Genomic DNA, 70,200 nt, shown 5'->3' on the forward strand with positions numbered 1-70,200 from the left:
CTCCTTCAGTCCTGTCCCTCCCTCAGACCAGGTTTAGCCGCCTGGGGTCGGTGTGGCTCCGGTGCAGCCCCTTCACTCTCTTTCATATGTCTACAAATAAATATTTTCCCGTGGCCACACGAAAGCTTTGCTAGAGCTGTGAGTCTTCTTGCCTTTCTTACAGCCCGGCTGTTGGCCCAGCCCTCCCAAACTAGCTGCAGAATTAGCCGGGAACACGGGGGAATTGAGGAAAACGTGACTGGCACTGTGAAGACACTTTCATGTGAAGAAGCTCCTTTTAGTGTCATTCACTGCTTACCCCAGGGCTGGGGGAAAGGATTTTAGCAGCCTTTAGAAGCTTGTTGGTTCGAATTTGATTGTATTGACTCTCTCACGTCCCAGAGCTGAGCACAGAGAGGAGCGACCCTGCTTTGCTGGCCTGGGTGGGCTTGGAGGCGGCAGCCAGGGAAAAAGCCGGCTGAGGAAGCGCAGCTGGAACTTCCGAATGACTGAGTCAGGACTGCAGCGCTGCCCTGGTTTACACCTGTTTCTGTTTGCACCAGAGCCTCTTTCCGTCCCGTGCGTGATGCACTCTGAGCTCTGGCAGCCTCCCGGAGCCCAGCACCAGCCGGGGGGCACATGAGATCCTGCAGCCTTGTTCCTGGCTTGTGTGCGTGTAGGTTTTTCCTTTCTTTCTGTTATTTCATTTTGGCTCAGGACACGCTTACAGTCATTTTGTGACGAACTTGTGCATATAGTATTCTGCTGGTGAAATTACAGTATTTAAATCCCAGCCCTGTTCTAAGCCTCACCTGCAAAGCAGATCTGAGGTGCAGAGTCCACGGTACTGCCAAGAGCAGGCTCCCGGGAAATGTGTCACTTTGCAGAGCTGAATGGAGTAACAGTGGAGAATTACAGCCTCGGATAACACAGATCAGTACCTGTGCTATAAGCAGCTTCGTGCAAATTTACACGTCAGGAGAATTAGCGTTTGAAGGCTGAGAAGATGCCAGCACTCATGCAAGACCCGCGCAGTGTGCGGGCTGCGTCTGATGGCTGTGGCTTAGTGGCCCTTGGCTGAGCTGTGTGACTCGCTGCGGCTCACTGGGCAGGGAAATGAGACCCAAATCCCAGGCACTGAGCTGTGTAATTGGGATCTGCTGGGGAAATGCTCTTTACCGAGAAATCTGTTTGGGTTTGCTTAGATTATTAGAATTTCCTTCAGGCTTAGGTCGAGCTTTCATCGATGAGCTCTCCCTGCAGCGGGCATCTCAGCACTGCTGTAGGGAATCAGGTGTAGGATGGATTCCCAGCCCTCCGGGGCAGGGGTGCTCTGACACTGCCCGTGGGTTCGAGGGAAGGGCAGGCACTGCAGCTGCACAGCTGCTCCTTCCTGATGGTTTGGGAAGGGCAGCCCGTGGGCTGCCTGGAGCTGCAGCCTGGGAGGCACCAGCTCCAGCTGCAGCTGCGCTGGGGACTACCACACAATGCCAGAATCTCACACTGCTTTGGGATGGAAAGGACCTTAAAACTCAACCCATCCATAGCCCAGCTTGCACCTGGCCTCGAACACCACCTGGACAGGGAATTTGTGTTCACAAGAGACCTAGATATGGCTCCAGCCTGGGAAGAGTAAAAGTGCTCATAAAAGTACTTACATAGTACATGGGTTACACAGTGCTGCTGTCATGATAATGCTGCCAAAGCTTTGTTTTAACCGAAATGTTAAAAAACACAGTATAATTACACCAGTGTTAATAACAGTATCATTTGAATCAGGCTGAGAATAAAAGTATTATTCAAAGAACTTTGGAGGAATGGGAGGATGAGGAAAGGCAGAGGAGGAAGATGTCTGCTGAAATGGGCCTTGTTATGTCAGAACTTGAAAGGGAGGAAGGAAGCGCCTCGCAGAGGGGAGACTGAAAACAGCGATTTTTGTTTGGTTTCAACCCTTGGCTGCCAATGCGTCCATGAGGTCTCTGGCTGCCTGCACGTGCTGGCTCTCTTGCGGGGTCAGGGCTGTTTGTGTAGCAGATTGCTTTTTGAACAGTGGCCATGGAATTCCAAAGGAGTTGTCAGCACACGTATTTCAGTTATTCTCCAGGATGTTCTCTGATGTGCAATGGTTGATACGGAGATCACTGGAACATGATTCCCTCGCACTGTCCAACTTTGGAAGGCTCAGACCCTGTGCTGTGCATGTGCTGTGGGTTTGGAGTTCACCAGAAGGAGCAAAGGGTTCCTGTGCAGGAGCTGCGACCCCTCTCTCGCAAAAAGCCATGTTGTGTCTCCAGCTGAACCTTGCTCTGAGCCTGTGCTTGCATCCGGAGCAGCTGGGAAAGCTGCTCTTCCCCTTTGCTTGTTTGGGATGAAAATACATTATGCACTGGAGTTATGAATAAAAGATCAAGGGGAAATCTGTGTAATGCTTTACTGTGTGAATAAACTCGCCTTTATGGCACTCACACTCTTTACTGGAAGATCCTTTCTCAGGGACACTCAGCCATTTAGTGTTGCTTTACGCTTTTTCTTTAAAGTGAAAGATTTGTTAGGGCTTCCCATTCGCACGTACTGCTGGATTTGAGCAGATGACAATTTCACTGTGTGTAATTCACACTGCTGGATCAGGGGATAATCTCTGCTTTAGCTCTATTGCTTGATCTTGCCTGGCTTCCCTTGCAGGGAGCTCAGTGTGTGGAGCTGGGCGATGGCAAGGACACATCCCTGCTGGAGAGGTGTCTGGGTTAGAGGGCTGGAGCTCGCAGGAGTCTGGGATTGGCTCCTCCCAGGCTCTGTTCTTTGCCGTGGGTTGAGGCTGGATTGGCAGTCCTGTCTGGGAGCACCAGTGCAGGACACGGTTTCTGCCTCTCTGGGAAGCCTCTGGCCCTCATGATAGGCCCAGTCCAGACATTTCTTTATTCCTCTGCCATTCCACCATTCTCAGACTCTGCCCTCTTCTCACTGCCTTGATGGAGTTCTGCCCTGGGCTCAGCACTCGGGCACAAGCCTGCTGAGAAGCAGAGAATGGAACAGGGAACAGGGCTAAAGGATCCTTAGGTGGCACATTGAAGTTGTTCCTGAATCAAAGAGCAGGCCTGGAAGTGATGTTCTTCTTTCTTCCTTTCTTATTTTAACTATTGTGTGTAAAGATCACACGGAGCTATGAAAGTTCTCATGTGGCTTTTTAGGTGGAATCTTCTGTCCAAAATCCAACTTGGACAGATTTTTTTCCTGTTCCTGTCGCAGAATTACTACTTCGGTTTCTGCTACTTTCAATTGCTCCTTCTCCAAGCACCTGAAAGCTCTTGTGTTGTTGCTGATAAACAGATTCCACATTTCTCTCTATGTGTGGGTGACTTGATTCGAATTTGCAGCCCGTGTGTTTCCTCTGAAGAAGGGATGCCATGAACACACACACACACACACACACACTGCTACTCCAGCACAGGTAACCCTGCCCTTCCTTTCTAGCACTCATTGCTGCTGCTTTCCAGGCACCTATTTCTAACACCCACCAAATTCCATAAAGTCAGTTGTTCCATGAGTTCCTGAAATGCCAATTTAGCACTTTGTCATAAGGAATGACCTCAAACCTGTGAATGATGTCACAGCATTCATGGATTGGCTTTCAGCACAGCTATGCTGGGACTTTTGGAACATACACTTTAAGCTCAGGCTAAATTTTCCCTTGCATGTGCTGAAGGTTATGAAGCATCTGTCAGAAGTGAGAAGTGCTTCATTCTCCTCCCTTTGATGGATGCTGCTTTTCCCTTCCATCAGAACTGTAGTTACTCCTTGGTGTGGTCCTGACACATATTTTCCATTTAGGTCACCATGTATTTGGCCCAGATTTTAAAGCTTCACTCTCTCAGGCTGCATTTTGATGGATGTGGCCCATGGCTTGTATTTAGCTGGGGAGCATTACATGATGCTTTTACTACTGAAGCCATTTCATCAAAGGAAATTGTGTTACAGTGAAATGATTGGAATGTCCCGTGTAAAGAAATAAAAGCAGGTGCTGAATTGCCTTCATTATTATTTGAAAAGTGCAGATGCGTTTCTAAAGCTGTTGTGATTAAAATTCTAAGGTTTTTGTTCTTTTCAAAGGGCAATTCTGATGATAATATTTCAAAAAGACGTAGAGCTTAGAGCTGTCTGTACCAGCTAATCACACAGAATCCATGCCTGGTGCTCAGCAGAGCTTGTCAGGAGTCCCAGGTGTGGATGGACAACTCCTGGCCCTGCTCTCCGAGCACCTGCACATCCCACTGGTGGTGTCCTGGCCCCCGGAGCAGCGCCGGGCTCAGCTCCACCCCCGGCCTCCCCTTCAGCTGTTGTCACGGGGACATCACAAATGCTTCCATGCTGGTTTGAGCTCCATCACTTCTTACTGGGGAGAGGGAACTGATTCTTCAGGCCCTGCCAATATGGCACCCCTGCCTTTATGGAAATGGATTTTAATTCGATTGCAGCGTGTGAACTAGCATGGACAACTGAAATATTTGCAAAAGCTGCCACAATTCTTCCTGCTTTGAAGAGGGACAGCGCTGTCACTCCCAGAGGCTGCTGCCATTCCTCTGGCTGTCGTGCAGATGTTGAATCCTGTCTGCACTGACTGCACCAGGCTCTTGAAAAAGTAATGAAGACATTTAAGTGAACATGATCTCACATCCCACCTTTAAATCCTCTGTGCCGGGGTTATGGAGCACCTGACCTGCACTGCTTCAGCTGCTCTGCAGAGCTGCAAGGGCAGGACACAGAACATGGGCTTTTCTCTGAGGCACCACCAGCACACCCAGATTCTGCTGGTTTGAAAAGAAGGACCCTGAAGGGAGAGACAGACTCTGTTCAGGAGTGCAGCCGTTGCTTCAGAATTAATGAATTAATGTGAAAATCAACTGATTGATTAGCTGTTCAGCTCTCAGATTTAATTTGAAGAGTCTGTAGGTACACAAATAATGATTTTCAATCTTAGCCTTGAAACTTATTATTTTCGGCTATTTTGTTTGAAATTATGGCCATGTTTTCAGAAGAATCTCACTGAAGTATGTGCAGTCTCAGCTGCAGAGCATGGTGCTAATACACCAAGGCTGTGGATTCAATCCCCGTGTGGACTGTGATGGACTTTATGATCCTTGACCCTTCCAACTCAGAATAGTCTGTGAATGTGTAAGCTTAAGTGCAGACAGCAAAATCTACCCTGCATGGCGACTCCATCACAGAGTCTTCACTCGGAAGCTTTTGGTCAAAGTTTGAGTAAAAGAATTTCTTTTCTCATATGTTTATCATTCCGAGTAGAGTGTTTTTGCTCAGAAGAGGTGTGAGCTGGCACAGGGCTGTGCTGCCCCGCTCCCGCGGATGTCCCTGGTGTGCTCCAGGGACCCGCTCCCGCAGCTCCTCCGCCGGGTTTCGGCTGCCGGCGGGATCCCGGCTCCGCTCTCGGTGCCCACACCGCCCGGGCCGAGCGGCGGGGACGGACACGAGGTGGCGATGCCGGCGCGCCCGCGGCTGCCCCCGTTAGAGACCCACAAGTAGAGCGGGTCCTCCGCACCTCCGGAGCCGCCCCCGGGCCCTCCTCCTCCCTCTCTGCCGGCTCCGGGGAGATGAGGAGCGGCGGCGGCGGCAGCGAGTCCCGGTCCTGCCCGGCCGAGAGCACCGGGAGCCCCTGGAGGAGTCCGCGGAGCCGGGACAGGCACGTTGGGGGCGGGCGGGGGACGGGAGCTGCCGGCCGAGGGGACGGGGCGGGAGGGAGCGCCCCGCAACTCGGGGGGTGAACAGAGCAGCGGGCGGTGAACAGCGGTGAACGGCGGGCGGTGAACGGCGGTGAACAGCGGTGAACAGCGGGCAATGAACGGCGGGCAGTGAACAGCGGTGAACGGCGGTGAACAGCGGTGAACAGCGGGCAATGAACGGCGGGCAGTGAACAGCGGTGAACGGCGGTGAACAGCGGTGAACAGCGGTGAACAGCGGGCAATGAACGGCGGGCAGTGAACAGCGGTGAACGGCGGTGAACAGCGGTGAACAGCGGGCGGTGAACGGCGGTGAACATCGGTGAACGGCGGTGAACAGCGGCGGCAGCGCTGCCCGGACCCGCCGGCGGCGGTACCGGGGAGGCGGCGAGTGGCGCTGTCCGCGGTGCTGCCGCTGTCCGCGCTGCTGCCCGGCGCTGTCACTGCCCGCCTGTGCCCGTGTCCTGCCGTGCCCGTGTCCTGCCGTGCCCGTGTCCTGCCGTACCCTGCCTGTGCCGGCCTGTGCCCGCCCGTGCCCGTGCCCGTGCCCGGCTCCGTCCGGCCGTGTCCAGCCGTGCCCGGCCGTGCCCGCTCTTGGCGCTGCCCGGTGCCGGACGCGGGACACGGGCTCCCATCCCGGCCCGACTCCTTTAAGATGATGCAATCGGCACCGCCGTCCGCGCTGCCGACCCCGCGCCGCTGAGCGGAGCCCGGAGCCCGGAGCGGAGCCCGGAGCGCAGCGGGGCGGAGCGGAGCGGAGCGCGGGGCGGCCCCGGCGGTGCCCGCGGTCCCGGAGGGCCATGGAGGAGCCGCCGGCCGCGCTGCCGCCGCGGGAGCCGCCGGAGCCCGGCAGTGCCTAGCACAGGCTGCGGGCTTTCTGCAAGTCATCGGGGCCGGCGGACGCGCCCCCTCTGCCCTCCCGCTCCCCCAGCCTCGGGCATCCACTTGGGAATTATTTTATTTATTTATCTATCTATTTAATTAATTATTTATTTCCCTCCACTGTGCCGTACGTACTGGTTTCCTTGTCACCCGCCACGGTAACTTCCCTGTGACTCGGTTTAACACTTGAGACCTCCGTGGATGCTGCTAAGAGCACTTCTCTTGCCTTTGCTGTCCCTTGCTGGGATCGGATTCACAGTACCCGGACCCTGTGTGCCTGTATGTGTGTTCTCAGTGTCTTGACATTTTGGTTTTCTTTACAAGAGCTGTGCATTAATTGTAACCAAGGTAAGATTCCCCGTTCTTGTTCCCTCATGTGCATGTCTAATTTAGATGTTTCTTTAAAGATGAAGTATGCAGTTTCTTTTAAACAGTGAAATCATATGCAGCCCTTTCATTGATGAATACTTGTGAAATAGAAGTGTAGAACTTGCCAAAAAAGGAGACCTATTTAGCAGATTACTTAGCTCTACAAACTGCTCTGCTTTTCTCTGTTGCAGCAGCTGTGATGCTTAGAAGAGTAATTTGTGCCTTGTTTTGTTTTCCCTTTTCACAGACCTGTGAATGACCATAGGCTTGGCTTGACCTTGATTTTGATGGCTTTGTTGGAAGATCTGATGATGTGATTGCATGTCATGAGGTGATTGCTCTCCAGCCTTCAGCCTCCGTGGCTCAGTGTATAAACCACTTCTGCCACACTGTCACTCATGGACAATTCAGATTTTTCTTTTAAGCAATCCAACAATCCTTTTGGCTATTTTTATTTTCTTACTTCTCCTTTCCCTCTTGCTTCTCCTTAATGTTGGGAGCCTTATTCTACCCTCTGATGTGATTGATAGTCCTGCTTGTCCGTGCTGCCGATTTCCAGTTTGAACTACAATGGCTCTAAGTGGCAACTGCAGGACTTACCTTCCTGCTCGGGAGCAGGGCACGGAGCTGCACTCCTTCCCCGAGGTGGTGGAGCTCAACGTGGGCGGCCAGGTTTACTTCACTCGCCACTCCACCTTGGTGGGCACCCCTCATTCCCTGCTCTGGAAAATGTTCACCCCAAAGAGAGACACAGCCAACGATCTGGCCAAGGACTCCAAGGGAAGATTCTTCATCGACAGAGATGGTTTCCTTTTCCGCTATATTCTGGACTATCTCAGGGACAAGCAAGTGGTTCTGCCCGACCATTTCCCAGAGAAGGGAAGGCTCAAGAGGGAGGCTGAGTACTTCCAGCTCCCAGACTTGGTCAAGCTCCTGACTCCCGACGACAGCAAGCAAAGCCCCGATGATTATTGCCACAGCGACTACGAAGAGGTGTCCCAGGGCAGCGACACGAGAATATGCCCGCCCTCGCTCCTGCCGCCCGACCGCAAGTGGGGATTCATCACCATCGGCTACCGCGGCTCCTGCACTATCGGCAGGGAGAGCCAAGCAGACGCCAAATTCAGGAGAGTCCCGAGGATTTTGGTTTGTGGAAGGATTTCTTTGGTCAAAGAGGTTTTTGGAGAAAGTTTGAATGAAAGCAGAGACCCGGACAGGGCTCCAGAAAGGTACACCTCCAGGTTTTATCTCAAGTTCAAGCACCTGGAGAGGGCTTTTGACATGTTGTCCGAGTGTGGATTCCACATGGTGGCCTGTAACTCCTCGGTGACGGCTTCCTTCGTCAACCAGTACACAGACGACAAGGTCTGGTCCAGCTACACCGAATATGTCTTCTACCGTAAGTACGAGCGGCGCGGGGGCCAGCGGAGCCCCGAGCTGCGGCCGCTCCTGCCGTGCCCGAGCGCTCCCGCGGGCCGGGCCGGGTTCCGAGCCGTGGGCACACGGTTCTGAGAGCTGTGCGGCTGCAGCGGGGCTGAGCTCGGCGGGCCGGGCCGGCCTAGGTGGCAGCACAGACTGCCGAAAGCGCCGTGCCCTGCCCGGAGGACGCGGCGCCTCTGGCGCTGTAAATCGGCACCCGAGCGCCTCGCCCGCTTCCCGGGACGTGCGGGACACAAACCGAGGGTGCAAACGCTGCGAAATTCATTGCGGAAAACCTTCGGCTGGGATTCACTTTGGAAAGGTAATAGCGGCTTGATAATCACCAGGCGCAGGCGGCCAAGCCATCTGTCAGCAGCCCTGACGCGCTTCCACGCGGGGAGGGGAAAACACAATTCCATCCCTCTGGCCGCATTTCAGCGGGGCCCTCTCGGAGGCAGCTGCTGTGCTCTGGAACGAGGGCTCAGGGCAGAGAGGGGCAGGGGCTGGGCCCTGTTACACAACAGGGAAATTTTTGCCGTGGAGAAGCAGCGTCCTCTCCAGAAGCGTGTGCCCTGCTCCCCGCAGCCACATCGCATCCGCGCTGCTCCGCTGCTCCGAGCCGCCAGCGCTCCAGGGCTCATTAACTTCGGAGTGATAGCCAGGTACAGCTGGTTACCAATGGTAACACCGGGCTAATCTGGGTCCTCTGTGAGTCTGCATCAGGAAATCATTCCACAACTGCTGGGCCGAAACATTGGAGAGCTTCCCGAGGCCGTTTGCCTCCATTTTCGTTTGAGGAGGATGAAGGATGGAACAATTGCCCCGTCCATCAGTGTAGCAAGCCTTGGGATAGAGGGACACAGGGGCAGAGGGACAGAGACATAGAGGGATATGAGAATGGAGGGACAGAGAGATAGAGGGATATGGGGATGGAGGGACAGAAGGACAGAGGGATAGAGGGACAGAAGGATAATGCAGAGTTGCTGCCCTGGGTGTGGTGCTCATAGGGAGCAGGCTCCTGGCGTGGGGAGCTGACAAAAGTTTTCCATGGAAGATGCATGAGGAAGTGAAGAGTTTGGGTGTAATTCCGTGGATCCAGCGCCATCTACTCTTGTGTGGGGCTCAACAGGCAGCCTTAATCTGCTTATGCAATGAAGCTTAAGTTAGCATCCTGAAAAGCCATCTGGGTTTTTGACATCTGTAGATTTACTTAAAATTAGTTTTCTAGCTGGATTTCTTAGCAAAACAGTTCTAAGGTCATGGATCCGCTTACATTCCAACAGGATAGATGATTTGTGTTATTAAGAAGCTTCTGCATGAAATTAGTGTCTTGGACAAGTTCTAGGAGAATTAATGTAGGTAAAGGAATAGATTAGAACAAATTGTGCTGACATTTATATTTAAAATAAGGAAAAAATATAGATTTTTTTATAGGCATAATGGACTATGCTAATTGAAGAGAGGATGAACCTAGGTTTTCCCTGAATTAGCAAACACAGATTCCTGATTTTCATATTTCTCAAATTTTTACCTTCAAGGATTGCTATAGCTCCCACATCACTCCAGCCAGGGTAGGACCCAAGAGAACAGGCAATTTTGTAGAATGAAAGTCCATAGCAGGTGTCACAAAATCTTTTCTCATCCGTTAAATCCAATTGAAGTTCCTGGAAAGATTCCTATCCTGTTCAGCAGGTTTTGGATTTGGTTCTGATTGGTTTTGTGGGGTTTTGACACTGACAGTTTCAGAGGTGGATTTTCCAGAGGGTCCCTCCCCAGGTAAAAGCCAAAGCCATGGCTGTGGTGCCAGATGAGCATTTCTTGCTCTGATCCAAGTGGTTCAGGTCTGCCTCGTGCTGCTCCTGCCATGGAGCTCTGGCTGCAGATCTTCCCTGGCCCCACACTCAGGGCTGGCTGCAGCTGATGTACCTGACAGAAGGCTCCAGAATTCACCTGGAGCAAAGGAATTCCCTCTCCAAATCTCCTGAAATAGTTTCATTCCAATTGTCCTAAAGCCGTTTCATCTGAAACTTTGGGGACAAATAAAATTGACATGTCGCTTTGCAGTGGAACACGACATCTCTGCAACTGCTTTGCCATAATTATTTATTTAGATTCTGCCAACTGAGTCTGTAAGCATTAATCCATCAAGCTTCCGTGAGCAGGTCAATGGGCCTGAACCTGGGAGGTGTCTAACACAACTGGGGAGGCAGAGGTGGTCCTTGCAGGGCTGCTCAGGAACTCCTGCTGGAGCAAATCTTCCTAGCTGGAAAAGGATGGTTAGTTCCAAAGAAGGAGGAATACAGGGAGGAATGGTGTTTCAATACACCAAATACATTGTAAACTCCAAATACCACTGGGAAGGTAAATGCCTGTGGCTGGCACAAAGATAAAGAACATTTTTCATGTGCAAATCCATCTGAAAGTGGCTGAGACGGAGCGGAGGGGGCGTGAGCTGAGCAGGTCTCCCAGGGTACAGCGTGTGCTGGCCAAGCACTGCCCCATCACTATTGAGTGGCCTGTGGTCCCCACGGGCCGATTTTGGTGCTGGTTGGGGTGTGGGGATGAGTGAGTGCTCCCCACGGGGAACCTTTCCCAAAAGGAGCCCTGCAGGATGAGCCTGGCACAGCCACCAGGGTGTGGGGACGGCAGCACACACAGCCAGCCCCAAATGGGCTGAGCATGGCAGGGCTTGGGGACAAGCTGGGATGGGCCATGGAGCCACCCCTGGGCAGTTCTGTGACACGCAGCTCCTGCAGGGGTGGGCACAGGGGTGGGCACGGGGGGGGGCACAGGGGTGGGCACAGGCACTGCCAGGCTCCTGCTCGCAGGAGGGGAGGGGGAGTGACAGCTGAGGGGCTGCTCATGCATTTCCTTTCCCTCCAGTTTCTGCTGTAGCAAAGACATTTCCTTATGCTTCCTACTGGCTATGGCTGGATTTCTGACCAGAACCATTTTGTGGGTGTCTCCCCCCACTATTTCTTTAATGATCTCAAAGTAAAACCTCATGTCCAAACTCTCTCATATTTGAAGAGGGTGAACAGCCTCTGCTTGGGTCTTCATTTTCACCTGTTTTCAGCCTTTGTAGTGTGATGAACTGAAAGTGTGCACTTGAACATCTGGAGGTTCTGGGTGCGGGGGCTGTGACAGTGGCCAGGCTGGCTCAGCCCTCACAGCCTGGCCCCGTTCCTGGGCCGTGGCAGCGCCGTGCTCCTCTCCACCCCAACCCACAAACCAGCACTCTGCCTCCTTCAGTCCCACAGCTCTGCCAGCGCTGGGGGGACACCCTGCATATGCCTGCTGGGATGGCCAGGAGAGAACAGCAGGGTGGCACGGCAGAAGGGCTGAGCTTCCAGCAGCAGTGCTGTGACACACAGGGATGTGTGTGCCTGTGCCTGCAGGGCAGCTGGGACCTCAGTGACACGGCCTGGCACGGCCAGGGATGGCGTGGCATGGCATAAAACTGCCTGTCAGCCCCATCTCACACGGCTGTGGCCACAGCACCCCGGAGCCATTCCCTTCTCTCTCTGAGAAGAGCTGACAGGATGGTTGGTCTGATTTGGTGCAGCCTTTCCTTGCCCTGGCCCCTTCACAGCTGTGCACGGGGAGCAGCCCGGGCAGCTGCAGATGTGCACAGGAAACTGTGAGAGGTTCCTGGTGCTGGAGCTCTGGAAGCCTAAACTGGATGAATGATGCTCCTGTGCTGGCCCCGCTCGCTCCAGGACCTTGCGGGTGCTGCAGCCTCACCCTGCCCTGTGCAGGAGCTGCCTGGGTGTGCCTGGCTGGGGAGTGATGTGCAGAGATGTTTGTGATGGAGGCTTCGGAGTATCCTGGGATAAACAGATGAATGCTCTTGGGTGGGGATGTGCGGGAGGAAGGAGAAATGTCAGGGAATGTTCCCCGGTGCCTGCCCGTGGGACACGATTCCCTGGGACAATCCTGGTGTCTTGTTTTACAAGAGGATCCATTTGGGATTGCTGCAGCCAGCTGGGGCCTGTCACTGTGCATGTGTGACTGAGCTAAAGGATCCCATACTGATGTGCCTACCACTGACTCATAAATTCATTGTGTGGCAGAAATTTGACTCACAAAACGGAGCAGTCTTTGCACAGTGACACCCACAGCTGTGCTGTCAAACGGGCAAGATGTGGGAGAGGAACATCACCCAGTTCTCTTTAAACCAGTACTGTCACATGATCCAGGAGCTGCTTCTGTCTGGTTTTAAATCAGTGAAGATCAAAATGACCCCAAAGCGAGCAAAATGAAGTCTAATCCAATGAATAATGCAAGATTCTTCCCTGCTGACAGGAGACGTTTCTGTTCCCAGGTAATTATTGTCATCATCGATGCCTCTGGCCCCTCTTGCCAAAACAAACTCTCTCACCAGGATGATCATCTGCAGGTGCTGGGGCTGCAGCCAGCCAGGTCTGTCAGTCTGTTCATGGCTGAAGGACCTTGCTCCGAGCTTTTTTGCTCTCCCAATTTGTCAGGGGAGACTGAAAAACCGGAAGAGTTGTTGATTAGAGTTACTCCATAGATGAGAAATGCTGTTGTTTATTGTTGTTATTTACACATTAGGCCAAGAGTGTGCTGCTCAGTGAGTGAGCAAAGTAAAACTTGACAGGAGAGTTGGTTGGATTTAGGGCTCAGAGTTTGCTCTAACAACCTGTGGAAAGTGATGCTGAGGAAGCAGCAGGGATGGCTTTGGCTCCCGGGCTGTCTGTGCCCAGCAGCCACTGGTAGTGGTTACCCCGAGCCCTGGGCTGTGACCTCTATGGACTGCAACACCTGCCCACATCTGCTCACATCTGTCCACATCTGCTCACATCTGTCCCCTGCTCCAAGCAGGGATGGGAGCCCCCTCTGTGTCCCAGCAGCTGCGCAGCAGCCAGGCAGGCTCCAGCCGAGGACAAGCCTTGTCCCTGTGTCCCTGTGTCCCTGTGTCCCTGTGTCCCTGTGTCCCTGTGTCCCTGTGTTCCTGTGTCTCCCTGTCCCCTGTCCCTGTGTCCCTGTGTCCCTGTGTCCCTCTGTTCCTGTGTCTCCCTGTCCCCTGTCCCTGTGTCCCTGTGTCCCTGTGTCCCTGTGTCCCTGTGTTCCTGTGTCTCCCTGTCCCCTGTCCCTGTGTCCCTGTGTCCCTGTGTCTCTGTGTCCCCGTGTCCCTGTGTCCCCCTGTCCCCCTGTCCCCCTGTCCCCTGTGCCGTGGCTCTGGGGAAGGAAGGGGCTCTGTGGCTGAGATCAAGGAGCAGTGCCTGCAGAGGTGTTGTGCGGGCTGTGCCCTGCAGTTCTTGTGTTCCCTCCGTCCCCAGGCTGCCAGGAGGGCACCGTGCCAGGGGCACTGCCAACGCTCCCGTGGGGCCAGGGCTGGCCGTGGGCACAGGCTGTGGGCACATCTCACTGTCCCCGGGCACCAGTGCTGCCACAGGGCCAGCAGGGAGGGACTGGAGGCACTTGCATTGCTGCTGCTGCTCTGTGATCCGGAAAAAAGCCGTAATGACTGAAGTATTAACCAAGGAGAACTGGCATTTGAGGGGGGGAAATAAAATCACTGTATTTGAAAGTGCAGCCTCATTCTGGGTGTTTGCCAGGGGCAGCCCAGGAGGTCCCACAGCCCCATTTTGGGAGCTGGGCAGGGTTTGCTGTGCTGGAAGCAGGTATGTGCCAGGGAGGGCTCCGGGCATTGGCAACGCCTGCTCTGCCGCCCCGGGATGGCACAGTCCTGCCTGGGGTGGCACCGTGACCTTGGGCTGGGCTGGCCCTGGGCTCCCACCAGCCCTTTCTGCAGCTCCTTCAGCCTGGGCAGGCCTGGAGTTTCCAGAGTTTGCTGAAGTGTAGCTGTGGGCCTCAGGAAAACAGAATCAGAAAGAGTGAAGGGGTGCAAATAAGAAAACGCAACCCGAGATTTGCTGTTCAATGAGTACCAGCAACATATTGTGCACACAGACAAACACTTCCTTGCAGCAGGTTGGATTTTTTCTGCCCAGCCATCCTGGATTTGTTTAATTTTGTAACCACAATATTTTCTCAGTTTCTCCCTTTTTTTTTTTTTCGGCTTCTCAAGTTCAAGGCTAACGTACAATAAATATGGAGACACAAAGCAAAATCTAAATTACATCTTTGCACACAGAAAGAAGAACCCTTTTTTCTTTGAGCTTTCTTGTTCAAAATTGTATTTTTTGTGAAGGAAGAAAATATATTAAAGTGCTTTAAACTTGGTGAAATCACTTCAATTGTCACTGAGGTGTAATGCTGACTGAGCTGGCTGGACCCAGGAATCCTATGGCAGTGATTCCCCTGCTGCTTTCAGGTTCTCAGGTTAATTCTGGAATACACTCAGACATTGCTGCCCTTATCAGGCCTCCTAATGCTGCTCCCAGTGCTTAAGGAACAGGGGAGCTCAAGCTGCAGAGGTGCTGGGGGAAGGGAGAGTGGTGTTGGGATGGTTTGGGAATCACTGAACACCTGGAATGCCCCTGAGTTCATCCAGGGCTGCTCTGAGGGCTCAGGTGTGGTACAGGAGCTCAGTGCTGAGGTGACATGTCCCTTGTGTCCCTTGTGTCCCTTCCTGGCTCGGTGCAGGAGCCTGGCACTGTCCCAGGCTCATGGACCTGACTGGGACCTTCCCAGCACCTCTGGACGTTGGAGAGGGAATTTTTACCAGGGCATGGAGTGACAGGACTTCCAACCCAAACCATGCCATGCTTCTATGGGTCTGTGACTCCTGAAGGAATGTTCCTTGGAGTGAGTGTCCCTGGGCTTTATCTGTGCTACAGGGCTGAGGAAATGAGAGAGAAAGCCCAGCAGAGTCCTGGGCTGTTTTCCCAAGGCAGCTTGCTAAGTCAGCTGTGTAACAGTGTTTGGAGGAGAGTGAGAAGTCTGGAGCTGTTAGATTTGTTTTGTACCTCAGTCGCTGGTCCAGGCTGTGTTGAAATGCCCATAAATGTAAATTGGTCAATTGGAGGGTGACCCTGGTGACCCCTCTCTATCGACTCTCACTTGTGTCCTTCCCATCCAGGAGCTGTTCGTACATCACTTGTGTCACAAATTTCCCTGCACTGCCTCTGAATCTCCTAACGATGTGATTAACGATTTCCAGGAGCTCATTGATTAGCTGTTAGGGCAGCTAAAAAATTCCTCTGCCAGAAACAAAGTGAGGAGAACTGTGGCCGTGCTGGAAATCCTGCTGCTGTGCTGTTGGAAAGTGAGTGCAACATCCCCAAACACTAAATTCCAAGGAGGAGAATGATGCTGAGCTTTGGGGAGTGTTCCTAGAACAGTCTGGAGGGAGCAGCAGCCTGAGGGATGCTCCCACCCCGGATCTGAGCGGGGACTGCAGCTGGGAACAGACCCAGCACTGCCCTCCTGCCTTCAGGCTTTGGCCAGGGCCTCAAAGACAAGTTTGGAGAAAAAAAAAATAAACCTCTGCATATTTTGGAGGAGACTCATTTCAGGACTTCAGATTGAATTTCCATCAAACTGAATCAGAATGTATCTTTACAGGGGAATTAAATCAAGCTGAAATAGTACCCAGTGGAACATGCTGATTTTGTCTGAATTTTGCACTTTAAATATTTTCAAAGCAAAAAACTCCAAGCAAAGCCTGAGTGAGGAAAGACCACACCACCAGAGACTTGGGAAAGTGTTTGTGCTCCTGCAAAGGGAATGTCACTGGGTTTGTCTCAGCTCAGAGCTTTCACTGGTGTGGGCAGCACTGCTCCCACGAAGGGTCTCGGAGGTGATCCTGAGGCAGGGAGGTGAACATGGCTAATTACAAATCTGCCCTTTGATGGTCCTATAAAAATGTGATTTTTTGACCACCACTCACACGAAATGTACCACCAGGACCCATGGTGGAGCTTTCATAGACAACTGGAAGGGAATTTTCTCTCCCAGTGCCATTGCCTCAGTGTGCTGTCGTGTGGCAGGGAAAACACTGAGGTGCCTCACTGAAAATCTCAATCCCCTTTGTTCTAACATGCCAAAATCAATAACAAGGAATTTGAGGAGTTACTGCTTGTTCTAAAACTATGTTGGCTCTGGTTTTCTTTGGTTTTCTCTCCTCACCATCAGTCAGTGCAGGCAGCTGGGCCTCCAGAGGCTGCCTGGTGCTTTTTCCTTTGGTTTGATGTTGCAGCATAATTGTGGGGAAAATAAATGACCATTGTCCTCCTGTGGAATTGCAGAGGGAATTCTTTTTCTGAATTAATGGTCCAGTGGTGGTCAGTGGTAACATAATCTTTATGCATAAATAATGCCATTTATTATATTATTGATGCCCTTTCTTGTTGATGTTGTATTTGCAGGCAGAAGAGCAGCTCTGAGGAGCTGGGGTTAATGGCAGGAGCTGTGCTGAGCCCAGCAGAGCTGCAGCAGCTCCCCCAGTGCAGGGCTGGCCCAGCACTTGTGCAGCTGTGCTGCTGTGCCCTGGCACTGCCTGCTCCCATGGGGGCTGCTGAGCTGGAGAAACCCAAAATGAAATGGCAAATCTCTCCTTGTGGCTCAGGGAATACATTTAATGTGCTTTGGTTAAGTGCAGCTGGGCTTCCTTGAGAGGTCACTTTCGGAAAAATGCCGCTGAAAACTTCTTGGAAGTTGGGTTCCTTCTGTCTCAGGAGTTTGGCTGTGACACGCTGTCACAGTCCCAGAATCCCGGGATCAGCGGGGCTGGAAAAGCCCTCCCAGCCTGTCGAGGCCAAGCTGTGCCTGATCCCCGCCCTGTCCCCAGCCCAGAGCTCTCAGTGCCACCTCCAGGGATGGGGATCCAACCCTCCCTGGGCAGTTCCAATCCCTGAGCGCCTTTTCCATGCAGAAATTCCTGCTGCTGTCCACCCTGAGCTCCCCTGGCCCAGCCTGAGGCCGTTCCCTCTGCTCCTGTCCCTGTTCCCTGGAGCAGATCCCAAATCCCCCCGGCTGTCCCCTCCTGTCAGGGAGTTGTGCAGAGCCACAAGGTCCCCCCTGCTCCCCCTTTTCTCCAGGCTGAGCCCCTTCCCAGCTCCCTCAGCCCCTCCTGGGGCTCCAGCCCCTTCCCAGCTCCGTTCCCTTCTCTGGACACACTCCAGCCCCTCCATGTCCTTCCTGAATTGAGGGTCCCAGAACTGGACACAGCTCTGGAGTGCCAGCGCAGGGGACACTCAGTGCCCTGCTCTTGTTCAACCCCAGTGCTCTCTGACCCCTCCGCACATGATGATTTTTTCTCAATCCTGCCATCACCTCTTGAGGCACAACCCTGTACTTAGAGAGGTTTTTTTCCAGGGCCTGAGGAGGTTCCTGGGGCTCTGTTTAACCCAGCCCAGGGGCAGCCCACGGTGGCTTCACTCTCCCTGGCAGAGCCACAATTACCAGGATGCAAAACCTCTCCCTTCTAGCTGGGAGAAGAGCAGTTTCCAGGTATTCTTGATTTCATTAATTTGTGAGCATTCAGGAGAACAAACCCGCTATTCTCTCAAGTCAATGCACTTGTATTATGAGGATTAAATCATTCCCTTCCCTCAGAGCAGGGTCTGCAGACAGGAATGTTCTATGCCTTTCCTTGCGTAGACAAAGAATATTTAAATAAGGATGCTGATAAAAATGCCTTCACTGGTAAAGACTTGATTAAAGAATCTGCTGCTTTAGAGTCCTGTAGGTGAAGGAAGAAGTCAAGAGGTGCCACTTCTGCACAGGGATTGAGAAGTTCATTTTAAGTTTGGTCTATGGGAAAAGTTTTCTCAACTCAGTGACATCTCCAGTGCTGGGGAGAGCCCAGGCTCTCTCTAGTGGAGGTCACTGGTGGGGAGGATCAAACCCTGCTCTATGTTATTTCCATTTCCAAATCTTCAAAATACTCGAATTTACCTAGGAAGCATCAGCGTTCACTTTATACGAGTTTTCTGGGTTTAAGAAGCCCAAATACTCTTTGCTGTGCTGGAGCTCGAGGGACTGGATCTGATCCATTTGAAAGTGTCAATAATTGCATCCCTTCCCTCAGCAGCAGCCCACGTGTCCCTGGCAGGCTGCAGCGAGGCAGGTGGCACGTTGGCAGCCGGGCCCTGCTCGTGGGGGAGGATGACAGATCTGCCCACCTCTCCCTGGGCATCTCCACAGCCTCTCTGCTTCCAGCAGCTAAACAGGGGACTCAGGGCTGCCTGGGGCTGCTCTGTTCCTGTCATGGGATGGTTCCCATCCCTGCTGCACACTGTGCCAGGCCCAGACAAACCCACTGGGGAACACAGGGTCTGTGGATCCAGCAGCAACAGACTCGGGATCAAAGCAAGCCTGGACCCCACAGCACCCCCCAGCTCATCCCTGGATCCCACAGCACCCCCCAGTTCATCCCTGGATCCCACAGCATCCCTGGATCCCACAGCACCCCCAGCTCATCCCTGGATTCCACAGCAACCCCCAGCTCATCCCTGGATCCCACAGCATCCCTGGATCCCCCAGCTCATCCCTGGATCCCACAGCATCCCTGGACCCCACAGCACCCCCCAGCTCATCCCTGGATCCCACAGCATCCCTGGATCCCACAGCAACCCCCAGTTCATCCCTGCATACCACAGAATCCCTGGATCCCACAGCACCCCCCAGTTCATCCCTGGATCCCACAGCATCCCTGGACCCCACAGCACCCCCCAGCTCATCCCTGGATCCCACAGCATCCCTGGATCCCACAGCAACCCCCAGTTCATCCCTGCATACCACAGAATCCCTGGATCCCACAGCACCCCCCAGTTCATCCCTGGATCCCACAGCATCCCTGGATCCCACAGCAACCCCCAGCTCATCCCTGGATCCCACAGCATCCCTGGATCCCACAGCACCCCCCAGCTCATCCCTGGATCCCACAGCACCCCCCAGTTCATCCCTGGATCCCACAGCATCCCTGGATCCCACAGCAACCCCCAGCTCATCCCTGGATCCCACAGCATCCCTGGATCCCCCAGCTCATCCCTGGATCCCACAGCATCCCTGGATCCCCCAGCTCATCCCTGGATCCCACAGCATCCCTGGCGGCCAGCACAGCAGCCTGGGCTTCAGCTGAACTTTGCTTTTCCTGCTTTTGCTCTGGCTTTGGTACAAACACCATCAGAACTCCAGCCTGGAGCAGAGAAGCTTTGGGGTGTCCCAGTTGTGTCCTTCCAGTACTTGCCCATGGCAGGGCTGGCACTGGGTGGGTCCTTTAAGGTCCCATCCAGCCCAAACCATCCATGGCTCTGTGACTCCATTGTACTGAAGTGTGTCTAAAAACATTCCCAGATTTTCTTTGCAAGAAAGCAATCAAGCCCCAGCCAGCGAGGGAAGAGCAAACCCTCCCCCAAAGCCGTTGGAGCAGCCTGTGCTGATGGAAATGCAGTGGAAATCCAGCATTCTCCTGAGGAAAACTAAAAGCTACATGGCAGATAGTAAATAAATAATCGCAGGGAAACATTGCACATAGATTTCTTAGGGAACAGAACTTAATTAAATTTTGTGAACATGCCTACATAGTTCCATTGATCAGGAGAAAATGGATATGGGCTATGTCTGTAAGATTTACTTGCTTGGTTGTGCTTTGCCTTTCTTCCCTCCCTCAGCTTCATTCACTTTATATCCTGCAGTGGTGAGGGAACACATTTCTGGTTTTTTCCTCCGTGAAGAAATTGATTCTGAGCAGCATAGGACATGATGTATGGTTTGTAACTCTACAATATTCCTCAGCAAAAAAAAAAATCACTGAAGAAGGCCATGTGGATATTATATTAATTTCCATTTTAAAATGGATTTCTTCCCACTAGGACCAATAAAGAATATGCAAAGACTTTCAACAACCTCTCTAGTAATGATTAATTAAAAGATGGGATAAATCTTGCTAGGCTAATTTAGCAAAGTAGGTATTTTTAGACATTTCACAGGACATTTTTTGCCATTGAATCCAAACTTATACCTGATTTCACAATACCAGCCACTCTGGCTCTGACTGGGATCTCAGCCTCTGTTTGTCATCACAAGGGAGGTGAGTGTGGCTGGTGCTGTCAGAGGAGCCCTCGGGCACTCACAGCCACCTCCGAGGCCAGCACAGGGGACAGGGTGGTGCCGGGGGCTGGACCTTCACCGGGGTGGGGTCAGGTCCCTTCTGGAAGGGCTGATCCCACCTCTGGAAGGGCTGATCCCTCTGGAAGGGCTGATCCCTCTGGAAGGGCTGATCCCACCTCTGGAAGGGCTGATCCCACCTCTGGAAGGGCTGATCCCAGCTGGAAGGGCTGATCCCACCTCTGGAAGGGCTGATCCCTCCTGGAAGGGCTGATCCCAGCTGGAAGGGCTGATCCCTCTGGAAGGGCTGATCCCTCTGGAAGGGCTGATCCCTGCTGGAAAGGGTGATCCCTCCTGGAAGGGCTGATCCCTCCTCTGGAAGGGCTGATCCCTGCTGGAAGGGTTGATCCCACCTCTGGAAGGGGTGATCCCTCCTCTGGAAGGGCTGATCCGTGCTGGAAGGGTTGATCCCACCTCTGGAAGGGCTGATCCCTCTGGAAGGGCTGATCCCTCCTGGAAGGGCTGATCCCTCCTCTGGAAGGGCTGATCCCTCCTGGAAGGGCTGATCCCTCCTCTGGAAGGGCTGATCCCTGCTGGAAGGGTTGATCCCACCTCTGGAAGGGCTGATCCCTGCTGGAAGGGCTGCACATGCTGCTGACTCTGCAGGATGGCAAATGGGTGCTGCTGTGGAGAACAAAATATACTCCATGAGAACTCAGAGAATTTTTTCTGTTCATATTTTACTGTTCAGATGTCCTGCCCAAATTCCCTTCGGGGCTCTGAGGGCTCCCAGGGTGTTGCTGGTGGTCTGGGGCAGCTTCTCCCAGCCTGGGGAGGAGGATCCCCTGGTTTGCTTTGCCCTGTGCTGGCTCCAGGTCGTTTCCCTCCCAGGAAAGCTGGGTTGGTGAGTGAGGGGGCTGCTGTCCTTGCTGCAGGATTGGGAGCTTGGTGAGGCATTAAAATTCTGATGGAACAGATGGTGACAGGATTTTAACTTATGCTTATGAGACGCAGATGGTCCAAGGAGTGAACTTGTTCACCAGTTATTTTTATTTTGAACAGGTTAAGAACGAATTACTCTCTGACTATTGTTGTTCCTGCTCTGCTTGTTATCTTTCCCTGAATGTGTTTGTGTTGCGCACATGTAAAAGCCTCAGAATCTCTTTTCCATGGAATGACAGACTGAAATAGCCCAATTTCTCCCTAAAACTCCTCTCTCTATATTTTATTTACTGTTCCCATGTGCTCAGCCCAACCTCCCCTGGTAAAACTGTCCCTGTGTCGAGGGCAGGCAGGTCCTGCAGGCTCGTGGGGAGGCAATGCTGGCTCCCAGCCCTTCCCTGACTCTGCTTCCCAGGGCAGGGCTTGCACACCTGGGGCACTGAGGATAGCAGGGCAGGTTTCTGCTCCTGGTTGCATTGGAATAAACCCAGGTAACTCCAACACCAGTAAAGATGTGATTACCTAACCCTGCCATGAAACACGGGGTTGTATTTTTGTCATAATTTATAAGCTTGTTTAATTTTTTATAGAAAGAAAATACATGTACTGCTACAAATTATTAATGTCCACCTGAATATTTTACACCCAGCACACAGCACTAATTTTCATGTGAAGGCCGCTGTGTTTGGCACAAAGCACCTGTGTGCATTTCCCCCCCGGTGCCCTGCCCCGTGTCACACGGGAGCTCCATTCCAGCCACGTCCCCTGGGCCGTGCTTTGGCTCTGGTTCTGCTGGCTCTGCTGGCTCTGCTCGGTGGCACCTCCTGGGAGGGCTGAGTGTGACATGGCACACGAGCTGCCTCTTGCAGGAGGTTTGCTGTGTGCAGCTGGGCACGGGGAGCTGCTGCCAGCTGCTCTTGGTGTTTAATTTAGAGCCCAATCCAGAGAGCAGCCGAGTCCCAGAGCTCCCTGAGGTTGAAACAAGCTGGAGGTGTTTGAGATCTGTAGATTGGGGAAAACAACATTTCCCAAGGGTTAAAGCGTTGAGGAAGTGTCTGCCCAGCTTACTCCTAACAGGGAGCGCATGGCTGAGGTCTGACTGTGATCAAGTGCCTGCACCAGCAAAAATAAATCTTCATTTGTTCGCTGTCCTCGGTGCATTTCCCGTGCTGTCCTGGAGCACGGCTGCAGGGAAGGGTCCCCAGGAGCCCACGGGCACATGGGCAAGGGCAAAGGCTGCAGTGCAGGCGTGGGGTAATCAGGTTCAGTTATTCCTCTCTCGTGCCTGCTGCCATTACTCATCCTCTCTCCCGCATGCAAATGTGCAATCACAGATCTCCCTGCTAAAGCCCACGGTGCTTTGCTGGCTCTGCTCCCACCCTTCCAACGCAGCAGGTCTGGGAATGCAGCGCCGAGGGGACGGAGGCACCGGGACCCCTGATCCCACTCCCTGCTCAGGGCCCTCCCTTGCCATTTTTCTGGGAACTGGTGGAGATGTGAAAGGTTTTGGACGGTGCAGGGGGTGGCTGAGAGCTGCAGGGAGGCTCAGGGATGCTGCACCACATCTCCAAAGGCTGTGAGATGCCTTGTCCCCGTAGGGCTGGCATGTCCCCTCTCACTGGGGCAGCCACTAGGGTGGGTTGGGCTTTTGGGATCCCCTGGAGCACACAAAATCACCCTCACACCTATCTCTGCTAATGAGCATTTTCCATAATTATCCCAGATAAGATGACATTGACCAAGAAGGCCGTGCCATAGCCAGAGGTGTTTGAGCTAATTTGGTTTTCCTTGAAGCAGCAGGGCAGGGACTGAGGGGAGCACCCAGCAGAAACAATGGGGCCGGGTGGGTGATGAATATTTCAAGGCTGCGAACAGAAGAGCTGGCTCCCTTCCCATCCCAAATCCCAAATCCCAAATCCCAAATCCCATCCCATCCCATCCCATCCCATCCCATCCCATCCCATCCCATGCCACCGCTGCCCCCTGCCCCAGCCCCCGGGGCTGGGCTCTGTGTCCCTGCCAGGGCAGGGCAGGGCAGGGAAGGGCAGGAGCATTCCCTGCACCCTCCTCTTGAGCAGAAATACTTGGAAGTTCCCTTTGCTGTTTCTGAACCAGGGGATTAGAGAGCTCGGCAGCATTAACTCCTTGCACTTCCCACCGTGTTTGGAACCTTGTTTTCAAACCCTGAGCCCCTCTGGGCTGTGGCATGGGAGGGGTCCCCCTCTGCCCCCAGCACTGATCCAACCCCCCAGAGACCCCCGAGCCCCTGGGGCCGTGCTGTGCCCCCTGCCCCAGGGTCCTGTGGGGAGCAGGGTGCACCTCACACCTTACACTGCTCCTGTTCCCTGCTGGGAGCGAGGGGATCCTCCCTGGGCACAGCCCGTGGCACTGGGCTGCTCCATCCTCCCAAACCATTCCACATTCCCTCTGCACACACTCTGCCCTCCTGCCCTCTCCCTTCCAGCTGTGCTGTGGGATTTTTGTCCCACTCAGCTCTTCCACACATCGCTGCATCTTCATTTCCATCGTCTCCATCATCTCCATCATCTCAATCATCTCCATCTCCATCATCTCCATCATCTCCATCTCCATGGCCTGGAATCAAGCCAGGCCTGAAATCAGTGTCCATACATCTGCCAAAGAAACCAGAACTGAATTCCAAGTGTCCTCTGTGCTGCTTGGTGACATGGACCATCACCTTGGGGCCAGGGAGAATTTCCTGTGGCCAAATTTCCTCCACCTGACCCCACCAGGCTTCTCCACTGCAAGGCATAATCATCAGTGTGTTTTGGTGAGTCAAGTGAATGGAATAATAAGTGGAATATCAGAGTCACTGGGAAGTGTTTGCTCAGCTGGAGTGACAGCCTCAGTTCCATACTATTTTTTGTTTGCAGATGCAGCTTTTACAGACAATGTCTATAGGACAGATTAAATATTGTTTGGAAAAGTGATCAGAGATTTTGTTTGCAACTGTGATGTAGGTCTTCTCCAAATATTGGAAGGATTTAAAATTGGTTTGTATTGATAATGGCACTGTAATGCCTCTCCTTGCTTGTACAGATCATCAGTGGTTTAATGTGCTTATTCCCAAGGGATGCAGTGACTGAAGAGATTAAGATAAACCTTAAAGAATGTTTTGTGGGGGAAAATTATATTTCCTTTGAACAGGCTTTGTGTAAGGCCTTGGCTTGTATTTGTTAGTGCTGCTGTGAGCAGTGGGCAGGGCCAGTGCCTGGTGATCCCCATGTGCCACACTCTGAGCCCCAGTGCAGAAAGAAGATCCAGATCCAAGGGGTATTCCAAGAGCCTTTCAGAAAAGGGATCTCACCCCGTGCCCTGTCCCTGGCGCTGGGCTGGAGGGGTGTTCCCCACGTTCCTGTCCCTGTTCCCTGTTCCTGTCCCTGTCCCTGTTCCCTGTCCCTGTCCCGGGGTTCCAGCAGGGATGTGAGGGACCTGGGCTGTGGGGGGCACTGGGACTGCAACTCCAACACAAAACTTCCCTTCCCTGCTGAGAATGCAGAAAGGGAGGCCTGGGCTGAGTTCAGTGCCCTGCTCTGGTCTGTGCTCTGTGCCCTGCTCTGGTCTGTGCCCTGCTCTGGTCTGTACCCTGCTCTGGTCTGTGCCCTGCTCTGGTCTGTGCTCTGTGCTCTGGTCTGTGCTCTGTGCCCTGCTCTGGTCTGTGCCCTGCTCTGGTCTGTGCCCTGCTCTGGTCTGTGCTCAGTGCCCTGCTCTGGTCTATGCTCAGTGCCCTGCTCTGGTCTGTGCTCTGTGCCCTGCTCTGGTCTGTGCTCTGTGCCCTGCTCTGGTCTGTGCTCAGTGCCCTGCTCTGGGCTGTGCTCTGTGCCCTGCTCTGGTCTGTGCTCTGTGCTCTGCTCTGGTCTGTTCTCTGTGCCCTGCTCTGGTCTGTGCTCAGTGCCCTGCTCTGGTCTGTGCCCTGCTCTGGTCTATGCTCAGTGCCCTGCTCTGGTCTATGCTCTGTGCCCTGCTCTGGTCTGTGCTCTGTGCCCTGCTCTGGTCTGTGCCCTGCTCTGGTCTATGCTCAGTGCCCTGCTCTGGTCTATGCTCTGTGCCCTGCTCTGGTCTGTGCTCTGTGCCCTGCTCTGGTCTGTGCCCTGCTCTGGTCTGTGCTCTGTGCCCTGCTCTGGTCTGTGCTCTGTGCTCTTCTCTGGTCTGTGCCCTGCTCTGGTCTATGCTCAGTGCCCTGCTCTGGTCTGTGCTCTGTGCCCTGCTCTGGTCTGTGCTCTGTGCCCTGCTCTGGTCTATGCTCAGTGCCCTGCTCTGTTCTGTGCTCTGTGCCCTGCTCTGGTCTGTGCCCTGCTCTGGTCTGTTCTCTGTGCCCTGCTCTGGTCTGTGCTCTGTGCCCTGCTCTGGTCTATGCTCTGCTCTCAGTGCCTGTCTGGGCTGGCACAGCTGAGTCTGTCCTGCTCTGTGCCACCCAGCACTGGGACACAGCCACTCCAGACTCATCCACCTGATAAATCCAGGGTGACACCATTTGCCAAAAGCTGTTTGGATGTACAGGAGTCACATCTTTACTGAGCTGTTCTGAACATGTCCACCTGGATAGAACCTCACACAGAACAGGCTCCTTCTGCAGGACGGGACATGTCCCATATGTCCCCAGAGGAGCTGGATCCACGTGAGGAGCCCTTGGAGCTGATGTGTTCCAGCTACAAGGTCCTGAGGAAAAATGTATGAACTTGTCTGTGGCAGCAGGACCAGGACTGCTGAGCCCATCCACTAGTGTGGCTAAAATCATTTCAGTGGCACCTCTATCAGGTTTTCAGTTCTTCACAGCTGAAGTCTGGGTTGGTGTGCATTGCACACCCTGACAAGGACGGGCCAGATAACACCTGTGTCACTGTGCCCGTCCCACAGCCACCAGGAACTGTTCTGCTTCCTGCAACAAGGGAAGGTCTCCTTGGCTTTGGAACTGTTGGTTAAATACAGGGTGACACAAAGCTGTCTTGTCACTGTGCTTTTCCCTCCATGCCCTCAGCTTTGGGCAGCTGCAAAGGGACAAAGCTCTGCTCAGGCCAGGCTCAGGAACAGCCCAGCACCGGCAGTGCCATGTGGATGTGACACTGGGTTTCTTTGTTGCAGTAAAAGTATGACAAAACCCCCCATACAACCAATATTTCAGCTGATCAGAACTGGTTTATTTGTCGGGTTTTATTGATGCTCTGATCTCTGGTGAGAAAATAATTGGCTGAAGCAGCAGAAGCCTATTCCATCTAAAGCCCATGACAGCTTTGTTCAGTGACAGCAGTAGGTGACCCTGCTCTGAGTAAACAAACAAACACTCTCACTTATGTACCAATTATGTGTTATGGAATGGAAACTCTGAAGTACCCACTTTGCTGCGCTCTAATTATTGTGCTGCCTCCCTGCATATGTCTCCCTTGGTTAACTGCAGTTTTTAAACTTTGGGTTGCACTGCGGGCTGGGCAGAGCTCTGCAGGAGGGCAGCAGCTGGACGTGTGGACATATATCTCAGTATATTGCTATGTATTTTCTGTATCTCCATTTAGCCCTGGCATTGGCTCAGCTGGGCAGAGCACGGTGCCAAGGCTCTGGGCTCCATCCCTGTGTGGGCCATCCACTCAAGGGCTGGACCCGCGGATCCCTGTGGGTCACTTCCAGCTCAGAACATCCTGTCATTCTGTGATTTATCAAACGTTGGGCTGGATGATCTTTCCAACCTTGCTGGTTCTCTGATTTAACTTCCTGGGGAGCCCAGGGCAGGATGAGCTCTGGTTTACCCAGAAGGGTGCAGGGACCCCCCGAGCTCTGCAGACCCTTCCCAGCTCCGTGGCAGTGCCAGGGCAGGGTGGCAGCAGTGCCAGCACCCCGGGGACGTGGAGTCACAGCCCGAGTCACTGGCTGCAGTGAAGTTATGTGAGCTGAACAGGGAAGGACTCATCTTCTAAAAATAAATGGCTTTGTTTCCCCAAGTCATTTATTTTTGATGGATGGCTCAGCCATGTGTTTGTTCAGGACAGAGCTCCTGCAGCCCCAGGGTGCTGATTCCAGCCCTGGAGGAACCTTCAGGTGCCTCTGCTTGCTGCTGAGCTGAGCTGAGCTGAGCTGAGCTGAGCTGAGCCTGCCTCCATCTGTGATGGGCAGCAGCCCCTGCTGGTTCTGCAGCCCAGCCCAGCCCAGCCCAGCCCAGCCCAGTCCAGCCCAGCCCAGCCCAGCCCAGCCCAGCCCAGTCCAGTCCAGTACAGTCCAGCCCAGTCCAGCCCAGCCCAGCCCAGTCCAGTCCAGTCCAGCCCAGCCCAGCCCAGTCCAGTCCAGTCCAGCCCAGCCCAGCCCAGTCCAGCCCAGCCCAGTCCAGTCCAGTCCAGCCCAGCCCAGCCCAGTCCAGTCCAGCCCAGCCCAGCCCAGCCCAGCCCAGTCCAGTCCAGCCCAGCCCAGCCCAGTCCAGCCCAGCCCAGTCCAGCCCAGCCCAGCCCAGTCCAGCCCAGCCCAGTCCAGTCCAGTCCAGTCCAGTCCAGCCCAGCCCAGCCCAGTCCAGCCCAGCCCAGTCCAGCCCAGCCCAGCCCAGTCCAGTCCAGCCCAGCCCAGCCCAGTCCAGCCCAGCCCAGTCCAGTCCAGTCCAGCCCAGCCCAGCCCAGTCCAGTCCAGCCCAGCCCAGCCCAGCCCAGCCCAGTCCAGTCCAGCCCAGCCCAGCCCAGTCCAGCCCAGCCCAGTCCAGCCCAGCCCAGTCCAGTCCAGCCCAGCCCAGCCCAGCCCAGCCCAGTCCAGCCCAGTCCAGCCCAGCCCAGCCCAGCCCAGCCCAGCCCAGTACAGTCCAGTCCAGCCCAGCCCAGCCCAGCCCAGCCCAGCCCAGTCCAGCCCAGCCCAGCCCAGCCCAGCCCAGCCCAGCCCAGCCCAAGGAGCACAGGAGGCTGCCTTGGAGGGAAGGTAGATTGGAACTCTGCCCTCAGATGGAATGGGAACTTCTCAGCTGCTTTGGGGTATTTATGCTTGGATTTCTGACCTGGTTTACTTTCAAGATAAGCTGAACTCGAGAGGTTTGGGGTTTTTTGTAGAGATTAGGTCCTGTTTCTGTTTTCATAACCTGGAAACACACAAGGTACATTCCTGTGGTTGTCCTGTGCATGGCCAGGAGTTGGATTTTGATGATCCTTGTAGGTTCCTTCCAACTCAGGATATTCTATAACTTTAGGTTTTATTTCTTTATGATTTTACTGCATGATAAGCTGAGTTAATCTGCAGACTGAAGACATTAGATGCTCAGATGAGAACACCAAGGGCAGTGTAGAAATTCAATTTTCTGTTAAGATAATCTGCAGGCACGTACAAATGCTCCCTGAGAAAGCCCAAGGCAAAGGAGCTGGAGAGGAGAAGATGAGGGTCCCTCACCTTGCCAGGGAGCCATTGTCACCAGCTGGGACGATGTGGGGCAAGGTGGGACAAGGTGGGACAAGGTGGGACAAGGTGGGACAGCTCCAGCTGAGCCCTGCAGTGCCCTGGGCAGGGAGGGCTCAGCCCCTTTAAACCCCAGCTGTGGTGAGACAGATGTTAGAGCTGAGCCTAACAAGGCTGGGCTGTCTCACAGAAGCAGTTTTGTCAGACTTGTACTTGCATCTCTCATTCCCCCTCCAGTGCCAACGCTCCTCAGATAACACAGCTCACATGAAAAGACTTCTTCAAATTCTTTAAGTGCACATTAAAATGCAAATCGGCCTTCTTATTAAAGAGTTCTGGAAGTTCTCTGACAACACATTTAAATGCAAATCAGTGAAACGTAGACTCAATATTAAAATCCAAACAATTACTTGATCCACATGCTGAAATTAAAGTGGGACCACAATGTATGTCTCCAGAAAAGCAGTGACCTTTTCAGCAGCTCTGTGTGGGGCTGCCCTGGCTTTCCCGGGGCAGGGGTCACTGAGCTCTCCCGTCCCACACGGGGGTGTCACAGGCTCAGAGCTGTCCCTGTCACAGCTCCCAAGGTGGGTCTGCCCTGCTGCCGTGCCAAATCCCACCTGGCATTTCTAATAAAGCCTCCCTGAGGGAGCCAGGTCCTCTCCTGGCACGGTTTGGATGTCACCAAAGGGCAAATCCCCCCAGGAGGAGCCGAGGCAGAGCGCTTGGTGCAGGTGTGGGCTCACCAGTATCCAGGAGATAAATGGAGTGTGTGAGGCAGCAGCACTGGCCATTAAAATCCCCTTAATAAGTAAGAAGCCATAGCTGGGTTTTGAATTTTTCCTCAAATTATGCAGCCTGAGGTTAAAGCTCTACCCCCAGCCAAAGTGCTGGTAATTATTTGATGGAGTTTTAGTGGGCAGTTCTAAAAGCTCGGGGTGTCAGGGGAGGCAGCTCAGCTGAGCACATCAGACCCGCTTTATTTTAAAGTGTGGTAATCCATTAGGAACAACAGCTTTAACTGTCTTTAAATCTGAATGAGGCCCTTTTTTGCCTTTGCTCTGCAGTGCTTGTGAGCCCCTGCAGAAGGACTCAAGAGGAGCAAAGGGCGCTTTTGCAGCCCTCTGTTCCCCTCTCTGGATTGTCTGGGCTGGGTTGGCTCAGGCTCCCAGGTGAGCCCAGGCTGTGCCTGGGGCTGGGGCTGCAGGGCACTGCCAGCCACACCACGGCAAACATTTCTGTGCTGGGCTGTTCTCCTGCTTCTCTCAGACTTGCCTCTTGGAATGTGGCTTTGACTGAAAATCTCGTGTTTTCTTTCTCAGACAATGTCGTTTGGAGGACAGTGCAGGAGTTCAGGCTCTCCTGGAACGTGGGGCTGATGAGTTTGGGGACAGGGTGGGCTGAGAGGGAGCAGCCCCTGGTGGCTCCCAGGCTGCTCATTCACGGTTGGAATCATTTGTGTGATCACCTTGACAGGCTGAGGGACAGGGGACACTGCAGGGTCACTCCTCTCACTTGGCCATATCAGGTTTTATTCCTGCCTGGTGTGCAGCCACATCTCAGGCTTCTCCAAGAGAAAAAGGGGATTCTTTTCTCTCATGAATTGGAGATCCCACAAACAAGCTTTGCCAACACCGACATTTTATTTATTTGGGGTGTTTGAGGGATTTGAAGCTCTGCTTTTGTTTGGATCTTTTATGTCATTTCATGTGCTAATCAGGGCTTTTTAACTTGACTCTGTCACTCAAAAGCTTCTTGATGATGATGAACAAAATTAAGCTGTTTCACTGCTGAGTGTGTATCATCAGTGAATTTTAATTTTAAAGGAAAAAGTGAGAATTTTTCCATTTTTAAAAGTATGACTATTTAGAAAAGGAGTCATAGTGGTTTTAGTTAATCTTCCAAGTAAAATGGAATCCAAAGTACAAAATGGATCTGGTTGTTCCCTCTCCTCCACATACCATTTATTACATGAAAATAAATGTCATACGCAAGTAGATGTGAGTGATGCACAAGGACAAGCTGTCCTGTAGCTGGGATGCATCAGTATTTCAAAAATGGAAAGAATGGCAAGTGTTTCAGCTGGTGATGTTCATGGGTTCCTTGTCTCTGCCCCACCCTTGATTGCAAATATTTCAGTCTTGGGGGAAATGGAAGATCAGGTCGTGAACTGTAAATGAAAATTAATTTTATATGTGAGTGGGTGGGAGCCTTGGGAAAAAAAGGAGAAGAATCCCTGAGGTTGGAAAAGTCCTCCCAGCCCTCCCAGTCCAAGCTGTGCCCCATCCCAGCCCAGAGCACTCAGTGCCACCTCCAGGAATTCCTTGGGCACCTCCAGGGATGGGGATCCAAACCTCCCTGGGCAGCCCCTCCAAGGCCTGGAAGAGGTCCCAGAGCATGGAGAGAAATCCAGAATTCCTCCCGTGTGGAAGCACAGTCTCCGGCTGGGGGGAGGAGGAGGAGAGGACCGTGGGGAAGGCTGGGGGCGGCGGGGCAGGGAGGAGCTGTGGCTGCTGCTCGGCTCCTCTGGCCCTGGGCGCTGACTCCGTCCCCGCTCGGAGGTTTTTGCTCCCATGGGAAGCGGCCAGGCGGAATTCCTGCCCCTTGCCCCTGACGGACTGGTGGTGCTGGTGGGAGGTTTGGGAATGATGGGGAGGGTCCCTCCTGTCCTGCCCCGGTGGCCCGAGGACACCGAGCTGCTCCTGTCCCTGTGACCATCCCATCCCCCTGCGGAGATCTGTGTTCCAGGGACTGGTCCTGCACAGGAGCAGGAGGAATTGCAGGGCTCTGCCTTTCACAGCTTCAGCAGCGAGGAGGAATTGCCTCTGCCGCTGCCTGTGGGCACTGGAATCTCTGACATGTGCTCTTTATTGTGGGCTTAAGAAGCCTGGAAAATCAGTGCCTCGGCAATCCTTCAGCACAATGCACGTTCCTGCAGCCTACGGTGCAAATTAGACTGGAAAACCGCGTTATTCCTGAGCTGTTTGCCCATGGGCTTTGTTGCTAACTTGGTGCTTTCTCATTCACAAGGAGACAGAAATGCAAATACCCGTTTTCCGTGGGTGCTTGGATCCGTGCGGAGAACATCTGCTTCCCACCACGAGCGCCTGCCTTAGCTCTGTTCTGCTCCCTGCTCAGTCCCCAAACTCTGCGTCAAGCACTGGCAGTGGTTTTGAACGCTGGGGATGAGCAGCAGGTCCTGGGAAGATCCCCCTTTTGGGGTGCTGGTACTACCAGAGCTCAGCCACTGCTCACCCAGCACACCCTGCCCGCAGCGCCGGGACCGGGGGGCTCTGGCACGGACAGAACCGCTGCTCTGGGGGCTTCAAACTCAGCTCCTCACCCTCCGAGCACATTTCCCATCTCCTTCTTTGAGAGAGGCTTCCTGCGCTCCTCTGTGCGAGCTCTCGGAGCGTTTGTTGTGGGTGTGCCCGCAGGGATGTCCTGAGCATCTCCCGGTTCTGCCCCGAGCATCTCCCGGTTCTGCCCCGAGCATCTCTCGGTTCTGCCCCGAGCATCTCTCGGTTCTGCCCCGAGCATCTCCCAGTTCTGCTCCGAGCATCTCTCGGTTCTGCCCCGAGCATCTCCCGGTTCTGCCCCGAGCATCTCCCGGTTCTGCTCCGAGCATCTCTCGGTTCTGCCCCGAGCATCTCCCGGTTCTGCCCCGAGCATCTCTCGGTTCTGCCCCGAGCATCTCTCGGTTCTGCCCCGAGCATCTCCCGGTTCTGCTCCGAGCATCTCTCGGTTCTGCCCCGAGCATCTCCCGGTTCTGCCCCGAGCATCTCTCGGTTCTGCCCCGAGCATCTCCCGGTTCTGCTCCGAGCATCTCCCGGTTCTGCTCCGGGCGTTCCCGTCCGGTTCAGATCTCAGAGCCCAGCAGCGCTCTCTGGGCTCTGCCTGCCTCATTCCCTGCTGGTTGTTCATTCCCCTTCCTCCCCTCTCCCTGTGACCTGTCTGTCCCAAAATCACCTCTCATGCCCGTTCCCCCTCCTCTTGCCCTGCTCTCGCTTTCCCCTGCGGTGCAGTGAAAGATATTTCCATTTTCCTATTGAATTTCCACTCTCTGCTCCACCCAGCTTAGGAAACCTCTGCCCTTGGGCTGTGTCGGGGATTTCTGGGGGAGGAAAAGCCCCGCAGGACCGCACAGAGCCCGGCTCAGCCTGGCCCGGCTCTCCTTCCCTGCCGCCTTCATCCCGACACAACCTGCCCAGCCCCCAGGTTGTGCCCTGGAAAACACAGCCCAAACACATTTTCCTTAATGATCCCTGAGCAGCAGTCAATATTTAACAGTAGCTCTTTCAAGCTGCTTTCTGGGCTCCGAGGAGAATTCCTAAAGAAACAGTTTGTAGGAAATGTATCGGAAAATTAACTTTGTGTTCATCAACACATCGTTAACGGCTTTCTCACTCTAACAATCGAATGTCCCCGATTGTTCCCATCTCGGAGAAAGGTGAAGGCAGGCTGGCACCAGGCAATCTGTTCTCCCATCATTGGCTCTGGCAGTGCTGGTCCCGGGGGGCTGCAGGTTCCTGTTGGGGGGCAGTGCAGGAAAAGGCATCTGCTGTGTTCCTGAGCCTGTTTACAGCATCGACCCCAAAATCTCCATGGGTTGGAAGTGATGGATTTTTTTTTTTTATTTACTTGTTTCTGCAAGAAACAGGCACCATTCATGATTCCCTTTTGCCGGTCTCAGTTTTCCTTGCTTCTCCTTCCCAGTCTCCTCAGCCAGCCAGTGCAGCTTTTCATCTCCTCCTGTGTTTTCTGGCATCTCCTCATTCTGTGTCAGCCTCCCCTGCTGCATCAAGAACATAATTTTTTATTCTATTTGGTTTTGGATGCTGGTCCCCAACTGTATGATTTGGTAAAGGAGCCAAAGTTTAGTTTTTCTTTTACTTGCATGGCATCAGTGTGAATTCAATCCACCCCCACCACCCCCACGCGATTTTTTTGAGTCACGAGTGAGTTGCTTTGGAGCCCATGAGTTCTCTCCATTGCTCCCTATAATGGTGACAGCCAGAACCGTGGGCTAACTTGGCTGATGGTCCCAGAGCCACACTCCTGGGGGCTGGCAGGGCTGGTGCTCATAGGGATGGAGGGCCTGGAGCTCCTTTCCCACTGGTCACTGCTTTGGCTGCCAGGATGAGGCTCTTCCCTGGCAGTCCACACTTCCCACAGGGGTCTCCAGGGGAACAGCCACAGGTGCTCCAGCCCTGAAGTGTCCAAGGCCAGGCTGGAGCAGCCTGGGATAGTGGAAGGTGTCCCTGCCCATGGCGGGGTGGAATGGGATGGGGTTTGAGGTCCCTTCTGACCCAAAGCATCCTGGGATTCTGTGATAACACCATTTCAGGAGAGAGGAAGGACGTAAAGCAGTTATGGCTGTGAGGAAGAGGAGGCAGAGAAAGAGTTCGCAGGGAGACACTGAGGTGACCCCTGGGGCTGTGAGCTTCCCCAGGATCTTCTGGCAGCGTGTGAATGGCAGGAGGGGGGAACGGCCAAAGAGAAGAATTTAATAACTGTGGAGATGGGGTTTTGTTCACCAGGAAATAGCAGAGAGGGCGTCTTCAACCCTGGCACGGTGTGAATCCCAGCCATCCCAGCTGAGGATGATGCCAAGCCACAGCTCTGAGTTATCTGTGTGTGCACGATGCTGACCCCAGCCATGGAGAGAAATGTGTGGGGAAGCTGGAGAGAGAGAGGGGGGCAGGACAGACCTGCCCAGGGCTGGGAGGGTGCCTGGATTTGGGGCTTGAACTGAAGGAGAGGTGTCAGGAGCTGGAAGATGCATCTGTGAGTCATCAGCACAGAACTGTTAATTAAAGATGTGTTGAGGGATGAAATTACGCAGAAACGAATGAGAAGCAAAGACAAACAAGGCAGTTTGAGAACTGCACAAAAAGCTAAGGAAGCCGTGGGATGATGGATTTCAGGAGGGATTTCATGTGAGGATGTGGAGTTTGGAGGAGAGGAGCTGTCTGAACCCCTGTGCTGGAGGGGGAGCCTCCTCTCCTGTGGCACAGCCGGGCCAGCAGAGGCTCCGGCAGTGTGTGGTGGCCAGGACTGGGGCTGAGAGCTTGGGGTGGGAGGGAAGGAAAGGACATCTCACAGCTGAGACACCCTCTGGCAGCTGTAATGACCTTGGAGGAAACAGGGACAGCACAGCAGCAGACGAGGTGGAGGTGACAGGGACATTGTTCTTGTGGTGGCAGTGGAGGAGTGGAGCTGTGCTGGGAAAAGAGGTGGCAGAGGAAATCAGGTGGAGGGGTTCAGCCTGGCCATGGAGTTGGTTTGGGATACCTGTCCCTGGGCAGGAGCAGGTGCTGCCAGCCTGGTGCTCATTTCCATTTTAACTGCATTTTCCCTCGAGGGAGAACACACCAGGTAATGCTTGTTTTGCTTATTCTGACATTAGAAATGGAATAACAATAGGGTAACAACAAAAAAGAAAAAGATTAATTTTCAAACAGTAATTGCCTTTCTGTTGATAGCCTGACAATTCCCAGGCACCCTCCAGTTACAGAATTCATGCCTTCCCTTTTCCTCAGCTCCCATGGCTCCGTGCCTGGAACAGGACCTGCAGCTCCTAACTCCCCACTGCTCCCCTGCCCTGGTGGGCCAGGGAATGTCCAGGTCCAGGTGTGGGCTGAAGGAATCTCCAGGCTGTAGCAGTGTTGTCTCTGCCTGGGAGCAGTGATCACGCCCAGGGGCGATGCTGAGCTGGGGCAGGGGATTCTCTCTGGGCTGCAGGGAGTTGTTGGACATGTTGGACATCAGGAAGAATTTCTCCCTGGAATGGTTGCTGGACATTGGACCTGTGGCCACCATGGGCCCTCCCCTGTGCCCGTCCCTTTCCTGAGCTCCCATCCCAGTGGGATTTACCTGGCCCCAGCCCAGGTGCTCTGGACGCTGCAGTTCTGCCTGTGCAGACATTCCCAGCACATCTGAAATCCTATTTCCCCTGATTTCCAGCAGCCTTTCAGTGCTGCTGTTTTATTGGCAGCGGTGCCTTCCGGCTCAGAGGGGGGAAAATCTCTTTATAGGGAAAGCAGAGAGGATGGAGGGTTGGTCCACATTCACTGACTCCTCTTTATTTCCCTTTTCACCACGAAAAAAAGAACAAATGAGCAGAGGGAATGAGGAGAAGAGCCCGAGGCTGCTGGTGCTGCTGAAAGCATTTTGTGAGCAGGAGTGGCTGGGTGGGGAAGCTGTGGGAAACAATTGCACAAGAATTGCACCAGAACCTAATGAAAACTGCCTCTTAGCAAGAGCTGGGGCTGTATTTGTGGTCTGCCGCCACTCGCTGCTTTCCCCCGTTTTGTTGCAGAGAGGGCTGTGCTGGAACCCACAGAAGTGTTGATGCGGAGTTTCCCACGAGCAGGGAAAATCCCAGGAGCTGGAAGAGCTGCCCCGAGCTGTGCCTGGCTGCTCAGCCCCCCTGAGCCTCTGCTCCTTGCAGTCACTGCCCACCAGCATCCCCAGGGCCACCGAAGTCCCTGTTTGCTTTGACTGCCCGTTCTCTTTCTCATGTGCTTCTTTTATACCCCTTGCTTATGAAGGTTCCCAAATGCAGGGAACGTAAAATGTCATTACTGCCACTCCTGTCTGGCCCTGCCAGCCCATGGGAAGGGAGATTCCCTGGAAAACCACCTCAGTCTCTCACTGAACCTTAATTTTATACCTCTGTGCCTTCCCTTTTGATTTTGGCTCTTTTTCTTTTAAGCTGAGATGGGTGTCCCAGCTTCTGAGGGAGACATGAGGGTGACTCTTCAGCTCTCTCCTGTGTTTTGCAGGAGCTTGGGAAACCTCAGCTCTGGCACAGGAGGCAAGGCTGAGTAACTGCAGTGGTGAGGGGACGTGCTTTGTGGTGTATTCTGTGACAAAAAGGAAACAAATAATGATTTGGAAAGGATTTAATTAACCTGAATGAATTTAGTTAAGCAGCATTAAAAGTTTTGTCCAGAGTATTTGCTGTCTTTTTTTTTTTTTTATTTCTGTGTAAAAAGGTCCCTTGCTGGGTTTGTGCACGTTACCTTGAGGTTTTGATTAACTTCAGTGTTTTCATTAGCTGCCTGTAATTAAATATTTATGGTACAGTACGTCCATTGGCAGCAGAGGGGAACTGGGGCTCAGGAGCAGTGCTGGGTTTGTGCTGTGCTGGTGTTTGTCAGCCTCTGGTTCTGCTCCATCCAACACCTCTGCTCAGCCTGGGGGCTCTGACCCCGAGCAGTTGGCCAGGAACAGCAGAGGTTTCTCTGCATTTCTGCCTCTTCTCGGGCTGTGCAGGCTCATCAGGAGCTGGCAGAATTCACCACGTCCTCCTAAATCACTTGTCAGTGTTTGTAATTTGGGCTCATAAAGCTGGCAGGAATTACTTGTGTGGGAGACCTCGGGGGCCATAAAAATTGGGAGCTTTAGTTAGACTTAATTAGTGACAAAAAGTAGTTTTGTCAGACTCTCCTCGCAGAACCCTGGCTGGCAAACCCCCCATGGGCCTTGGGAAGAGACTCCTGGAGCTCAGGCTCCAGACTCAGATCCAGAGGTTTAGTTAAAAAAGGGACATCTCGACAAAGGGAAGGGTAAATGTGCTCAAGTAGCCCCAGGGAGGTTTAGATTGGATATTCTAAATTCTAGATGGGATATTCCAAATTTTAGATGGGATATTCTAAATTCTAGATGGGATATTCCAAATTCTAGATGGGATCTTCCAAATTCTAGATGGGATATTCTAAATTCTAGATTGGATATGAGGAGAATTCCTTCAGGCAGAGAGGGTTTTAAAGCCCTGCTCAGTTTGCCCCCCAGAAGTGTGGGTTAGTGGTGGGTGATGGATGAGCACAGAGATCTTTTCCAGCCACGATGAGTCTGGGAGTGCAGCTGATCAGGACAAGGCAAAGCATTCACAGCCCAGTTTAGTCTTGGGTTAAAGCACAGAACGTGGGATCTCTCTCAGGCCAGCTCTGGAGCTGTTTCAGCCCGGCTGTGTCTGTTTAAACAGGGAATGTGTTTCTGCTGCACGCCAGGGAAGCACAGAGCATTTGTTGCTGTTCAGCAGTCAGGGCAGGGTTAGGAGCTCTGGAAATGAGTTTAACTTCATTTTCACCCCCAGAAATGAACCAGTTCTTCTCCACTGCAAATCTGCTTCCATGGGACTTAATTGATTTCAAGCTGACATTTTTACCAGGAATACGGTTTAAAGTTCAGATAATACTCATCAGGTATTTGCTTACTGATGCCCCCTCCATCCTGCCTAGGTAAATAAAGTTACTGTATGTAAAGAAATCTGATAAATAGATAAGAATCTGGATATTATGTTTATAATTAACCAACAGTAATGTGGGGAAGGTGAGGCTGCCTGTGATGGGACTGAGCTGCCAGCACATCCTCAGGCCAGGGAGCTGTGTCATTGTCACCTGAAATGAGGTGCATCCAGTTCCCAGGGTTATGGGGTGCCCCTCAAGGCCCCAAAAAAGTCTGGATGATTTGGTGAACTCAAGCACCGAAGAGTCTTCAACCTTGAGCACTGGAGAACCTCTGTGTGTCCTGTACACATCTGTCCATAGGATCATTAAATGTTAAATATGCACAAAGTGCCTGTTGCACCAGGTGCTTGCTGCCAGGGCTGCTGTCCTGTCTGTCAGCCTGGGGCTCTGGGCACGGCAGCAGGAGGAGGAAAAGCCCCAAGGAGGGACCAGAGTCACAGCAGTGCTCACCGACAGTGTTCAGCCCTGACTGCAGACACAGTGGCAGATGTAAAATACTGGCTCTGGCACCAGAAAATTGTTCTTTGAGTAATTGTATTATGTACTTCAATGCCTCTTTGATAAGGAGCAATCTGTGTGAGGAGTTGGCAAGTTGGTAATCCCTGGTTTTCCAAGGGATTTTGCAGGGAACAGGGCTGTGATGGGGCTGTTGATGAAATCTGGGGGGGATAAATCAGCTCTTTCAAGGGGGGAGATGTTACAGCTGAAGTAAGGTGAGCCTTGCATTTGAAACGAGGTCCACTCAAATGGCTGGAAATGTCAGGGATGTGGGGGACTTTGAATCCCTAGCTCTGATAAGATTTTTAACTTTGCTGTTTTGCCTTGAGCTGAGCCACAGGAGCTGGGCAGGGCCTGTGCTGGGTGACCCCACCCTACAAAGTGCCCCCGAGATGGAAAATTTCCCTCTGGAAATCCTTGTTGCAGTTCCTCCCTGTTCATCATTGCCAGGACAGGCAGCCTGAGGCGCCTCCAGGGCTGGTGTTTGCTGTCAGTTTAGGATCTTGGAGGTGCCACATGCAGAAATAACAAACCCAGGCAAACGCAGGTGATGTCAGGTATTGTTTTCCCTTTTTTTCCTGCTCTATTAAATGCTGCTCCTCTAGAAACAAATGTGTTGTGCACTAATTTGGTTGAGCGCCAGGAACAGCATCTGCATTTGCATTCTGTGAATTAGAAAGCAATCTGTTGCTAGAGGGGAGCTGGTGTAGCCATTTCTAGCTCAGAGTGCTCCTGAGATATTTCACCAAAAATACTCCGTGTCTGAGGCTGCTGCTGCCTCCTGTCTCAGATAAAAATGGCCACACAGGTGCTCTTGGAAAAGAATCATTCATAGCTATTTGTGTCACTTACCTCATGTTGCTCCAGAGAAACAACCACCCTGCTCCCAAGGAAGACAGATTTATTTTTTTTCTATGAAGCTTTTTTTAGTAAAATGAGATGCTTGGGTAGTTTTACCTTTCTGTTCAGGAAATGGCAGAATTCCACCTGCAGGAGGGTGATTTGGGGGTGATGCTGATACACAGCTCTGCACATTTACTTGGAAATGCCAGGAGCCTTCCCAGTCACCTCTGGAACATGCTCTGGATGTGATGTTGTACAACAATGTAAAATTGATGAGTGTGGGGGTTTGCAGCGAAAGCAGGGAAAGCTTTACACGCAGTTTGTTCAGGGCTGGGTTGGCACAGTGGAAGGTGCCCCTGCCCATGGTGGCACTGGATGAGATTTAAAGTCCCTTCCAACAGAAACCAGCGGGATTCTGTGGTTCTGTGACCTGCAGGGGTCTGGAGGGACAACCTGCTGTGCCACCTCCCCATGTCCCCCAGGGACCAGAGCCAGCCCAGCCCCGTGCTCCTGCAGCAGGGCAGGTCCCAGGGAACTCCCCTGTTCCATGCGGATTCTTGGAGATGTCCTGGGGATGGCGATGCCCAGAAATGTGCTCAGCCTTTGCTGCCAAGAGCTCAGAAACTGCTGAGTGCTGGCATGTGCTTTGTAAAATGGAAATGTGAGGCTGGAGCTGTCGGGGGAGCTGGGGCAGGGGGATGGAGCAGGGGAAGGAGCAGGGGATGGAGCAGGGGATGGAGCAGAGGATGGAGCAGGGGAAGGAGCAGGGGATGGAGCAGGGGATGGAGCAGGGGGATGGAGCAGGGGATGGAGCAGGGGATGGAGCAGGGGGATGGAGCAGGGGGATGGAGCAGGGGATGGAGCAGAGGATGGAGCAGAGGATGGAGCAGGGGATGGAGCAGGGGGATGGAGCAGGGGGATGGAGCAGGGGGATGGAGCAGAGGAAGGAGCAGGGGATGGAGCAGGGGATGGAGCAGGGGGATGGAGCAGGGGGATGGAGCAGGGGGATGGAGCAGGGGGATGGAGCAGGGGATGGAGCAGAGGAAGGAGCAGGGGATGGAGCAGGGGATGGAGCAGGGGATGGAGCAGGGGGATGGAGCAGGGGGAAGGAGCAGGGGGATGGAGCAGAGGAAGGAGCAGGGGATGGAGCAGGGGATGGAGCAGGGGATGGAGCAGGGGATGGAGCAGGGGATGGAGCCCCTCCGTGGCTCCAAGGGACCATCCTGCCCCAGAAATGCAGGAGCTGCAGGGGCTCTTAGTGCCCTGCCCTGCCTGTTGCTGTTTGGTCCGGGAATGAAAGCTCTGGGGATGACTTTTCCTGCTGGCCCGGCTGTCTCAGATGACAATTCTGAGCAGCTTTGATTGAAAAAAGCAGTGGAGAGTGGGAGCTGCTCCGGCTGATGTGCCCTGAGTGTTCCTGGGAGTAGCTTTTCCTCCCGCTCTTTCAGACTCAATCAGCAATAATCCATCGTGACAGGCTGGATTTGGGACCGAGAGGAGAGGGAACAAAGGAGCCCGGTGAAAGGCAGCCCGCAGCAATGGGCACCTTCAGAGGGTTCTGTGCTGCTCCGTGCTCTACCAGCACATGAAAGCTCTCCATTGTCTCTCAGGCTGATCCATTAAAGCTCTCCACCTCGGCTCAGCCCCAGCTCTGCTCTCAGCATCCCCGGAGCTGCTCTCGTCCATGGAGCAGCTCTGGAAGTTCTGCATTAGCGGGATCAGAGCCAGCCTGGAACCTCCCTGCTCCACAGGCAGGGCTAAAGCAAAGGCTGAACAAACGCCTGTGCGGCGAGATGGCAGGGCTGGGAGAGCAGGGCAGGGCTCGGTCTGGATGTGCAGACAGCGAGGGGAGCAGAAAAGATCAAATTAATTGTTATGAAAAGTGGTTCGTGTTTTCCAGCCCTCCCAGCTCAGTGCTCATCACTTCCCCAGGAACAGTGCAGCTGGCCGGCATTCCTCACTCTCCCCGGGGGCAATGGAAAACGAGGGATTTCCAGGCTCACAGGAGTCACTCTGAACAAACCTGGGGCGCTTGGCTGCTCCCAGAGCCACCTGGTACCTGTCCCAGGCTGTCCCGGAGCCGGGCTGGGAGCAGGGACACCCTGGGACTGTCCAGGTGCTCCTGTTCCCCTCCTGTGCCATGGAGAGGGTGGGCTCAGGTCTCAGGGTGAATTTGGCCCTGACAGGTTCTGCAGAGGGGCTCTAGTCCATCCCTGGACTTTTGGGGCCCATCCAGAACCTGCAGAGCTGATGGAAGGAGTTCAGTAAACTTTGAATCCTGCTCCGAGTGCTGGCTTCCTTTCCCCATGAGGGAGCAGATCCTGATTTTAATGCCTGTTGTTGTCAGCATCCCCGGAGGTTTTATTTCCTTGAGCTGCTCTTGCTGCAAAGCGCGCTGATTCGTTTGGCTGAATCCTCGGCGAGGCGCTTGAGCTAAAAATGAAATGCAAATGTACAGGAGCTATTCCTGTTTTTTTTTTTTTTTGAGCTGTAGAAAGCAGGAATTGGAAAGATAAATTACCATAGTTCCCTTTAAGCACATACTGCTGGGAAGCAAACACTAAAACATCAAAATAAAGCCTTTTTTTTCTTCTTCCCTCTCTTTAAAGCAAGAATATAATTACGCTCCCTGGCTCTCACCAGAGCACAGATCAAAGCCATTAAGTAGCTGCTCTCGGCTGTTTCGCTGTGGCTCTGGGTGGCACATCAGTGTTGATAGTGCAGGGAGCAGCCCTGGCAGCCAGGGAGGGCTCTGGGCAATGGGCACCTCTGGCCTGGCCACCCTGGCGTGCGGAGGGCTCGGGGAGCAGCGGCGGCCCCCGGAGAGGTGTGGGGGTCCTGCCCTCAGCCCCTGTTTGCCCAGGCCAAGGCGGGGGACAAGGGGACAGGGCTGGTGGGAAAGCATGCGCTCGCATCAAGCCGCTTGTAGCTTCAGAGTCTGCCCGGCTTAGTCTCATTTAGGAGAAAAATCTCTCTCCGGAGCTCGGGAATGCCTGAAATGCAACTCCCCTGACTCCCACTTTGCAGCAGGACAAATTGGATCCCGAACACTGACAGCCCTCAGTCTGGAGCTTGGCAGTGGCACGGGGTCATTTTCCCCAGCACAGCCAGGAGATTGTGCGGAGATAAGACTATCCATCATTTTTAACACAGGCTGGCTTGGCCAAAAAAAAAAAAAAAAAAAAAAAAAAAAAAAAAAAAAAAAAGAAAAAAAAAAGAAAAAAAATGACATTTCAAGACTGAAAGCAATTTATATTTCCCCACAGAAATGTTCCCCTATTTTTAAAATACAATAGTTCCCTTCTTGCCTTCCTCCTGCCTGCGTGCTCCTCCTCCAGGCCATGTTCCAGCACTGCTTTGTTTGTGATTGTAGGAAAAGTTCCCAACTCCTGCTTCCCTTTGGGAGAGAACAGCCCCAAGAGAAAAGTCAGCTCTGCAGAGGAAATGTGAAGAGAAAGGATGAGGAAAAAAGGGAATTATCCACGTGGGGAAAAGATGGCAGGAGTGGGAGCTGCAGCATCACCCAGGTCCCAGCCAGGCTCAGCTCCGAGCTCACATCCAGAGGAACTCACCTGTGGCCAGGTTAACACCACACCACCTTTGGCCAAGGCCCAGGTCCCAGACCCACAGGGATTCACTTTGATCCATTTTTTGGTGGAGTGCCCATGCCTGAAGGTGGAACTCAGAGCTCTGGGCTGGGAACAAGGTGGGGATCAGGCACAGCTTGGTCTGGATGTTCTGGGAGGTCTCTTCCAACCTCAGTGACCCAGGGATTCTGTGCCCCATAACTGAAAACCAGCTTAAAACACCCTGGGCGTGTGGTGGTGGCAGGGCTGACATCTAGTCAAGATGTCTTGGAAAAATGACTTTGGGGAGTTGTCACGGTGACCTCCCCAAAACCTGCACATGGACATTTGTGACTGCAGAAAAGGAGCCTTTGCATGAGGGTATGGGAAAGAGATCACCACCTGGCTTGGGTTAAATCCAGATGTTTTGTTTGGAAAAGAGGTTTTCAGAAGAAAAGAACAAAGTTTTCCTGAGCAATGTTCTTTCTCATTTGCCTTTTCCCTAGGCTGCCAGAGGAAAACTCTCCATCTATGCTACAGCTATTGGGTCCCCCAAAAAAGTAGTTATAAAGCCAGAGTTCCCCTGAAAAGAACCAGGATGTTAATTAAAATCTGTAATTGCAGAGCTCCTGAGCCAGTAATGATAGCATGTGAGTGTTTCTCTGTGATTCCTGTTAATCAAGGGGAGAGCCAAGGAAACAATACTTTAATCACAAAAGTGAAGATTTCTGAGCACATAATGATTGGTAAGGACCCAACTGTCATTGATTATCCCCCGGAGTTTCACACACCACAGCCCTTTGTGCCTGAGGCAGGAACCCCACACATCCTCAGGGTGGGCACCGAGGGAGGGGTGCTGGTTTGTCTGCTGTAATTCAGGGAGGTTTGGTGCTGGGAGGGGCTGAGCTTCAATCTGGGCACCTGCAAATCTTGAATCCCTGCCACTGGTTTGCTGAAACAAGACCTGAAACATTTCCCTCTGGAGAGCCTGGCTGGGAACAGCTTCCCAGTGCCTGGCACAGGTGATGCTGAGTCTGCTTCCAGCACAGCCCTCCCCAGTGGAGCTGGCCTTCGCTCACTGCAGTCCCCTTCAGAGAAAAACTGCCCCCCTGCACTCCTGGCACGCAGAGCTGGGGGATTGCACCTGTGTTCTGAGGTTTAATTACTGCCCCAGTGCCCGTGGAGCTGCAGCCACAGGGGCTGCCAGGGCTGGGCACTGCCCTGTGTGTGCCCATGGCACGAGGTCACAGGGGTTCTGTCCCTGGGCTGGCATCTCTGGGCACAGGGGTTCTGTCCTTGTCCCTGTCCACTCTGGGCACAGGGGTTTTGTCCCTGTCCCTGTCCCTGTCTCTGTCCCTGTCTCTCTCTCTGTCCCTGTCCGCTCTGGGCACAGGGGTTCTATCCCTGTCCCTGTCCCTGTCCCTGTCGCTGTCTCTGTCCCTGTCCCTGGCAGTCCCACAGGGCAGAGGCTGCAGGGGATGCAGCAGAGCAGCAGGGCTGGGTTCAGCTCTGTGCTCTCAGGAGAAAGCTGTGGAGAGGTGAGAGCTGCCTGCTCTGGAGCTGCTTCACCCGGGCCCCTGCATTTGGAGCTGTTTGTGGTGACCTGAGCGTGGCCATTCCTGAGTGCCCATCCCGTGATCCCCACATTGGCCTTGTTGGAGACGGACGCTTTTTCTGCACTTTTTCTACAATAATTCTCAGTGTCAGATTTTTCACTGTTGAGTTCACGAGGCCATCTCTAATGCTGGTTTGGGCCTTAAAATAAATTGCAGTTTCACCAGTTCCAGGATAAATCACTTAATGGAATTTCCAAGATGCTTTGAAATTAAGTTTATATTCTCCTAAAAGAATGTCAGGCTCGTTGCTGTGATGGGGGAGCTCTCACAGATTACCAGAAAATTCAACTTCTTTCTTTCTAGCTGGAAGTCCAGCTCCTGCTGCCTGGGCTCCTCGGGGAGGGGCTGAGCAGGGTCTCCCTTGAGCTGAGCCTGGCACCTGTGGAAGCACCAGGAGGTGGCTGACAGCACAAATCCCAGCAGATTTAAATTCCAAAGCAGCACAAGTTGCTGGAGGGGTTAGGATGCTCTCCAAGGTTATTTTTTTCTCTGCTCAGGGACCTATCTGACCCCTGTGGTTTGAGGGTGGCTGGAATCTCCTGTTCCTGCAGAATGCCCTGCAGCTGGGTTCTGGTGGGAAGGGTTCCTGGGGAGGGGGCGTCTAGAGACACCCCTGGTGACAGTAATGTGACCCTGAGAGAGGAGAATCCTGCTCCAAGAGAAAATCCCAATGCTGCCAGCCGAGTCGTAATGAAGAAATGAAAATCAGTTCAGTAAAGGTCACTGTGGGGTTTTGGTGCCAGGGGAGCTCCGGGCTGGCTTTTGTGTGGTTTGGATGTGGATGAAGAGCTCGTGCTGGGCAGTCCATGGCTCTGAGGGGGGATGTGCTGGGGACAGGGGGTCCCAGGTTTGGGGGCAGCAGCAGCACAGAGGGGAGGGGGGCTCAGACCCCAAAGAACCGGGAAGATCCTGCCATGGGGAGAGCTGAGCCAGCGGGGCAGGGGCTTGGATTCAACAACCACATGGCTCTGGTGGGTCTGGGCACTGCCCCTGCCCCTGGGTCCTGTGCTGGGGCACACAGAGGGTGCCAGGGCTACGAGGGCTTCAGGGATGGAGCTGCAGGGGCAGCGCTGGCTCGGAGAGGTGCAGGGGCCCTCAGCGGCTGCTGCAGCCAGCCCTGGCTTTCGGCTGGGCCAGGCTTTGCTGGGCTGAGCTGCAGCCAGCCCTGGCTTTCGGCTGGGCCAGGCTTTGCTGGGCTGAGCTGCAGCCAGCCCTGGCTTTCGGCTGGGCCAGGCTTTGCTGGGCTGAGCTGCAGCCAGCCCTGGCTTTCGGCTGGGCCAGGCTTTGCTGGGCTGAGCTGCTGGCCTGAGCTCTGGTCCCACTGGGCTCCTTGCAGACATCTCCCAGGTGCTGCAGGATGCTCTGGGCTCGCATTCCGGCGCAGCCTCTGAGCTGACTGTGCTTTTCCCAGGATGTCAATGAGTTCTGGAACCTCACAGCTTTTCCTTCAGTTCACCATCAGAATGCTTTTAGCAGAGGTTCCTTGGGTGTGAGCACTGCTCCCCTGAACGCCCAGGAACCACGAGGCTGCTGGATCTCTGGGTCACACCTGGCCAGGCTGAGACTGCCACTGGGACCTGTCCTGCAGCACAGCTGGAGGGTGCTGGGACACAAATGCCTTTGCTACCCCTGGGTGTGCCTGCTCCGACTGCCATGGCACCGTTCCCATCACCCTGGCATGGGGTGCAGGGTGCTGGAGCTCCTCTGGGGCATGGGGGGTTCCTATGGGGTGTGGGGGTTCCTTTGGGGCATGGGGGGCTCCTCTGGGGCTCATTCAGGGCACAGGGGTGGGCAGTGGGTGCCAGAGGCAGCACATCCCAGCCAGGATTCCTGTGCACTCCTCTCCACGTGTTGGGGCTTTTCCATCACTCCCGGTGCTCCACCAGTGCTTTCATAACCGTTCCAGCCATGCCATCAATATTTAAAGAGGCTGCAAGTGCTCATTTCCAGAGCTCCCTGGTGCAGGCAGAGGCTCCAGCCGAGTGCAGCCCTGCATAGAAAACTTCTGCTGGGCTCACAGCCCTTCCTTTCCTAGGGATGGATTTGACTTTTTTTATGGATATCCTGAAAGGAGGATACCAGAAAACATACATTAGATCAATAACTATATCATAAATATGTATTTGCACTGGAGCGGGCAAATTTATCTGAGGAATGATTTAAAACAAAATAAATTCACGGGATAAATTATTCAATGATTAATATTTGACCAGGCACAGTGTATGCAGAGTTACCTTAATCTGTTTGGAGGCCTGGGTAATGCACAGCGCTGTGCAGGATTTTTACAGCTGTTAAATATTAAGGGACGCTTGGTCATGTGCACCGGGGCCCCATAAATCATTTTGTCTCTGTAAAGGGGCCTTGAAACACAAGTAAATCACTTTGCTGCTTGGTTTATGGCCCTTGTATGCAGCAAGAGAGATATAAAAAGGCTTAATGTGTAAATGAGGCTCTGACTGCACTAGTTTGGGATTTGTGAGACTTTCCCCACACCAAACTCCCCGTGGGAAGGGGGAGCGTGGCTGGAGGAAGCACACGCCGAGGTGGAGCAACTCCCTGGGCTGTCCCATGGGCTGGCAGGGTCCTGGCACCCCCTGGCACCCCCTGGCACTCCCTGGAACATCCTGGCACCCCCTGGCACTCTCTGGAACATCCTGGCACCCCCTGGCACCCCCCGGCACACCTGGCACTCCCTGGAACATCCTGGCACCCCCTGGCACTCTCTGGAACATCCTGGCACCCCCTGGCACCCCCCGGCACACCTGGCACCCCCTGGAACATCCTGGCACCCCCCGGCACACCTGGCGCCCCCTGGCACTCCCTGGAACACCCTGGCACACCTGGGCAGCACGGGGTGAGCCCGGTGCCATCCTCTGTGCTGGGGGCACGGGGAGCTCTCCTCCGGGGAGGAGGTGTCAGCTGAGCTGAGCTCACCTGTGCTCACCAAAGTGAGACTGAACCCCGAGCAAACAGCAGCCGCTGCCCCAGACGCTGCTGATGCTGCTTTTCATTTTATTGTTGCTTAATGTGTAAGAGAAATCTCTCAAAGTCGGTGAAATCCATCAGCTGGCAGGATGGGAGCTGCCAGAGCCAAGCTGTCACTGTGATATCATAACTAGAGCAAATGGCTTTTGATTTGGTGATGGCAACGAGACAGACCTTTAGCTGTAAATTATTCATGTACAGGACTAATACAGCAATACAGACTAATACAGACCATGCCAAAATACTCCTTGGATATTTGTTATGCTTGACTACGATGCAGACAAATGATTCCTTTGTCATTGGTGAATCCCTGATCTTCAGCTACTGCTTATCACAGCACAAATGCAAGTACCCATGAAATGAAATTTCACTGTATTAATTAAATATCTTGTGTTACAGATTAATCTCCCACATTGAGGAAGAGTTTGTTCTAGATTTTGTAGGCAGTAGGTTGAATTTGAGAGTGAAACACAACAGCAAGCCCCAGCGAGTGGATAAATCCTGCTAAGCCCAGCACCCTCCACGAGCACCCCAGAGCCTGGGTGGAAAAGGGGCTTCCCCCTGGCACAGAGCTCTGAGCTGCTCCCAGAGCACCCCACGAGCCAGACCCCAGGACCCCTGTGAGCCCCCGGGCCAGGTGTGGCACCGTGGGCAGGGTCCCACGCAGGGGAGGTGTCACAGCTTCTAGCAGGAATCACCCTGCAGGAATCACCGAGCTCTGGGGAGCAGGAGGCGACCCTGGCCCGAGTCAGGGAGCAGGAGCTGGATGGGGCTGTGAGGCCACCAGGGCCAGGATGGGGCCGTGGGGACTCAGCAGCTCTCAGGAGGCTGAGCATGCTGTGGGCAGGAGCTTTTCTCACTGGCTCAGGGCTCGAGCTGAAGCTGAAACTTTCACACCCCTTCAGATCACAGTTTGGGACCTTTTGCTCTCCTCATCCATCCCATCGCTGCCTTCTCACCTGGGTTCACTGCGGGCTGTGCTCATGGCTAAGCAGGGATGCTGGGATGGGGCTGATGCAGCCCCTGGGGAGCCAGACCCTGCACCCCCAGGGTTCCCCCATGTGTCCCCCCAAAGCTTCAGCCTGGTTCTGAGAGCTCCAAGCACCAGATTCAGAGCTCACTGCTGGTCAATAAATAATGACCGTAAAACACTACAATGAGCCTCTTGACCAGCAGGTCACACATGCATTTACGGTGTAATTTATCTTTCCCCAGCAAAGGAACTGGGCTGAAGCCTTTGGTTTTCACCAGATAAAGCTGAAATAAAGCAAAAGGTGAGACCTGAGCAGCTGCTCCCTGTGTCAGATCTTGAAATGACTCCCAAAAACGAGCTCCAGACCATTTCCCTGTGGCTGGGGGCTGAGCTGAGGAGAGCTGAGGGAGGGGTTTTTAGCCATGGGCTGCTGGGGTTTCCTCCCCTTCCCCACCAAGGAAGTCCCTTTGTCCTGCTGGGGTCAGTCTGTCTGTCAGGACACGGGCTGGACCCCGCTTGGCTTCTGTGGTTTCTTGTGCCATGGAGCTGCCTCATTCCCTGACCAAATCCCTTTGTTTCTGTGGCTGATCTGATGGCAAAGGGAGTGTGTGTGAGGTGGGAGCACAGAGCCTGCAGCTCCCGGGCTCTTCTGGACTCTTTCCCAGGCAGCAGAAACACTCACATCATTTCCAGAGGGATCAGGATCACGTCTGTGCATAGCTGAGAGCTTACTTACGTTTTCAGCATTTCTTCTGGGTCAGAGGACAGTTAGTCCAGTTTTTTCATATTTGGTGCATTTCCACATTACAGTGGAAAACTCCTTCCATTGTTCTGAGTCCATTTGTGAAGCTCCAAGCCTTCCTGGCAGCACAGGTACACAGAGGGACTGGACTCACCACCTTTCAGATTTTCTGCATTCCTATGAGAAGTTTGATAGAAACCTCTAATATCTCCCCAGGCTTCTTGCATCCTCCTTCAGAGAAAAAATAATAAAGAAAACATCAAATGATCTGTTAGATTTGGCAGGAAAAAATAATATTTTCTTTTCAACTGCAGGGCAGAGCTGCAGATTAGTTAACCCAAACCAGTTTATTTTATTTTCCCCAAACCTATCCAATCCAGTGTGCCCATCTCACAAAAAAAAAAATCAAATGATCCTTGGACTCATTAGGGAAAAGTCTTTCAGGAGCTGGTAGAAAACCCTCCCCAGGGGATGTGCATGCAGCTGCTGGTGTTTGAGGGCTGGCTCTGCTGCAGGGTTGGATCCCAGGTCCCTGACAGCCCCTGGGTTCCCCTCACTACCCAGGGAGGGATTTATGTGCCCTGCTGTGTCCCAGAGCAGGGGCACCGTGCCTGCTGCCCACCTGGAAGTGCCAGCATCCCACATTTCCCTTGGAGCTGCTCCCACAGAGCCGGTACCGAGTGTCCTGTTCCATGTTCTGGAATTGCCCATCCCCTCCCCGCATCCCTCTGTGAATTCAGAAACAATGGAGCACCTGAGCCTTGGGCTGGCTTCTACTTTTGTTCTTTTCAGGTCTTGCAAAAGCAGAACGAGCTGGGTGTTTTTGGGGGATGCTGCGCAGAGGGGAGCTCAGGGAGCTGGGGACTCTCCAGGGTGCTGCCTCTGCCCCAGCTCAGCACCCTCCTCATCCCCTCAAACCCTCCACGGAAGGGAAAAGCTTCTGATCCCAGAGCATTTAGGATTGCCCAGGCACGGGTAACTTAATTGGCCTTGAAACCGGTGCTGAAAATGTTTGGAATAAAGCAGTGTCTGGAGGGTCTCCCACTGCCTGCGTTTATTTGATGCAAAAGTGCTTTGCTCAAGATGCTAAATCAGATAAACCAAACCATTCATTTCTGAAAGTTCAATTCACCACTTAGAGGATAGAAAATAAACCAAGCTAAGCCACAGCACCACTGAACAGCGAGATACGGGGTTTAAGGCAAAGCCCACTGTGCCTAGGAATGTTTCTCACATAAATCAAATTTATCTCTGTAGAGCAGAAGCCCAGTTTATGAGGTTCAGACAGGGAAAAAATAAGAAAACTTCCAGAGAGGGTGTCTTAAATAGCTCATAAAACCCAAGCATCTGCCCCAATGGAAAGGGATATCTGATAGTCCCAGAAAAGTGGCAGCCCCAACACAGAGCTCAGCTCTGTCTGCGCTCCTGCCGAGGGTCAGAGCATCCCTCCCTGCCTCTGCAGCAGCAGCTCTGATCACCACGGTGCTCCAGAGAATCAGGACCAGCCTGTTCCAATGCTTAGCCAGTCTTCCAGTAAAGGGATTCTCCCCGGTAATGGAATCTGAAAGTCCCCTGGGGCTCCCTGAGGCCATTTCCCCTTGTCCCATCCCTCCCTGCCTGGGGAAGAGCCTGATGCTCCCCTCGCAACCACCTCTAATTAGGAGAGCAGTAACGGCTTTAAGCAGGAAAGGGAGAAGTAATTTCCAAAGTAATTGTTTTCATAAGGATGTTTTCCAGCCGGGTGTCTCAGCAGAGCCATTTCTGGCTGCTCTGCTGCCCTCGCCCCTGTCCCTGTGGCTGGCCCAGGTGCAGCAGCCACGCTCCGTGTCCCTGTGTAATGGGGACATCCATCATGTCACTGTGCCCAGCCTGGAGCAGCTGCTCCTGGGGCTCTGCTGCTGCCAGCCAGCCCAGGGCAGTGCCAGCACGGGGGCTGAACGAGGCAGGGAGCAGATCATGAATTCATTGTGGGTGCCGAGCGCAGGCTGCTCCTGCAGCCCCCGTCGCCTGTGCAGGTGTGCCAGTGCTGCTTCACGAGTGGCTGTGGCTATTCCAAATGGGACAGGCTCCTCTCCGGGCCCTGGGCTACCGCTGGCAGAGCTGGCGTGCTCATCTGCCACCCTTCAGCTGGCAGCCAGCACGGGCACTGAGCTTTGCCAGCTGGGGGGGTGCCAGGAACAGGGGAGCCTGGGGACCCCTCCTGGGGCTCCCTCTTCAGCAGGACCTGCCAGCAGATCCCCCCTCCCTGGGACCCTGCCCAGCCACCCCTGCCCAGCCAGGGTGAGCAGCACCCTGCCTTCCTTTTAAACACCTAAATACCTTTAGCAATATTTGCTTCAAATTCAAAGAATCTCCTCCCACCACCCTTCTTCAACAGAGTAACTTCAGCTGTGTGTTGTAACAGCTCGCTGCCTGCTGTAAAGCTTAATTATTAATTGATAGCCCTGTTATACAGCTTAATTCTTGATTGATAGCATCATGAGCCTCTGCTGTGCATAAGGAAAGGAAAGGAAAGGAAAGGAAAGGAAAGGAAAGGAAAGGAAAGGAAAGGAAAGGAAAGGAAAGGAAAGGAAAGGAAAGGAAAGGAAAGGAAAGGAAAGGAAAGGAAAGGAAAGGAAAGGAAAGGAAAGGAAAGGAAAGGAAAGGAAAGGAAAGCTGAGACTTTAGGGAAGCTGGTAACCCTGAGGAGAAGGAGACTGGGGCTGCAGAGCACGCGAGGGCTGGCAAGGAGCCCCTGGGAACAGCTCCTGGGAAGGGTGACTTTTGGGAACAGCACTGGAGCACAGACAAAGGGACAAGGGGAGGATACTCCAAGAATAGCAAATCACTTGATACTGAGAGTAAAAGATGAGAGAGAGGAAACTGGAGCGACTGCAGGAACAGAACAAATGGGAGGTGAAAGGGGTGGATTTCTCCATGTGGTGGTGGCACACAGAGGCCACTGCCAGGATCCAAGGAGACACAGATTTATAAATAGTGGAGGTGAGGAGCAGGTGGGAAATGAATGGGATTAAATCATCGGGAGAAAAAAAGTCAAACTTGGGTCCTTTAAAAGCAGGGCTGTGTTTGTTCCAACTGTATCCAAAATAAAATGTCATGGGAAGACAGCAGAACTGTAGCTGGGTTAAAAACTCCCTCGCTCGTTGGCTGTTAGCAGAAACTCCTCATTTAAGAGCTGGTTATCTCTCAGCCTGGGGATTTCCCTCTGTGCCAGGATGGAATTGCCTGTCAGGCTGGTGCCCATCACAGAGTGACAGTGAGTGACAGCCTGGCTGTCCCTGAGCTCCTCAGCTGCCCCTGTCCCCAGAAGTGCCTGCAATCCCTGGGCTCAGCCCTCATCTCTTCCCTTGCTGAATCTCCAGCTCCTGGGTTCTTGCAGCTGCCAGGGGGACAGGAGGAAATCAGGAACCCATTCCTGTTCCTCTTCTTCACTCTGTTTCCTGAGATTTCTTTGCATGGATGTCATTTGTGGTGGGGGTAAAGGGGAACGTGCAATTTATTCTCCATTATGTTCAGAGTAATGACAAGTCTTAAAATAGCTCTCAATTAGCGATTGATTGCAATTAATTGGAACAACATAGGCTGACATGATAGCTTTGGATCTCCAGAGCATTTTTGAGTTCATGAGCTCTAATTTCCAAAAATCCAAGAATTCTGGCTCCCACATCACCACAACCATCTGCCAGCAGTTTCTCACCCAGGCCTTCGAGAAGCAGGAGCAATAAACACTTTGGCTTTGCTAATTAAAGCAGGTGTCCAAAACGGGGCTCATTTAATGTGAATTGGAAGGTCCCATTTAGGTATGGAAATATCCAGATATTGCCCAGAGGCTGTGGGCTCCCATCCCTGGCAGTGTCCAGGCTGGGCTGGACAGGCTCTGCTGACTCTGCCCTCTCTGCATTGCTGCAAAGCTCCTGTGGGCAATCCCAGAACTGGGGCAGTGAGAGGGAAACGTGTTTTCTGATATCCAGACTAATGTGGCTGTAGCTGTGTTTTAATTAACGCATGGTTGGAGTAACTTTCTTAATAAGAAGTTCAACCCGTGATCCTGCATCACTCCCTGGACTGTGGCTGTTGCTCTGCTGGCTGACCAGAGCTTCGTGTCCATCACTGCAGCTCAGCCTGGCCAGGGTCACTGCAGGCATCATCCAGGGAGGACAAGGAAAACCTTTGCTCCTTAGCCCAGACTGCTTTCTTCCCATCAAACTTCACTTTCAAGTCTTGAGCATAAACTGAAAGTGACAGAGAGCCAAAGGAAAGGCTATGTTAAGGTACTGGGTTAATATGGCATTGATAAATCAAAACATATTCAGAAAAGTCTTAAATTTAAGGAGGCGAGGCTGAAGTGGAAGGAAGATGCAAACAATGGCAGCTGTGAGTTCTCTGTGCTCCAAACTTACCCAAGCTGGAGCTGTTTGGCAGAACAGAAAGAGCAAATGCTGTGGGCAGAAGAAAACTGAGGTGTCAGGTTCTCATATCAACATTGTTTTCCTGGAGGAAGAAGCTCTGAAATGCCTCAGTCCTGATGGCCAAATCTTGTTTCTATTCACAGTCCTGGGAAAGGGGAGCACCAAGCAAGGGAGCCAGCAGCACTGAATGATTCCCTCAGGTGCTCCTGCTGTGTCGGAGTGCTGAATGCTGAGCCCTGAGCTCTTCCCCCAAAGCAGGCTCATCCTTTTGCTGCTCTCCTTCAGGCAGAGTCCTTGCTCACACTGCAGGCTGCTCCCTCCTCTCCAAATTTTAACTGCATCACATGTTACTTTGGGAAGATCCCTATATAAATATTTTGGCTTATTTAATATGCCTTCTGGTATTTTAACACCAGGTCTCTTTTTCTCCACCATTTGGGGAACTTATTTTTATTCTCAAATTTGATGCTCTTACAGAAGTTCACTTTCAGAACCAAGTGTTTTAGGGAAGATTGCAGGAGTGCTGGTAAAATGACAGTGTGCTGGGAGACTCCTGATAGAAGTGTGTGTGCTGCTGGGGCCTGGCTGAAAACCACTGGGCACAAACAAGACAGACCAGTGAGCAATTCGGGGTTTGTATTGGGTTGGCAGATCCAGAATATTTAAATTGAAAACACTTTGAACTAGAAATTTTAAATTTTAATTTAAATTTCAGTTGAATTCAAATCAGATGGCAGCACCCAGGTGTCCCCAGCTGCCCCCAGAAGGGTAAAAAATGGTGTGAGCTTCCTCGGGGGGCTGGAACAGCCAGCGGGGCTGCCTGTTCCCTTCCTTCCTTGGTTCCCTTTCTCCCCAGATCCCTCTCCCCCACTCACTGCTGCCTTTGAACATATGGAAGAGTTCAAACCACTGATGTTCCTGCCAAGTCTTCCCGGGTTTGTCTCTCACTGAAATTTTACTGCAGATTCTTGATCCTAAAAGCAAACAAACCCCAGGGTGTCCGTCCTGCTGCCAGGACAGATCCCGGAGCCCTTCAGCGCCTGGAATTTGTCATCGCTCCTCAGCTTTACCTGGGCAATTTTATTTAGACAGGGGCATTTTCTGCTGATAAATCTGGCCCCATTACCAGGTCAGAATGTATTTATTAGACACCAATTAGAGCTTGGTCCCTCATCAATCACAGCCCCTCCCTTCCCACAGGGATGCAGAGCTGGGGAGGCGCTGGGCACGCCCCAGTTCCAGGTCCAAATCAAATTTATCACCACACCAATGTCACCAAGTCCTCATCCTGGGACAGGTCCAGCTGGGACTGGCCCCAGGAACAAAGGGGGACATTCCTGGGTGCTGAGAGGGGACAGAGGGTGCCCAGAGCTGGAAGCACAGCAGTGACAGGGCTCTGGGGGATGGAGGTGATGGGAGCTGAGCAGCGGTGCCCCAGAGCTGGGGAGCCCCTGTCCCCCCGTCCCCCTGTGCCCCACATGTCCCCATTAGAGCTCAAACTGGGACCAGCTGCTGCCACCAGCCCCAGCAGAGGACAGAGAGGGAGAAGGAGGCAGCAAAACCCAGAACAGAGGAGAGGTGAAAGTCATGGGACAGGAAACAGAAATAAATCAAACCAACAACAAAGCCCTAAAGCAGAAGGAGCAGAGAAAGGAATAAAAGGTGAGAGGATGACATAAATGGACTGGAGTGGATTGAGAGCAGGAGAAAAATGGCTCAAGTGAAGATCCCAGGCTGGGAGGTTGTTACAGCCACTCACGTGGAGGTAAATGAGTGACTGGATACAGAGAATATCCCTATCTGCCTCCAAAATGGGCACCAGATGTGTCTGAGCTGTTGCCTGGGGACATTGTCCCTCCCCAGCCATGACACTTTCCCAGCCTGCCCACAAAGCTCAGGAAAAAGAGCTGTGCAAACTGCAGAAACTGAATTAAAATAACATTATTGTGAGAGGGAGCCTGTGAGGGCAGAGCTGTGGGAGAGCTCAGTCCCCATCCCCATCCCAGAGCTCATCCCCATCCAGCCCTCCCACAGCTGGACTTGGAGTCCAAATCCCAGAGGGGTGGAAATGAAAATGTTCAGATTTCCTGGAGAATGGAAATTTGTAATGTTTGTTCTGAAATGTGACAACATTATATTTCTGGGCATGGGGCTTGGGACACTTTTAGACCCCTCAGAGTGTTTCTGCAGCCCCCTGGCACTGGGGTGGCACTGCCAGCTGGGGGGCAGAGGGGTGGAGTGGGATGGGATTTATGGGAGAGATGGGATGGGATGGGATTTATGGGATGGGGACCCTGCCCTGTGCCCTGGGCTCATCCCAGGCTCAGCGTCCCCCAGTTCAAACACTGATCAGGTGTCTGATCAGTGGGGAGGGTCTGACCTGGGGGAGGGTCCCTGTGCCATCTCTCACCATGAAAATTCTTCTCTGGCTTTTGTCAGTCTTGGTTTCTATCCCAGCTCCTCGCTCCTCCCCAGTTTTCTCACAGCATCTGTCCTCCTGCACAGGGAGTTCTCATTCCCCCCTTGCAGCCTGGCTGCTGGGAAAGAGGGAGAGGAGAAGGGGAAAACTGGGTGGCTGCTGGTTTGTGTGTCAATTATACATCAGAAGCTTTGCTGCTGCTTCAGAAGCTTCTAATAATAATTATTATAATTAGGGCACTGGGAGAGAAATGTGCTGAGATCAGGGAGGAAAGCAGGAAAGCCAGGCCAGAATTAATTAGCCACTTTTATCTAAGAATCTCAAAGCATTTAGACATTAATTAATGAGTGCTGCGGTTAAGTCAGCGCTGGGCTCGGGCTCAGCCCCTCCTTGCCCAGCCCTGGGGGTGCTGCTGCTGCTGCTGCAGGACACAGAAATGCTTCTTGGATCCCTCTGGTCCTGTCTGACACCCCGAGGAGACCCGGCCTGGGCAGATGTGAGGTGCTGCAGCTGTGCCAAGCCCAGCCCTGGCACACCCAGCACCGGGGGCTCCCTGCTCACCCCAGCCCAGCTCCCACCTGCGCCACTGACACTGGCCCTGGGGTTCCCAAAAACTCTTCATTCAGGCCAAAGTCCCTTCAGTCTCCTGGCGTGCCCATTGTTGGTGAATATTCATGAAGTGAAATTAGCATCTAATAGCTCTTAATTGGCTTATGAAAGCCTTGTTTTGTGCTAATGAAATCTATGCTGTAGCTGGTGGGTCCCTCTGGCCCAGCTCAATCCCTTCCTTTTCCCCACAGTCCATGGAGATGTGGCTGCCCCACCCCTGGAAGTGCTCAAAGCCAGCTCGGAGCAGCCTGGTCTGGTGGGAGGTGTCCCTGCCCATGGCAGGGGGATTGAAGAGATTCACATCCCTTCCAGTCCCAGCCATCCTGGGACACTCATCCTGTGTGGGATTGAAGAGATTCACATCCCTTCCAGTCCCAGCCATCCTGGGACACTCATCCTGTGTGGGATTGAAGAGATTCACATCCCTTCCAGTCCCAGCCATCCTGGGACACTCATCCTGTGTGGGATTGAAGAGATTCACATCCCTTCCAGTCCCAGCCATCCTGGGACACTCATCCTGTGTGGGATTGAAGAGATTCACATCCCTTCCAGTCCCAGCCATCCTGGGACACTCATCCTGTGCGAGTCCCAGCTGGGAGAAGGGCGTCCACGCCCTGAGCACTGTGTGCAGTTTTGCAGAGCTCCACTGATAGTCCCAGCAGTGCCCTGGGCCCTGCAGGGGATGTTTGGGGTCGGGTGAAGGGTTTGGGTGCTCGAGGCACAGTTTGAGCTTTGTTCCTTGCCAGGGTGAGTGCAGCCCTCGGGGTTTCAGTGGCTGTCCCACTGCTGGGGGATGTGGCAGTCAGCTGCAGTGAGGAGCTGGAACCCACACAGCTCTGGAAGTGTTCTCAGAGCACGTGGGGCAGGGTTTTACAGGGGCTCAGTTCATAATGCCTTTGTGCAAGCCTATAAATTGATAAAAAAATTTCAATTTAGCCATTATTGACTGTTTCCAGACCAGACACAGGGCAGCTTTGAAGTGAGTCTGTAAATTAGAGCAGCCCTGCACTCCCAGACTGAGAGACTCCTTCGTCATTGACAAGGAAGAGGAAGGAGGAGACGAAGAGATTTCCTGACTTCTGTTTTTCTGCCTGTTCCTGTAAATGGTGTGCACTGTGTTCCTGGCTGGGGAAGGATGGATACCCAGGACAGCAGGGCAGTGCCAGCCAGGGGCTCTGCCAGGGCTCACAGCCCCTTTCCCAGGCTCTGCTCCCAGGGCTCAGGGGCTCTGATTTGGCACCAGGGTCCATTTCTCTTTTACTTTCCTTCTCCCCATTTTTCAATGAGGGTCTGGAGTAGGGGCGGAGCAGCAAAAAGTCACCTCAGTCCATGGTGTGAGGAAGTTTCCCCAGCTGGCCCCAAAGGAGCTCTGTCCCTTGTGTCAGCTGTGTCCCTGTTCCCCTGTGTCCCTGTTCCCCTGTGTCCCTGTCCCTGGTGTATCCCTGTCCCCACTGCCAGCCCAGGACACGGCTGCAGCTCCAACCAGACCATCCCTGTTCCCACTGCCCCTCCTGCAGCCCCTGTCCCCTGTGAGGGGCCCTCGGGCCCGAGTGTGACACTGGGGACAGGTTCTGGCTCCCTGTCAGGTCAGAGCAAGGACTGCCAGCTCTGCAGTGCATCCCTTGGTCTGGGCTATGCCAGGGCTGTGCCTGAGCTGCCAGTGGCCATTCCATGCCAGGGGGAGGATGGATGGATGGATGGATGGATGGATGGATGGATGGATGGATGGATGGATGGATGATGGATGGATGGATGGATGGATGGATGGATGGATGGATGGATGGATGGTGGCAGTGGCCATTCCATGCCAGGGGGAGGATGGATGGATGGATGGATGGATGGATGGATGGATGGATGGATGATGGATGGATGGATGGATGGATGGATGGATGGATGGTGGCAGTGGCCATTCCATGCCAGGGGGAGGATGGATGGATGGATGGATGGATGGATGATGGATGGATGGATGGATGGATGGATGGATGGATGGATGGATGGATGGTGGCAGTGGCCATTCCATGCCAGGGGGAGGATGGATGCTCCCTGCTGACCTGGCGTGGGCACAGAGCTGCTGTTCCTGGTGCCAGCTCTCCCCTTGGTCACGCATCGCTGCGGCTGGGCAGGGCTCCAGCTGGAAAACAAAACCTCCAGCCCCGCGCCGCAGGATCCAGGATTGTCACTGTCCTGGGCTTGCCATGGCTGGGCTCAGGCAAATGAAGGACCCCGTGTCCCCAAAGCCTCTGGTCTGGGTGTGCCAGGCCTCGTGTGTGGGGAGGCAGGGGTGGGGTTTGGGGAGGGAAGGGGATGCTGGGGGGGTGATGCCCACCAGGACGGAGGAAATGCTGGCAATACTGGCAGGGCTGGCAGGGCTGGCAGGGCTGGCAGTGATGGCAGTACTGGCAATGCTGCCAAGGCTGCACCAGCTGGCTCTGCTGTGCAGCCTTAGAGCACAAACGGTGTCTGGACAGGTCGGAGGACTTTGGCCATAGATGCTCAGTCAGATCCTCACGTGCTGGTTTCTCACTGAGAAGCCCAGATGTTTCAGCCCAGGCTCTGGGTGTTGAGCAGCAATGGCAGGGATGGATGGAGGGGCTCCAGGCTCTGGGTGTTGAGCAGCAATGGCAGAGGTGGATGGAGGAGCTCCAGGCTCGTGGGGATCAGCTGCTCTTGGGTCTGGGGGAGCTTTGCTGGCCATGTGTGGCCCTGGCCAGGGAAGGTCCCCACGAGGGTTCCCGAGGCCCTGGCTGCCCGGGGGGCTCAGCAGCCTATCCTGGGGTGGGGGGGTGTCTGGAGCTGCCCTAACCCCGGGGTCTGTGTCCCCTGCAGGCGAGCCCTCCCGCTGGTCCTCGTCCCACTGCGACTGCTGCTGCAAGAACGGCAAGGGCGACAAGGAGGGCGAGAGCGGCACGTCCTGCAACGAGCTGTCCACGTCGAGCTGTGACAGCCAGTCTGAGGCCAGCTCGCCTCAGGAGACTGTCATCTGTGGGCCTGTCACCCGCCAGCCCAACATTCAGACTCTGGACCGGCCGGCCAAGAAGGGGCCACTGCAGCTGCTGCAGCAATCCGAGATCCGAAGGAAGAGCGACCTGCTCCGGACTCTCACCTCCAGCTCCCGAGAGTCCAACTCCAGCAAGAAGAAAGCAGTGAAGGAGAAGCTCTCCATTGAGGAAGAGCTGGAAAAGTGTATCCAGGATTTCCTCAAAATCAAAATCCCAGACAGGTTTCCCGAGAGGAAGCACCCCTGGCAATCGGAACTGCTGCGGAAGTACCACCTTTAGGGCTCGGGTGGGGAGAGCACACCTGGTTAAATTAGAGCCAGATCCTAAGTGATACAACAGTAATTCCCAATAATAACTATTTGTTAGGTCACCGAAACCAAAACCCATCTCTAGTACTGCCTAATTTGCCACTTTCACCTTAACATTTCTAGTCGTAGGGGAACAATCTTTTTTGCAGTCCTGGAAGCACAATGACAAACGCTTTTGTTTGTAAACCTGGAGTCTTACACAAGCTGAAAACCTTAAGGGCACTGCCAGGCCCACGCCAAGGGATGCTGGTGTGGCCCCGGAGCAGGCAGGGTGGGATGGGGAGGGCTCTGTGCCCCTGCATCCCACTCAGAGGGAGGAGCACAGCACAAAGCCCCAACTCTGCCCCGGCAGTTTAAGCATGTGTATTTATATATGTGCATATATATATGTGTGTATATATATATCTGTGTATATATATATATGTATATATATATCAATATATCTTGCTTAAAGATTTTCTGGCTCTCTCCTTGTAACTGCACTTTCTCAGAAAAGAGCATTTTTTTAGTCTGCGGATGTCGCATTTCTTCTCCAGGCCTTTGAGGGCTGAACAGTAGAAATCCATCTCCCTGTCTGTCTCCTGCTTCCCCTCCCTGGACACTGCAAATGTGTCCCAGAGGAGCCCCGGGTTTGTGTTGCCTTCAGCACAATCTTCTGTTTGTTTGGGATGCTCTTGTCCCTCTGTGTCCTCGCCCAGCTCCTGTGATTCCCAGGCTCTCCACTGAAGGGGTGCTGATCCCCACAGCTGCAGGGATGGTTCTGGGCTGTGCTGGGGAGGAGCTGGTTCCTGCAGGTGCCAGGTGTCTGTGCCAGGAGTGGTGGGCACTGTGCCCCCTCTGCCCCAGAAACCACCCCCAGCCCATCCAGAGGGCTCTGCCGTGGGGAGCCAGCACTGCAGGAGGGAGCAGGGCTGTGCCAGGAGAAAACAGAGCCCTGGAGGAGCTCCCTGCAGTGCCAGGGGTGCCAGTGCCACGGTGGCACTGCAGCAAACCATCCCCTGTGTCCCGTGGGAAGGGCTGGGCTGGTTCTGCACTGCCCTGGAGCCTGGGGAAGGGCAGTGGGGGTCTTAGGGGCAGCAGGGGAGGGGGCCACAGACTGACCAGAGAGGGGCTGGGGTTTGGCACAGGCGTGGGGACAGCCAGAGCTGGGGCTGGGTAGCCATGGAGAGGGACAGAACACCCCAGTGCTCCAGCTGTGGAGGCCACAGCTGGAAACAAACCAGGTGGAGGATTTGGGATCAATTATTTGTTTTCTAATAGCACAGGAAGATTTGTTTATATACGAATTTAGAACTGTGGGCAGTGACAGTGCTGGTAACAACACTCAGATTCTGACTCAGTAAGTGTCCTGCAGGTTCCAGGGCTCCCCCCTCCTAAATTCCAGCAGCTGCTGTGCGAGATGCTGTCCTGCCTGCACAGGTTCTGTGACCCTGCTGCAGTTCCAGCCAGGGGGAGCCTTGGTGCCTGGGCTGGCACGGAGCCCTGGGGTCTCCAGGAGCCCGCAGCTGTGCCTGGGCTCGGGTGCACCTTTTCCCTTTTCCCAGCTGAAAAAGAAAGCAATATTTGTGCAGAGGATCAGTAAGCAGGAGCTGGCTGCAGTGAGGGGAACCCTCCCAGCAATACACCTGCAGTGGCTGGAGAGCAGGGTGAGATGTGCAGCTGGGGTCACATCTGGGGCGTGCAGCTGGGGTCACATCTGGGGTGCTGTCTCTGTCCCTGATGGAGCTGTCCCCTCTGTCGGTGCCACAGGAGAGGCTCTGCCTGGGAAATGCTCTGTGAGGAGACTCAGCACTCCTGGGATTGTTCTTTAGAGCCGGGTCAGGGCTCAGGACATTCCCTCCCACTGCAATTCAGGCCCAGCTCTTGTGCCACTCTCTACCCCCAGGCTCAAAAGGCCACGGAAATCAGTGTTTTGTACAAGCTCCACAGATTGGTCCTGCTCAATTATTTAATGGTCAGTTTATTGCATTTTTCTCTCCCTACTCAACATTTCCTGCATCTTGTCCCCCTGGGACACCTGCCTCCTTGCTCTGGCACCAAGCAAGAGCTGGGGAGCAGACAGGGCTCTGCTCTGGATTTCCAGCAGGGCACAGGGTTCAGGACAGGTCACCTTCGGTCCTTGGCAGGAGACTGCAGCTAAGCCCTTGTGCTTTCACTCCAGATCTCCCCGTCTCTTTTCACTATCCTGACTCCTTGGGCTGCAAGCTGTGTGTGCAGAGGAGGAGCAGGCATTGGGGGTGCGTGTGTGTGTGTGTGTGTGTGTGTATGTGTGTGTGTGTGTGTTCCCAGGGACACAGGATTGCCAGGCTTGCTCCATGATTAATAACTGGACAAACATTAGACCAAATGAAATGTGCCCAAGTGGGCTTGATTTATGTGGCCTTCATGTCTCCAGTTTGAGATGAAATGGTTATTACTCTCCAGTGCTACAGAAATAAAGGTCTTAAACTTCAGTAATCACAGGCAGGCCTGACCTGCTGGGAAACCCAGCCCGGGCTGGGGCAGTGCCAGGCGTGGGGCTCGTTCCTGTGTGTGTTTGTGAGTCCTGCTGCATCTCTGAGGGACCTGCTGCTGCTCTGCCCCCAAGGACAGCTCTTTCATCAGTGCTTTGTGCTGGGCTGGGGCTGTGCTGGCAGGTTTCGTGCTGCTCAGAGGGACTGTGGGTGGAACACAGGGGCCCTGGGCAGTGCTGGGGGCTCTCACAGCCCTGGAGGGGTCAGCAGCTCTGCCCAGCTCCCCCCATGCTGCCCAGAGCTCCCCTTCTCTCCCTCCTCACTCACTGCTCTCTCTGCACCAGCAGTGCCCCCCAGCAACCCCTGCAGCCTTGGGGCACCTCCCTGGGACAGGGCTGGGGACACCTGGCAGTGGTGCAGAGAAACCCTGGGGGGCTGAGACAGGGCAGGGGGGCTGAAAATGCTGGCTATGACACCTGTAGGTCAGGTGTGACAGGAGAGTGACCTCCCACATGAACCCTGCAGATCCCTTCCCAGCTTTAGTGGGAACACAGAGATGCAGAGCTGCATGGGCGTCCTGCCCTGGGGGGACAGGCTCACCTGGGTGACAGACAGGGACAGACTCACCTGGGTGACAGACAGGACCCTGGCAAGGCTGCTCCCCCTCTGGGGGAGGTGGCAGCTGTCCCTGTGCCCAGGGCAGGACATCCCTGCACAGCCAGGGCCACCCCAGCACGAGCAGGGGTACGTGCAATATCGATTGTCTGAGACACACCTGGGCTTGGGCTAGAAAACACATTCTACTCAAATTCATCTTGCTTTCCGTGAGAGAACCCAAGTGTCTCCCTAGGACAGGTTTAGCAGCAAGCCAAAATTAAACTCCACTCACGGAGTACTTTATTCTTTCTAAAATATCTGGGGAGAAAACTGGACTTTGGGTCACTTTCCAGCAGTAACAAAGACCAAGTTCTGTTGCAACCGATTTGAAAACTTGCCTTCACTGCAATGGGACTGAGACCAGCTCCCAGCAGCAGAATTCCCAGATCCAGGGGCTTTGCCACCCCAAACTCCCTGAGCCACCTGAGCAGGACTCAGGGCACTGGGGGACACACAGACAATGTCACTTCTACAGACCCGTGGGGACCCGAGGGTTTCGTTCTGTCCCTAAACCATCTGCACACAGAGGACAGAGGCTCTGGAGAGCGATCTGGGTTTAAGGTGGGTGAGTCCATTCATTACTTTTATTTGTGAGTTGTGGGCTGAAGGATAAGGCAAAGCTGGGTTTTTTTGGCAGTGGCCATCACGTGCCCGAGTCCTTCAGCCCTGCTCTCCCAGCCCCTTCCCCTGCCCACGCCCCCCACCACCTCCAGTACAGACTTGACTTTCAGAGTACTTTATGCACAAGGCCCCATGTGTATCATGGTACAAAATAATTGTCCAGTCTTATGGATAGTTTATGCCCCAACGGGGTTTTGTAGATTAATAGTAAAAGAATTAAAAAAAAAAGAAAAAAAAGAAAAAAAAGGAAAAGCACTTTTAAATTATTTATATTATAAAAAAGACATTCTTTATTTTTCTTGGCATTGAGGTCACTTAGCTAAAAAGCCCATTTATAAATAGGATATTGCAGATTTTAAACTATAGCAATGCTCAAGCAAACACGAATTCAGAGTTCCACAGAGAAAATGAGCGAGGTGAAGCAGGAGGGTGGCAGGGCCCAGCTGGCTCCACGGATGGCACTGGGATGGCGGAGGTGACGATGTCCCTGGGTGATGATGATGTCCCCTCTGGCTGGCCCCAGGCCTTGGGGCTGTACCGAGGTGCTGCCAGTGCAATATTTCCCAGTCCACAAGGGTGCCCAGGGGTTTGGTGCCATCGGGATCTCTTGGGGCCTTGCTTACGTTACATTTCCGGACCTCATTCAGCACTAAATGACTTTGCTGAGGCTGAGTCAGTCTGTTGCACATTGATGTAGATTAAGTGGCACCCACTGAATTACCTCTCGACTTTCCAACGTGGTTCACTTGTACATAAGTGTAATGTCAAACTGTTTACAGGTTCTTTTGTGCGTAATCGTGGAAAAAAAAAAAGTTTTAACTACAAATTTAAAGGAATCGATTTTACTGGAAGGTGTTTAAAAAAATGAATGTGCTTAATACAGTATAGACATCCTTGCTAATGGTCTCACCTGAATGCATGTATCCGTGTCGTCAGTCCCACCAGTGAGGTTATTGGCAATATTCTGCAGTCTGTGAATAGCAAATATGCATCAACTACTGTGACTCTGACAAATATAACTCGGTAACTGTTTCTACTGTGGTGTGTGAAAAAAACCCTGTAGCTTTTAGCCTGCTGTATTTCCCTGGTGCAAAGAGCACCAGGAATGACATAGATCTGGGAGAAATGCAGTCACAGCTGTGCCCTGAGTGGGGTGGTTCATGCATAGCCCCTGCTGTGCTAAAAATGCCATTTTCAGAGGCTGGCAGGTGGAAGGGAAGGTGCTGCTGGTGCCCGGGGCCCCTGGCACCTCTGGCATCGCTGCTGGAGCAGAGCTGGGGCTGTGGGACCTGCATGGGGGAGCTGAGCCCCGCTCTGGGCACAGAGTGCCATGCACAGCTCATGCCATCCTGCATTGGTGGGGACAGACTCGCCTGGCTCACGGGCAGGGGCTGTGCGTCCTCTCTTGCAGCTATTGCATCCTGTACTGGGGTGCTGGGGCTCATGGCTGCAGCCAGGTTGTGTTTGCCATCCCAGCACAGCAGGGAATGTGAGCTGGGATGTGGTGTTTGCCACCCCGGTACAGCAGGGAATGCAGACTGGGAGGGCACAGACTGGGACAGAGGAGTGGGTGACCTCCAGCTGTCACAGAAGTGCACCCATGGATACCTCCAGGCTTTCTTGCTCGCAGGGATTTAGCACTGGCTCGTGGAACCACTGGGGTTTCCTCAGTTTATTTCTGGGTGTGTTACTATTATTTTTATTCTGCAGTACTTGCTGTGGTTGGAAGGAAACCCTTTCCAGCCTTTCCAGGGAGAAGGTGACAGATCCATGTCTGAAGCATTTGCCCCATGTGGTGCCTCCCCACAGGTGGGGTTTGGGTGTTGGGGCCGAGCTTTGGGAGCTGTGTCCCTCAGAGGTGAGGGGGATGAGCCTGAGCTCCCCTGTGGCACCAACCCTGTCCTGGCACAGCACCACGAGCCAGGCGATGCCAGGATTCCTGTCCTGGCACAGCCAGCACCTGCAGAGGGGTCCCTGAAGTGCCCTCCCAGCCCTGGGATGAGCTTCTCCCCAATAACCAGCCCTGTCTGGAGCCCAGGGGCTGGGGCACAGCACAGGGGGGGCTGAGGGGACCCTTGGGGTTTGCAGCCCTGGTCCCCCGGCTGGGATGGGTCTCAGGCTCCATCTCTGCACCCGGCCAGGCGCAGGGGAGGGGAGCACCCAGGGATGCTGTGGTGCCTGTTGGTGACAGCTCCTGTCCCAGCCAGGACAGCCCTGAGCCTGGGCTGGGCTGGCTCCGTGGCTGCCCGCTGGCATTCCAGAGCAGGAGCTGCATTTGGTTATTCCCAGCACTTCTGAGCACTGCCTTGTCTGCTTTTCATGTCAGGGCATGTGTGAAGAGCGGTGGGTGTTGGGGTAGAACACCTGCAGGATAATTGGTGAGGGTGTAATTACCTCCCCCACGCAGCACTGGCTGATGTGCATGGAAAGGAGGAGAGATTCCCTTTGATACCAGGTGATACCAGAAAATGATTTTAATCTGCCTTACAACTATATAATTAAGAGAGCTTATATATAGAAATATCTATCTATCTATCTATCTATCTATCTATCTATGTCCCCACGTGTATTTGTGGCTGGGAGCAGGGTGGGCAGCACCAGGGCTGGGCTGGCCTTGCCCTCTGCCCACTGCTGCTTCGAGGGCGAGTCCCTGCGGCCAACAGACAAACTCAGAGCTTGCCCAAAACCTTTTCAGAGGAGAGGTCCCCCCCCTCCTCCCAGGGACAACCCCTACCCCCCAAAACGCTGAAGTGTGCCTGGGGAGGCTGTGGCCAGTCTGTGCCACCGCTGGCAGGCAGCTGAGGGGCGACCCTGCAGGTCATGGTGACTTTGCCAGGATGGGACTGAATTCTTGCCATGCCCCAAATGAGACTGGAGGAGCTTGGCCGGGGTGCCCAGGGCAGGAGGCCAAGGCTGGGGTGCAGAGCCTGGCATCCTCCAGCTCCCCTGGCTGTCCCCAGGCAGGGCAAGGAGCAGGGGGGACACAGGGGGGGACACAGGGGGGACACAGGGGGACACAGGATACTCCCTGAACCCCACAGGTCTCCCCCGATGCTGCTGGGGCTGCTCCTGTGCCCAGGACTCCGGGGGGAGAACTCTGTAAATACAGCAGGTTAAAAACTGGCACAGTATCAGCAAGTCTGTATTTAATGCAGATGTTTCCCACGTTTTGTAGTATTGTTTTATTGATAAATAAAAACCAACCAAAGACAAAAACGGTGTTGGGCGTCGTCTGTGCTCGTGGGCATTTACAGGGACTGGCCCTGGCACAGGGGCCTCAGCCTGTCCCAGCCGCTGGGAATCCTCCCAAACAGAGACCATGAGGATGGAGTGGGGGAGAAAACATCCCCTGAGCTCCGTGAGAAGAGGAGCCCCAGCTTGTCACCGTCCCTGGCTGTGCCCTGCACTGCCCCAGCTCTGGGTGTGACACTGAGTCACCAACGGGGCTGGGATGACACAAATATCACCAATGGCTCCAAAATAACCCCAAAACCATCAGGATTTTTAAAGCACAGCAAGAAAAGCAAAACTTGCAGCAATTAAACTGCATCTTAATGAGCTGCCTCCCAAAGAAAAGCTTGAGAAAAATGGGTTCATCAGAGGCTCGTTAAAAAAAAATCTCTAAAACCATTAATACTATAAAAATCCTCTCCATGGCATAATTTTTGCATCTTTCCAGATGTGTTTTTATTATGATGCCCGATTTATGGGAGGAGAAAGCAAGACACAGCTCTTTGGGATATTTTGTCTCAGGGATGCCAGCAAGCAGCAGCCAGGAGGTACCAAAACCTCCTCTTCCCAAACTCCTGGGCAGGTGTGCCCATGCCACACCAGGCTGCCACATCTAAACCCTGCAGAAAATTTTATTTGGCCTTTACCAGAGCAAAACACTCCTGATTTTGGGACTCAGAAGGGGGAAGTGATGCCTGTGACCCTGTGAGTGGCCACTTGCCCATGAAATAGAGTTGGAGAGCAGAAAGAATTTGGACACTGCACAATTTTCCCCCTTTTCATTCACTGCCAGACGTTCACCCTGAGCTCCATCCTGCTGTGGCCCAGCTGGATACCTGGAAGCCAAAATGTGAGTTCTTCTTTTTATGTGGTCTTGCCTCTGCTATTGAAGCTGTTATTAAGCCACCTAATTATTCTTAAAATCCAATAAAGACATCTAATATGTGCAATTTTAACATAATGTGTTGGGAATGGTAGTTTAGTGCTATTACCAGTGCTAAAATCAATGGCTGTAGTCATGGAGCTGTGAGCTTTTATTGTCATCATTAGGCCAAGAGAACAAGTCTATCTCTATCTCTATCTCTATCTCTATCTCTATCTCTATCTCTATCTCTATCTCTATCTCTATCTATATCTATATCTATATCTCATCATTTATATAATCTATATCTATATTATCTATATAATCATCTATATCATTATCACCTTTATACATAATAACATAAAATTCAATCATATAAAATATGGATAATTATTCATTGGAGCCACTCCACCTGGCCCCTCCTGTGCTGACCACGAGCCACTCCCTGCCCACCCTGAGCCCTGGGAGCAGGCAGCAGCTTTGCTGCTCTTTTTCTGGGCTGCGTGCTGCAGGACAGGCAGGGCCAGATGCTTTTTGGGGTTCTGACGTCACCGCTCCCGGTATAATGAAAAAATTGCTTTTTTAGGTTTCTGTTGGGATAGATCCACCAGCTCTGAGGACCCTCCTGTCACTGTGGTACCTGCACCTTCAGAGTCCCTGGAGGTTACAGTGAATACAGGACAAAATCTGCACGCTGAACCCAACTTCAGTAAATCAAACAGGATTTTCTGCTTTGGGTGCTCTCTTCACCCAGTATTTGATCCCTCCATCCCCAGTGGAATGCTCTGCCTGTGGCAGCTGGCTCCTTGCTCCACCCTGCAGCCACAGCCCAGGGCAGTGGAGTGGCCAGACCTGGCAATTCCTCCGCAGCCCTGACGTGTGCCCTGGAACAGGAGCAGGGATGCTCCCTTTAGGGCTGCCTCATGGGAGTACAGATGTGATTCTGCCCTTTAGAAATGCCCTAGCACCCTATTCAGGTCCTTTCGAAGAGGACAAAGCAGGTGAGCTCTCTTTCCCAGAAAGAGCAGATTTCCATCTTGCAGCTGTGTTTTAGCACTACTATGAGTAATCATCTCCTCCAGGTTAAACCCGAAGATGTCCCAAATCACGGATTCAAATGGCAGCAAAAAATTTCCCTGAACTCCTTAAAGTTAATGACAATCTTCATTTTCATTTGCCACATATTCCTCTCCCATAATGGCCATGTGCTAAATCTTCATGAGATTTTTTATAGTTTCACTGAAGGAATATTTGCATAATTATTAGCACATAATCTGCTTTAATGGGCCCACTGATTTTGCTGTTACAGATAAATGTATGTGGTGTCAGATGGAAGCTCCCGAGGGCCTGGGCAGTGTTGGGGAGTGCTGGCTGTGCTGCAGGGCAGGGCTCTCTGCTGGGACAATGTTCCCTGGCTGGGTGACAGCAAAACGCCCTGGGGCAGCAGGAGAGAAACAGGGACTGCTGTGCCCTCACTGTGCCCTCACTGTGCCCTCACTGTGCCCTCACTGTGCCTCAGAACCACCAAACCCCGGCTGCTCTGGGGACAAGGGACCCTAAATCCCACCCAGTGCCACCCCTGCCATGGCAGGGACACCTCCCACTGTCCCAGGCTGCTCCAGCCCCAATGTCCAACCTGGCCTTGGGCACTGCCAGGGATCCAGGGACAGCCACAGCTGCTCTGGGAATTCCACCCTGTGCCAGTGCTGCCCACCCTGCCAGCCAGCCAGAACCCCCAAAATGCCCAGAACCCCCCAAATCCCCCAAATCCCCCCAGTCCCCACCGCAGCCCCTGCTCAAGGGCTGGGCACAGAGCAGAGCCCCCGGGCTCTGGTTTTGGGGGATTCTGGACTCTGCTCACGCCCCGTTTGGAAAGTTCCCCTGCACTGACGTGGGGATGGATAAAAAGGATCTCTGCAAGGAAGAGGAGTGAGGTGTGAGCAGGCTGTGATGACAGCAGCTATATAAGGAGGCAGCACAGAATTCTTGAGGGAAAGCATCAAACTTCTGCTATTTTCCAACCAGATCATACCCTCTATGCCATGAAATGTCATTTCTAGAATTTTTTTAGACTGTTCTAATAGATACTGATAAATGTTCTTCTCCTCAGGGCTTGTCAGGAGCAGATGTGATTGATTCTATCTTCAGAATGAGACAAAAATGTTCTCTGCAGGATCTGCCACTGTGGCAGATCTCAAAAACAATGGTCTGAACTGAGCAGTACAGAACACTTCTAAAATATTGAAAATTCCTACAACAGCAGCTCAGATTTGAATCCTCCCTCCTTCAGAAAGCCACAGTAAAAATCTTTTCTAAATCTGGGAAAATAATAAGAAAAGAAAAGCATCTCAAAATCTGTAGGCAACAGCACAGCCCGAGTACAGTCTAGGGAAAGCTGCATTTTCTGCACTGTTTTTGAAAGTGCCAGTATTCAATTGGTATTTTTTAATAAAAATATTAACACATTTTAATGGAG

At 53.3% G+C, this 70,200-nt stretch overlaps 1 protein-coding gene across 1 annotated transcript; it reads left to right on the forward strand.

The window, feature by feature from the left end:
• The first annotated feature begins 7,529 nt into the window (after positions 1 to 7,529).
• Positions 7,530 to 59,871, forward strand: KCTD16 (potassium channel tetramerization domain containing 16). Its single transcript, XM_062502152.1, has 2 exons — positions 7,530 to 8,358; positions 59,420 to 59,871. The coding sequence occupies exons 1-2, from the start codon at positions 7,530 to 7,532 to the stop codon at positions 59,869 to 59,871; spliced, it is 1,281 nt and encodes a 426-aa protein (XP_062358136.1).
• Positions 59,872 to 70,200: the final 10,329 nt, after the last annotated feature.

The sequence above is a fragment of the Cinclus cinclus genome, chromosome 14 (assembly GCF_963662255.1).
Source record: "Cinclus cinclus chromosome 14, bCinCin1.1, whole genome shotgun sequence".
NCBI lineage: Eukaryota > Metazoa > Chordata > Aves > Passeriformes > Cinclidae > Cinclus > Cinclus cinclus.

Excerpts from the sequence above, each read along its gene's own strand:
- KCTD16 (XM_062502152.1), top strand. The coding sequence starts at position 7,530 with ATGGCTCTAAGTGGCAACTGCAGGACTTACCTTCCTGCTCGGGAGCAG. Across the intron at positions 8,359-59,419 it reads CACCGAATATGTCTTCTACC|GCGAGCCCTCCCGCTGGTCC; the intron begins GTAAGTACGAGC and ends TGTCCCCTGCAG.